The sequence below is a fragment of the Candoia aspera genome, chromosome 10, assembly GCF_035149785.1.
Source record: "Candoia aspera isolate rCanAsp1 chromosome 10, rCanAsp1.hap2, whole genome shotgun sequence".
In the NCBI taxonomy this organism is placed as follows: Eukaryota; Metazoa; Chordata; class Lepidosauria; order Squamata; family Boidae; genus Candoia; species Candoia aspera.
The window spans coordinates 17500839-17561786 of NC_086162.1; the positions used below are offsets into that span (position 1 = coordinate 17500839).

The window sequence follows — 60948 nt, forward strand, 5'->3', positions numbered from 1 at the left end:
ATACACTATCACAATAAGCAGATCGGAAAATGGTTTCGTAAAGGTAAGAGATGATTCAGAATTGATCAGACTGTCATGAAGAATGGATTCCCGATACCATTTAGATGGTCTTACTCCACCCGTTTAAATTTGTAAAATGATGGGAATGGCACTCTGGGGGCAATGCTATATTTATTTATACTGTTCTTGAAAAATCAGAGCATGTGCATTTCATCAGGTAACCGCCCAGAGTCCCTCTTTTGGGGGAGATGGGCGGTAATTAAATTTGAATAATAAACAAACATGGAATCTAGAGATGTCAGGCACAGTCCAAGAATGCCATAGAATCAATCCAGCCAAACTTCCATTCTGTATTTGCTCACACTGTATAGACAACCTTGCCAGACTAAAGCAACTCTACCTAACCTAAGGAGAAATAATGTGGGAAGGCTCTAGGGTGGGGCTACTCTGAACCTCTTAGTCTTCCCACATTCCATTTCTGGACTGTGTTTTCTCTTATCTTGCTCCCCTTCTTGGAATGTGCTCCCTCCTTCCTGAGAACCAGCAGCATTACTGAAATCCACCACAAGAGATGAAGTTAAAGCCAACTGCAGGGTTGAGCGGGCCTTGAGAAAGCACTACCTGATAACATTTCCCAGGCTTGTTTTGGGTTGACAGGAAGCCTGGTGAAGGTGAATTCAAAGACAGTTTTGTCTACTTGTCCTAAGCCCTTGTTAAAGCAATGATAACTGGCCTACTTTTGTAGGTTTAACTTAAAAAGTACAGATGTTAGTTTAACTTTTGGAGTAGTAGTTAAGAAAAGAAGCTAAAGAAGGAAAAGATAGCATCTCTTTTTTTTTAATCCATTCAGTTGTGTCCAATTCTTGGAGACTGCCTGGACTAGTCCCTGCAGTTGTCTTGGCCAGGTTTTTCAGAAGTGATTTGCCATTGCCTCCTTCTTTGGGCTGAGAGTGAGTGACTGGCCCAAGGTCACCCAGCTGTCTTCATGCCTAAGGTGAGACTAGAACTCACGGTCTCCTAGTTTTTAACATAGCAAATAAATATATACATAGAAATAACTTTAAAGGAAAAGCAGAATGAGGAAAGCAAGCAGAACAAGAATCAAAGCTCACATTTATTCATTTAAAATAATGTTAGGCTGACTTTCAAGGCAAAAACTCCCCCGTCTAAAATCAAAAAAGCTTTCCATTGTTGCTGAAATGCTATTTTACATATAATGGGTCATAAAATATCCATTTAAAACCACAACATAGGATCAAATTCATCATAACAAAGCCATTTTAAAGCTGATTTCACATGGCACACTGGTTTAACAAAACACAATGGCTGTATTCACATAAAATACTAATACAGACAAATAAATCACAACATGGCTCAATATAATGTCTGGTTCAAACAATAGTTGGGGACTTACAGTGTGCTAAAATATCAACTACCGAACCATATTTTTGTCTAGCATAGTGTGTTACGCAAACTCAGCCTAGGTCTACTAGGATGAAATCTTCCCATATCCAAGTACCCAGTGTGCTTCAGGCTACCCTGGGAAATACTTTCTTGCTATCTTAAAGGTTAATATTCAATTGAAACCAGAACTTTTCTTACTGGGATTAATGGACAGCCAACTAGAAAAGGAGAGCCAGTATGGTGTAGTGCTTAAGGCACCAAGCTAGAAACTGGGAGACTATGAGTTCTAGTCCCACCTTAGGCATGAAGCCAGCTGGGTGACCTTGGGCCAGTCACTCTCTCTCAGCCCTAGGAAGGAGGCAATGGCAACCACTTCCGAAAAACCTCGCCAAGAAAACTGCAGGGACTTGTCCAGTCTCCAAGAATGGGACATGATTGAATGGATTAAAAAAAATTAGAAAAGAGCCATAGAATATTATTTTTATATATGAATACTGCTGTGAGATTATTATATGCACAAAAATGGAAAGACTCTGAAATACCCACAATGTAGGAATGGTTGGTGAAGATGATAGGATTAGCAGAGATGGCAAAATTGACTTGTCTGATTAGAGAAAGGACATTAACTGCATTTATTAGTGACTGGAAACTCCTTATGGACTTTTTTGCTGAAAAATGAAAAAAAAACTTGTGATTTATGGGTTTGATGATTAGAAAGGGTAGACTATAAAACGAAGGAAATTACGTTGTAACCTTAGAGAGAGAGGGTAAAATATAAATGTATTTGTTACTGCTGTTAAGAAGATTGGAAGCCACTTCTTTGTAACTTTTTTCCTTTTTCTTTCTTTGTCTTTTTTCTCTAATTTCTTTTCTATTTATTTATCACTTTTCTTCTACTTTCCTTTCTTTTTTCTTTAAATTTGTATTGTTTTTACTTTGAAAAAAATTACAAAAATTTTATGTACTGTATATGTATATGTATATGTATATGTATACAGATCTCAGATTCTTAGATCTCCTCTGTATTAGTTTGACAGTCTCTCATTTTTATTTGCCTCCCTGTCCAACCCCCTCACGGGACGCGGTGGCGCTGCGGGTTAAACCGCTGAGCTGCCGATCGGAAGGTCGGTGGTTTGAATCCGCGTGACGGGGTGAGCTCCCGTTGCTAGTCCCAGCTCCTGCTCACCTAGCAGTTCGAAAACATGCAAATGTGAGTAGATCAATTGGTACCGCTTCGGCGGGAAGGTAACGGCGTTCCGAGTCGTCATGCCGGCCACATGACCCGGAAGTGTCTATGACAACGCCGGCTCCAAGGCTTAGAAACGGAGATGAGCACCGCCCCCTAGAGTCGGACTCGACTGGACTTTACGTCAAGGGAAACCTTTACCTTTACCTTTTACCAACCCCCTCAGCCAGGAGTAGGGAAAATATCTTAGCAATCACTTCCTTTCCAGATGAGAATCCTTCTTACAATTACAGTTGCTTCTGTTGGTGGCTGAAGTGCTGTAACTCTTATAACTGTCCTTTCTCACGATGCAGATAAATGGCATTCGGGCACACCTACCCATCTACCTAAATGGGGGGGCTCTACAGATCTTGCAAAGTGGAGCTTCTGCCTTAGTGGTCACCGATGTTCATCTCTGGGTATCTTATGACTGGAATCACCACCTGCGTATCACCATCAGCAGTGCTTATTATGGAGGTCTCTGTGGCCTTTGTGGGAACTATAATAAGGATCCTGGAGATGACTTCCAAACACCCACAGGAACGATGGCACCAGATGCCACTGCCTTTGGCAAGAGTTGGAAGGTGGATGCTGGTGACGGAGACTCATGCTGGGATGATTGCCATGGGCCTTGTGTGCCTTGCCAGGCTGACCTGGCCAAAAAATACCAATCGGAGCAATATTGTGGTCTAATAATCAAGGCTTCAGATGGCCCCTTCACTCCTTGTCATTCTAAAGTGAACCCCAAGTTCTACTTCGATGGTTGTGTTTATGATGTTTGCGCCAATCAAGGACACAAACAATCTCTATGTGATGTTCTGGCATCCTATGCAGATGACTGCCAGAAAGAGGGGGTTCAGATTGGTGAATGGAGAAAATTTGCTGGATGCTGTAAGTATGCAAGGAATTAAATAAGGTGGGAATGCTGTCCCCTACCCCCACCCCATGTAAAATGACTTAGAGCTGGATGCAGAGGGAGCAATTCAAAGACACAATGTAAAATATTACCTCGAGGTTATTTGTAGTGGTCAATCACAGACCGTTGAGGATTCAGGAACTAATTTTGTAAACTCTGGCTGAAAGCTCCTCCATTATCATGAAAAGAACCTCACCCCAAAAGCTATTAGAAAGAGACTAAGAAAATCACCCAAATGTATTGCGGATAAAATGATTATAAATGGGAAATAGTTCAGTTGTCGAAATCCTTGTAACCCCGTCCCTTTCATCTCAATAAATCTTGTTAAAGAAGTCTCCATGACAATCTTGAATAGAAATAATTACTTTCGATTTGAAGCAGCTTCCAAAGACACTCTCTATGTCCTAATTCTCTATTGGATTCCAATCTATTCATAAAAGTCAATCAGCCAGCATTTCATGTTTATAATCATGCTCAGCTCTCATGAGTTGTCTCTTCCTGTTATTTCCTCCTTTAGTTCTTTTCTCTAAAGAATATTTGTACTTTTTCAAATTTGAGGGCATCCTCAAGCTGGGGGACACCTCTTTATACATAAAAACCCATACTTACAGAATTAGATTTCTATTAGTATCAACACGGGAACAAAAAGTTTGTGAAACTGAGAGTCTCAGCTCGTATTGTAAAGTTACCAAGAGATGAGTATGGGTGTGACTAGGAAGAAAATAACCAAAGCACAAAGTCAGTGTGTTCTGAATTAATGTTATTTCTTAAAATCCAGCCATTTTTTAAAATATCAGTTCCTCCATCTATACCTCGCCTACTCTACCCAGTTTTAAGTACACATTTAATTTACTAAAACTTGGTGAACAGCTGAAAACAGGCTTAGGGGCTATATAAAAACCAGTGAGAATTTTATGCAGCTCCCTGGCCACATGGTATATACCGATCATTCGGATCAGGAAAACTCAATGTTTTTCATGCAGGCTGAGGTTCACCTTTAACCTTTGAGTTGGGGTTTATACTCCATGGAAGGCAAATTCTAAACTGGAGTGAATGCAGTTAAATTAGAATGAATTAATGATCACTTCCCCTTCTGTCACATTAAAAACTATGATTTGGCAACGACCTTTGAAAGGAGCCCTGGAAATGGAATTAAGTCTTCAGATGGCCAGATGCCACCCCTGTGGCCTCAGATTGTGCATCCTTTGTAGGGATGATGCTTTGTTTTACATTGTGACCTTCTGATCTCCAGATAAGCTTGTGAAATTCTAGATAAGCTTGGGAAACAAATACACTTGCTTGAAGTGGATTGGCACCTAGTGTGGCAAAAATATAGAACCCCCAAATCAATATAAATGGTTCAGTCAATGATTGATTGATATATTTAGATATATTCACATACGTAAAGTGTGATATATTTTCAAAGAGGTGAAGTCAGAGCTAACATTAAGTGGTTTCCCAAATTCATCAGCCCTTTTGCAGCTGGCCGTTTGGGAGTGCGTTATGTCTGATTATGGGGAATGAGGATTAATTTGATTTTTAAATGGTTTCAACAGGTGAGGATCTTATTACAGTAATGTGCTCTCTTGACAGCAGCCACTTATCAATCTGGGATAAATATAGTCTTGTCACTGTGTATTAGCACATCTTTAAAGAGATGCCATCTAGCAATCCCTATTCTTGCTTCTTCAATTGCACAGGAAGGAAGAAAATATTTGCAACTTTCTTCCTTTTCTTCACACAGTTCTGGAGTGTCCTCCCAACAGCGAGTACAAACTATGTGGAACAGCTTGCCCAGCCACCTGCCTGGATGACCAAACTCAGAAGCAAATCTTCTGCCCAGCTGTGTGTGTAGAAGGCTGTCAGTGTTTGCAAGGCTATGTGCTGAGCCAGGGGAAATGCATTCCCAAGAGCAGTTGTGGATGTCTGCATGAAGGCTACCTCTTTGCCCCCAATGAGGGTTTCTGGGCTGATGATACTTGCACGAAGCGGTGTGTGTGCAATCCAGCCACACACCAGGTTCAGTGCACCCAACAGGCTTGCAAATCTACAGAAAAATGCCAAGTTGCAAAAGGTGTGAGGGATTGCTACCCTATTGACTATGGTGACTGCATTGCACATGGTGATCCCCACTATATTTCCTTTGACAAGTATAAATTTGATTTCCAAGGGCCCTGTGCCTATGTCCTCACTGAAGTGTGCTATAGACCCATAGATCTGAACTGGTTTGGTGTCTATGTCCAGAATGAGTATCGGGGAAACCGTGCTGTGACCTGGACCCGGAGTGTACAAGTCAACGTCTATGGTATTGAGATCATAATCAGTAGGCAATATCCTGGGAAAATCTTGGTAAGTTTGGGTAGTATCTGGTTATTATAATCTTTACCCCTTTCTGATGTTCTTTGCACAAGATGAGTCCTACGAAAGACTGATGATGCATGAAGTTTATACCAGGCCTCTAAAACAGACCCAACTTGCTATTTCTATCTTTCAGTCAAACCAATATGATAACCTCTAGTGGATGCCATACAAGGCTACCCAGCTGTTAGTGAGCTACTGGGTTTCACTGGACACAAATAATCCAGGTCTGCTGGAGGCAAGCAACATTTTGGCCTTGAGGACCATATCAATTGCCACATTGGGTGACCCATAGATAGTGACGTACATTCATATGTACCATTCCAAATGCACACCTCTATAGAAGCATTTCATGCTCGTACATCTACACACCCCATCCTTCTTCCGGGCAGTAACTCATTTCTGATTTCTTGCTGCAATATAGCACTTGTAACACAACTGATTGGGTGATCAGCTTCTGATAGGAATCCAGCTGGTTGCTGTTCTCCTGTTAATAATATTAGGATGTCATCATTATTTTATCTGTAGGCCAGCTGATCATACATATCATTTGAGTATTTAAAAAATGGGGAAGAGTTTCCTGTAGGACCCCAAGATGGACACTTTGCTTCTAAGCTACAGGTTGTCCTCCTGATAATGGGTATCATAAGGCTCTGGCTGCAAGGAGATTCCAGATCCTTTCTTTGAAGGCTCCATCACCAGGCATCAAAGGTAACATATGCACATTAATGCACAGAGATGCACATAAAGAAATTACTAAAAAAATTCCAGTCCCGTGATCTCACCAAGTCTCTGCCCCCAACCATTGTCTCCTTCAGTTACTGTAGAAAAAATGTCAAAAATGGTATGATCTCTGGTCAAAAAATGTTCCCTATTTCTGTTGTTGGTCTTGGTTCAGGTGTGCAGACCTTGAGAAGGACAGTAGAGATGGGAGGTAGCCTTGTGCTTGATTTTTTTATACCATTGCTCCTTTTCATTTGCTTAACATAAGCATCCTATTCCTCCTTCATAGGTTGGGGGGGTGTTGACCTTCCTGCCATATAATTCTGATGGAAGAAGAGTCCAGATATATCGGAAAGGCCCAAGTGCTCTGATTGAAACTGACTTCGGCCTCATGGTTAGCTTTAATTGGGACCACCATGTAAAGATGACTGTACCTGGCACTTATAGAAATACCCTCTGTGGCCTATGTGGGAACTTCAACAATAAACCTGCAGATGATGCTCTTGTGCCTGGGGGTATCCTTGTTCCCAAAATCCCTGTGTTTGGTGCTAAAGGCACAAAGGTGTTTGACCCAAGCTGCAAAGAAGTCCTAGATCCCAAATGCCCAGGGGTTGAAGTCTTAGCAGCACAGCAGGGGGCCTCAGGCTGGGACTGTGGTCTCATTGTAGCCAAGAATGGGCCTTTCAGGGAATGCCATGGCCATGTTGATCAAGAAGCTGCTTTCCAGGATTGCATTTATGACTACTGCTTCCTCAAGGGACGCTATGCCTTCATCTGTGCAGGAATTGCCAGCTATGCATCAGCCTGCCAAGCTGCTGGCATCACAATATATGCCTGGAGATCTTCAACCTTTTGCCGTGAGTGCTCTGTGATCTAAAGTGGGGTTTTGTGTGGGAATTGGGGAAGACAAGTCCATTTCTAGTAGGATTGGGAAAACCGACCACAGAGGATGGAGTCAATGTAGGTAAGAGATCAAATGATCATGCCCTTCACCCATCTGAAGATTGCAGCTGTACTGGAGTAGGACCACAGAGGACAGCTGCTCTTTCTAGATGCAAGGGTGAGGCCATTACTTTCCATGTCACAGCCTCACCGTAGGACGTATGATTTCTATGAAGAATGAACTTCACACCTGGCAGGTTCTTTCCACGCCCCCCACCCCTTGCAGATAGCTTGATCAATATCTCTGTAACCCAGTTAGGCTGGGACAACTCAAGGCACCTGAGTCCTCATTCCTTATGTTTGTTATTGGATTGCCATCAAGCAAGCCTTTGGATTTATGTGCTTATAGTGGTTTGCAGCTGAACAAGTATTACTGGATCAAATCTTACCCTATTCGTGTTGAGGAATTACCTTACTGCCTGTGAAAAGAGTTTCTTTCTCAGGAAGTAAAATCATTTCTGTAAACAATTGCAAGGAGGGAAGGAATGTGGCAGAAAGGGTGGCTCTATCTTTTAGTTCACTTGCTTGCTATGCATGGAGGCTCATCTACATGGTATAGCACTGTCTGGCCAGGTGTTCATTCCACAAGGAAACTGCAACACACAGCAGAGCCCTAAACTATTTGTGAGTGCAGTAGCAAGTTTTTTTTTAAGTTAAAACCCAGAAAGGCGGACCTTTCTGCACTGTCAACCTTTCTGACAGAGAATTTTGAAAGGAATTCTCACTCCCCACAGCCTTTCTGTTCACTCTCCTTTTGACTTGTTTCATTACATTCTTGGAGAGAAAATGAAAGGAGGAAGGACACAACCACAAAATATAAATCAGAAGCCTGCTTGTGCCAAGTAACTACATTAAAAAAAGAGAAGACTTTGACAATTAATTGGTTTGTTTTTATAAAAATGTTAATGTTTAATTAAGAGTAGGGATTAAGATAGTTTAATAAGTAGTTATATCTGTGTTGGAGAAGGTTGGTAGTCACCTTCTTAATTTTCTTGCTATTCTTGCACTTCTTAATGTTTTTCTTCTTTAATTCTGCATTCTAACTTTTCTGTATTTTGTATTTTAACTTTTCTTTGAAACTTTAATAAAGTTCTTAGAAAAAAAAATAGAAGAGAATATCTGTAGCTCAGGGTTGAACTGTGGAGTCCTTGGTGCTCTCTGAGCTTGGTTGTTTGTTTGCAGATGTTTCATTACCCAACTAAGGTAACATCATCAGTGCATTAGTCAAAAAAGTTAAAAAAAAAGTTGCGACTGTATTTTTGCTCCATTTTTTTTATGCTGCAAGGAATGAGTTTTACTCCCAGGCAGGATTACCTCTGAAGCACGTGTAGCTCATCTGTTCTGTTTTCATTTTCAGCTGCACCTTGTCCTGCCAATAGTCACTATGAAGTTTGTGCTAAGGAATGCGACCAGGCGTGTAGCAGCCTTTATGTCCCAGTTCCTTGCCCCGCCAAATGTTCCGAGGACTGTGTCTGTGATGAGGGCTTTGTTCGGAGTGGCGATGTATGTGTACCAATAGCAAAGTGTGGCTGTCTCTATCAGGGACGTTACTATCCAGCCTCAGAAGTTTTCTATCCAACTTGCCAAGAACGTTGCGTCTGCCAGGCTGGTGGGAATGTGGTGTGTGAAGTGCTCCCTTGTGGCCCCAATGAAGAATGCAAGCTATGGGATGGATACCAGAAATGCTACCCAATTGGAAGCGCCACCTGCTCTCTTGTCGGAGATCTCTTGCTTTCTTTTGATGGGCTGCCCGTTGACTTCCAGGGTGCCTGTTCGTATATCCTAACCAAGTTTCACACAAAGAATGTGAATTTGGAACCTTTTACTGTAGTGGTACACAATGAGGCCTGGGGGAATGGAAACATTGCAGTACCCAAGTTGGTCTCAGTGGAGGTCTTTGAGTTTGCGCTTTCTCTGCTACAAAACAAGTGGGGATATGTCCAGGTGAGTTTCTTAATCCTGTTCACTGGATGTGCATGTAGAATAGTGGTGGTGGTGGCTTCCTCTCCCTGCTGGGGAAAATCGATCCCCATGAAGAATAATAAAATATTAGCTGTAATTAATTAAGGAGGTAACTTATGGAGTAAATGTCCAGTGTCCTACTCCGTGTGACTGAAAGGTCTCTAAATGTAGCAGGGCTGATTTCCCACATTTTGATTTAAGCAATACATGATGGTCTCAGCCACTGGCAGCTGTAGTCGAGTACTGCTGATCTTGAAAACTAAGCAGGGTTGGGCTTGGCTAGTACTTGGATGGAGGAACTCCCTGAAAAGTTGATGACTGTTAGCTTAACTGGGAAGTTAATGCTGCCAGGAAAATTGCATGGATGCAATCAGCAGGAGTCTCTGAGTTTGGTTGTTTGCTTGCAGACGTTTGGATTGAGGATAACTTTGTCTTACTAGAAGATGGCCCTGTTCCTGTAACACCCTCTACTGAGTCAGTTATGAGGGTGTTAGTGTGCCATGTGAACCTGAACATGGAATCAGTTAACTGAGTCCACTAACCTCCAGGGGATAAGATTTAGTCCTGAAGAAATCCAGTCATGCATGGGATTAAACCCCCTCCCTCTAGTCAAGCATGTCCTGCGAACGGCTTAATTTAGATCAACTAACTCTTACCTATCCCAAAACTGGAGCAAAATCATCACTAGGCCTTCCATTTCTAGGCCTGTTTCCATTTTCACATCCCCTGGGTCAAGGGAAATGAAAAAAAATAGGCAACTGTATCACAGTTGACTTTTCTTAATTCGTTTCACTCCATCTTGGGGGACGGAATTAAAGAGGAGTGTCTGAGAAGATTAAAAATAGTTGTTGCAACAGAAACATAGCCATTGACAGGCAAACAGTAGAAAAAGATGGCTAATCAAGAGTGCTTTCAGACATGGGCTTTGTTGTACAACCAGTCAATTGCACAGGGATCCCTGATGAGGATATTTTCCACTAATAATTCCCCTCTTATTTCCCTGCCACGTTTGTTTTTTCTTACTGGGGAACTAAAAAAATAAACTGAAAAAGCAGAATAGCTACACTATATTTTGATTGGCAGCATTAGGACCTATCTACCTGGAAACACCAGGAGATAAAAAGGTGGGGTAGGGGTGGGAAAATGCCCCCCTTCCTGAAGACCCCAGTGATGATCGTTAGTATTTCATGGCTGGATCTCAGAGGTGGATACCCAGTTGGGGTGAGACGTTCACTAACTGAAAAGAGTAAGGAAGTGACATCAGAGATATGAAGGAACTGTTTCCTAGGCAAAAGGGGCTGAAACATTTTTTAAGTCCAAAGCAATGAAATAACATTTGGAAGCAGATCATGTAGATGCCTCCCTAATTCACTGAACTATAAGGAGGAGGAGGAGGAATAGAACAATCGGACTTGCAAGATTCTGTTATGGTAGCCAATCTCAATAAAAGTAGTTTTAGCCTCCCAGTGGAGTTGATTTCCTGGTCTGGTCTACCAGACACTAATTACTGAGAGAGGTTAGTTTCATAGCAAAGTCCTAGATCCCCAGTGTGTTCAACTACAAATTAGTCACCCTATTCAACTGAACACTTGTCAAAAATGTTGATAGTTCTCCAAACTGAGATCAAACCATTTTTAAAAAATAAATGAGAGTTCTTTGTTTGTTATCCAGGGTGTACATTATTTAGAAGTGAAATCTGCCTCTTTTTAAAAACATCTTCTGGAGTTTTGAAGGTACTTGGGAGACTTTCAGTGATGTACCAATCTCATCCTTCTTCACTTGTCTGACACAACTTTTCACCAAGATATATTCTTTTTTCTGACAGATAAATGAAGTACTCCATCGTCTCCCTGTGAATCTTTTGGATGGGCATCTCCAAATCTATCAACATGGCATTTACCAGAGGATCGAGACTTCCTTTGGTTTTATGCTGACCTATGATCTCTCTTACCATGTGAGAGTCACTGTTCCCAGCACCTACCAGGGTCAGCTGGGTGGCCTATGTGGAAACTACAACAGGCAGCAAAAAGATGATCTTCAGCTGCCAGATGGCAAAGTGGTCTCAGATGTGGCTGTGTTTGCTGCTGCCTGGAAAATCCTGACCCCTGGCGTCCCCTGTACTGATGGGTGCTCTGGAATCAGCTGCCCAATTTGCAAGGAGGAGAAGAAAGAGGCTTTTAAACAGCGCACCTTCTGTGGGATCCTCACAGCCTCAGATGGGCCTTTCAGTTCATGCCATGCTGTTGTGGACCCCACTGCCTATCTAAACAACTGCATCCTTGATTTGTGCATTGGTGGTGGGGACAAACAAATCTTGTGTCATAGTATCCAGAGCTATGTGGCAGCCTGCCAAGAAGCCAAGGTCAACATCCAGCCTTGGAGGAGCCCAGACTTCTGCCGTGAGTAGCAATTGAGAAACATTACTAATTGGGACACTCAGATTGAAAAAGGTGTATGTCCCTGATACAAAGAATAGGGGTGTGTGAATGAGCTAGCGTCCTGTGATTCACTTCCGAAAGTTGATGCAAAATCAGAGTCAGTGCCATGGGAAGAGTTGATCTGATCAAAGTACATGCCTACATGGATAAAAGTCCACCAAATCTTCAAAGGTACCTAATTTTGTTTGACACATCGAATTGGTCAGAAGATGCAATGTGAAGATTCTGTTCAAATGATGATTTGGCCACATGGCCTATAAATAGAATCTCTGATGCTTCACGCAGCCTTAATTAAGAACCCTGAAGAGAGATAGAGAGAATGAAGCAGATAATTGGAAGGCAGTCAGCACTTACCACTCCTTTCCCTTCACTTGGTTATGGCCCAAGCAGGTTCCCTGCTCTGGTCACTATCACACGTTGCTCTCCCAAATACAGAAGATTACAATCTACTACCTCTACAATAACTATTGGTAAATGTAGTGAAGGCAGAGGAGGAAACCACCTTAGGGCCTACAGGCATGGGACCCTCCCACCAGGAACCTCCTTCTGCCCACTCCTTGCCCCATGCCATATAGTGGTCATCTTTTTTTCAAGACATGGTAGCCTAAGTGTGTGGTCAAGTAGGAGTTGTTATGGAACAATGGCAAGGAAGAAGAGAATGAAAGAAGGGCCACTGCCATTGCTATCACCTCCTCTTCCACTGCTATTCCCAGGTCACAGAACACAGAAGCAGGAGGCACTGGAAATGGAGCCCTAGGAAGCCCTTTGGCCCCAGAAATCCAAGCTGGTTGCTCTTTTCCTCATTTAGTTCTCATTCTCCTTCCTGCTTGAAAAGGAACAAGGGGAGAAATAATAGGCATACAATATTTCAGCTGCAAAATACTGGGTGACCACTAGATGTTTGCAAGAAAATACAGGCAATGCTAACTGTTGCTACCTAATGGTTGTTGCAGCCCAGATATGGCATGTCCCTTCCCTCACCTGTTTTCAATTGCAGCTGTGGGGCAGCTTGATACCTGGGATTTCTCATCTTTGGGGAAAATATGTGAGAGTTTCCTCGGGGCCCAGAGAGCTCTACTTACACCACTGGCTATAATATCTCCCTAGCTGATTAGTTCTCCCTGTCTTTTCTCCTGTAGCTCTGACCTGTCCAGCCAACAGCCACTACACCATTTGTTCTAATATCTGTGAAGTCACCTGTGCTGGGCTTACAGATCACCTTGAGTGCCCAGAGACCTGTGTTGAAGGTTGTCAATGTGATGATGGCTTCTTCTCAGATGGCATCAAATGCATCTCCTTGGATGAGTGCGGTTGCTTTGAACACAACACATACTTCCCGGTATGTTGAAAAAGAAGGCAGTACTGGAGCTGAGTTTGCTTCTCTAGTTGGCCTGCTAATCTAAAATCACATCCTTATTAGCCATTTAATCTGGCATTATCACTTCTTTAACTCACTTTTCAAGGGGAATCAAGACCACATCATTACTAACTTGATATAGGGTCTTTTTTTGAGTCAGATTTTTGGAGGTCCCCCCACTCTTAAAAAAAAATGATGGAATGGTAGCCTATCTTTAGTAGATTGTTTTTGTTCTTGTAATGAGAAACTAATTTCATTTGGTAACTACTTATAATAGCTTCTTGTCTGTTATGTGCAGCTCAATCTTATTGGAGAGTTACTGTACTCCTTAATTAGTCAGTTCCTGTTGCCTGTAGAGTGTTTTATTAATCTCCTGATATTATCACTCCCCGTGTGATGGTCATACAGATAAATTAAGCCAAGAGTTGGCAAGTTGCACCATATTACAAGATGGTACACAAGAACCTCACAGCAAAAGCAAACCGTTCAAGGTGTCTTCAGGGGATTATGGTCATTTTATGAATGGCTTCATTGTGAATTAATGCAATGGAAGGAAAAACTCAGTATGATAACATTTCACAAAAGCACTGGAAGGCCAAGGGACAAGTGGATTCTGACTGCTCAGATCCAATCCCTCTATGAATTCTTAATAGATATCTCAGCTAACCTGGGATTCCATTCTTCTCCCTCAACTCAGTAAGGAATAATAGCTTCAAGGCAAACAGCGTTTCCAGGAACCAGTGAGGATCTTCTCTTCCAGGAAACTTCCACATATTTGTGAGCCAGCTTCTAAATACGCCTTGTTTCTTCCACAAAGCTGGTGGAAGAATTGCCAGAAGTACATGAACATGGCTCCTGAATTAGATTTGCCTTGCTGTAGATAACTTTCTCCCTATGTGATTGTTAAAAAATATGGTTTTGGATCCTTTTCTCTTACCTGTGGTGGTTTTCCTGACACCCAGCCTAATGTGCCGATCTTGCAAAACAATTGCAATGAAAAATGTATCTGCAGTCCAGCCGGAGGATTCTTCTGTGAAGATCATGCTTGCTTGGCCAGTGAAGCCTGTGTGGTGAAAGATGGGATTATGCAGTGCCAGAACAAAGGTAATGGGTGGTATCACCTTTCTGTGAGCATTTGATGGATGGAGGAAGCAACAGGATGGGCTTGAGAGTAACCAATAGTTCAGCCATGCTAGAGAATGATCCTGTGTGTATAGGCTATAGCTGAATGCAATGTTGTGTGAAATGCATGTATTTTAATTTAAGTAGCTGTTATGGGAGGGACTTTAATTCTTTATATTTTTGCATCAATAAAAACGAATGCCTTTCTGAGCATTTATATACCTGGGATGATTTTATATGTAAGTCTAATACAGTGTTTCTCAACCTTGGCAACTCTAAGATGTGTGGACTTCCAACTCCCAGAATTCCCCAGCCAACATGCTGGCTGGATAATTCTGGGAGTTGGAAGTCCACGTATCTTAGAGTTGCCAAGGTTGAGAAACACTGGTCTAACACAACATCCACTTAGTCTGTATTTGTCCAACATGTTTAACAAGTCACTAACAAACGTAATGGCTATATTTGCTCAACATACTAAACTTGGTTAGTTTTAATCTTGGGTAGATTTTTTCTGGCTTAACATGGGGTGTAAACTCTGGCTACTTGAACTCAGGGTAGTTTATGGTTCAATGTATTGTGCAACCCAGAAAATGGGTTACCTATGCAACCAGATTAAGTACGTGTGTGAGTCCAACCATACTGTGATCCCAGCTGCAGAAATATAAATTTCAAGTCCTACTGATCCTCTTCTAGACTTAGTTTCTACTTTCTGCAGCCTCCTATCTTTCTCTTTCAGATCCCTGCAAAGTTAAGACTTGCCGTCCCAAGGAGACATGCCAGATCAAGGATGGACAAGCTGTTTGTGTCCCAGATTACGTGGGAAACTGTTGGTGCTGGGGGGACCCACACTGTCATACCTTTGATGGCTACAGCTACGACTTCCAAGGCACTTGTTCCTATGTGCTCTCTGAGTCAACAGGCAGCAATAAAAGCCTTGTACCCTTTTCAGTGGTGACAAAGAATGAAAACCGAGGGGGTAACACAGCTGTCTCCTACGTGCGAGATGTGCACATCCATGTGTACGAGCTGGAGATAACCATCCGAACAGGTGAAAATGGCAGAATCCGGGTAAGGGCAATTTTATCTATTGCTACGTTGAAAATCCATTTTGCATTTCCACCCCCCACCCCCACAAGCTTTCTTAGTCAGTTGATGGGAGGAAAAAGCTTCCAACTTATTAACTGTCATTCTTAAGTAATACTCTTCACTTAATAACAGAATAGCTGAGGGCTGTATCTGAGTGTGGTATCTTTCCTGCAGTCTGTCTTTCCTTACTGTGCTGATGGGAAATCCATAGGTGATAGCTGTATATATCACTCGGATTGATCTCTCTCTCTCTCTCTCTCTCTCTCTCTCTCTGCTGCCTAGAAGCACACTTATTTGTGGATTTCTTTTCCAACCCCTCTGATACAGGTTAATGGCGTGATCTTCAACCTGCCAGTATCTCTTCTGGGAGGCCAGATCCACATCTTCTCAAGTGGCAACTTAGCCAATGTGCAGACCAACTTTGGCCTATGGGTGACCTTTGACTGGCTCTGGCGTGTAGAAGTCCACCTGCCTAGTAGCTATTATGGAAACACCGGCGGACTCTGTGGTAACTTCAATCAGCTGCCAGAGGATGACCGGAGTGGTCCAGATGGCTTTTTGCTGCCCAATGTGATCAGCTGGGCTACTGCCTGGGCAGTGAAGGATGGGGATCCACTTTGTTTCCATGAGTGCAGTGGGACATGTCCAATATGTGATCAGCAAAAGCTGGCGAAATACAAAACAGATGGACAGTGTGGGATAGTCTCTATCTCAACTGGACCCTTCCAGGGTTGCCATGCTGTTTTGGATCCTAACATTTTCCTCGAAAACTGTGCTTTGGATGTTTGTATGAACGGAGGAGACCATGATACCCTGTGCCAAGCTGTGAACGCTTACGCTCAAGCCTGCCACCAGCAAGGACGCCAAGCTGGTGACTGGAGAACTCCCATCAGTTGCCGTAAGTGCTGAACACTTGGTCTTCCCTACAGTGTTCTAGCCTGACTTCTAATATCTGTACTAATGATAACTAAAGCCAGTACAAAACTAACGTGATAGAAGAGAGGAACAAAAACAGAAGAAGAAAAAATAAAAATCTAATTAAATTAAATGGAGATGATGAATAACATATTTAAGCAAAATTTACACTACCTGTGGAAGGAACACCTTCTTAAAGAGGAGGTCTTGGCCTCCTTGCTTCCTGAAGCAGGACGTTCTAGAATTTAGGTACACAGACGGGTATATATCAATGTAGGAGAGCACAGAGAAATATAAGGATAACTGCCCCAAGTATGGAAGATGTACAGAAAAGATTAGTGGTTGCATGGAGTTTGGAGAATGGGAAAATCGTAGTTACTTAATAGGTTCCTCTTTCTTTCACAGCTCTCCCTTGCCCTGAAAATAGCCACTATGTGACCTGTGGAAGTCGGTGTCCAGTGACTTGTTCCTCCCGCAATGCACCCTTGTTTTGCTCAAAGAAATGTGTGGAAACCTGCCAGTGTAACGATGGCTACATCCTTAGCGCTGACAAATGTGTGCCCATAGAAAGCTGTGGTTGCTCTCATAATGGCTTCTATTACAAACCAGGAGAAGAATTCTGGGATGAGGACTGTGTTTTGCACTGCAGGTGTGATGCCCACCTTGGTGTTGTGGTGTGCACCCCAGCTGCCTGCCCAATGGGGGAACAATGCAGGATGGTCAGTGGAGTCCGAGGATGCTATCCTAGCTTCTCTACCTGCACCTCTGCTGGAGACTATCACTACACCACCTTTGATGGGCAAAAATATAAGTTTGAGGGCAGCTGCATCTACCAGTTGGCTAAGGTCTGCCTTCCCAACCCTGCTCTCACACCATTCGACATCTCAGCTCAGAACAGCCCAGCCCCTGAAGGACGTGCTATTACATTAAAAGTGTATGGAATAAGCATTACTCTCCATGCTAATCAGGGTGACCAGGCGCAGGTAAGATCCTTTTACTCAACATGTTTAATGAGGTCAGTTTAAGATCTAACTGTTGCATTTGCATGGCATGCTAATCTAGGTTTGTTTTAACCTTGGATAGTGTTTTCTTTTTTTTTCCTGGTTTATATAGTGGTGTATGAAACCATACCATTTGGTTAATTTCCAGGTCGATATATTGTGCAGATCTAGAAAAATTGGTTAATTCAGTAACCAGATTGACTGTTGTGGAGCACAGCTGTGAATACTGTATATGTCTCTCATGGCTTTGAAAGAGAAGTCAAAGAAGTGAGTTCATGAGTTGCATCGTATTAGCACTGTAACCAGCCAAGGTGTATTCCATAAAGAGATAAACTGGAGAGTCAGTTTGGTGTTGTGGCTAAGATGTTGGGCTAGAAACCAGGCAACCATGAGTTCTAGTCCCACCTTAGGCATGAAAGCCGGCTGGGTGACCTTGGGCCAGTCCTTGTCTCTCAGCCCAAGAGCCAATCAGGCATAGTAGAAGAGTTCTAGTCCTGCCTTAGGCATGAGAGCCGGCTGGGTGACCTTGGGCCAGTCCCTCTCTCTCAGCCCAACCCACCTCACTGGGATGTTGTTGAGGGAAAAACAGAAGGTGGGAGCATTAGGTATGTAAGCCACCTTGAGTTGACAAAAAATAATGGCAGGATAAAAATACAATAAATATTTATTAAACAGAAAATTTACTGCCCTTGTAGGGTTTACAAATTTTGCAGTAGGGACTTAATTAGTATTCTAATTTTTTGGCTTTCGACAGCATGGTTATGATTGTTGGAATTATCAGGGATCAACTCAGCCTTGTCTCATAAGTATAAGGGGGTCACTCTAGCAAATTGCATCTCTGTTGTGCTTGTGGGATGTCATGTGGGTCACCTGATTTTCACACTTCCTCCTTCTTCTTGGGCTTGGGGATTAACAAGCTCTATTACCTCGTGGGCACACATGCAAGCAGGAGGTGCTGCAGGAATGCAGCCTTCCCCCAACCATCCTCTGCTACCAAAGAACCAGTGATGATTAAATGCTTTCTACTATGAATCTACTTGTATCCATATCTACTGAACAAAAGTAAGCTATCTCTATTTTTCTTCATCTAACTACAGGGTGAAGACTGAATTTATTTTTGAATGTAATTAAGCTTAATGTGGAAGTTCCTTTTTTTGGTTCACGCTTCTACTCTGCAAGATTGCTGTTAGCTGCTTAGAGTTCTTTTATTAACACTCCATCAATGATATGGTTATATCACCAAGTAGGCACACCTGATGTTTTTACTTTGGTTTGAGGGTGTTTTTTTTAAAATAACAGAACATTAACGTGCTTATATGGGGTCTTCATTCATTAAAAATGGGCCACATATGATGTTGCTGAAAATTACTATTTTATAGAATTGAATTTCAGTAGTATGATCCTAATGGGCCAACTGGGGATTACAACACTTAATCTGAGGCACATGTGATTTCAGGCAATTAGATATCTACCCTTGCTTAGTGGCAGAGTGTGTTTAAGGATTGTTTAGAAACACCGCATGCACAGTCAATGCTCAAAGTGTTCTGGCTCTGTAGCAAGAAATGCTGGATTTTTCAACCTGTGTAATTTACTCTGTGTATCTTAGACAGCACTGCATCGATTATTCTAATTATGCTCATTATGGGGAAAGCAGAAGATCCTAAAGATCAAAATTCAAACATCTGTTTCTCCTGCTTTCCAATATATTGGCCTTTGTTTGGCTTGTGTTTCCGAGCATTTCTTTTTTCTCAGCACCAAAAGAGCTGGGGATTTGGGGTTTTGTTTAGTTTCATGTGAAGAGGATCAAAATTAAATTCTTTGTTTTATTCAGGTGAATGGCAGCCTAGTAAAACTTCCTTTCAGCTATGCGGAGACAATTCATGTTACTTCTGATGAGAAACATTTTGCCATTGTGACGGATTTTGGCCTGTTGATCAAACTATTCAAGAGCACTCTTGACATTGAAACAATTGTGGCATGGAACTTCACAGGACATTTGTGTGGGCTGTGTGGAAATGCCAATGGAGACCCCAGTGATGATAAGATAGAAGAATACGGGAAAAACTGGTGGGTGGGCTGTTCTCCAGGCTGTTCCCCAGATTGTCCTCCCTGCACATCAGCTGAGCTAGAAAGCTATCAACAAGATGGGTACTGTGGATTGTTGCGTCGGTTGGATGGGCCCTTCTTCTCCTGCTACAGTGCCATCCCTGTTGCATCCTTCTTTGATGAGTGCGTCAAAAAGACCTGTGAAGCTCGGGGACAGAGGGCTGTTTGGTGTGAAGTTATTGCCACTTATGTGGCAGCCTGTCAGGCCAAGAGTTTCCCTTTACAGAATTGGAGGACCGATACCTTCTGCCGTGAGTTTGAACTGCTGGAGGGGGCAAGTTAAGAGCAGCAATTAGGCTAGAGTGCCTTGAGGAACTTCAATAGTTAGTGTAGCTGGTGTGCTTCAGCTGTATTGGATTGTAGTTGCTGTAAATCCCTATCATGTGGCCTAGCATTTGTGATGACTGTAGTCATGCCAAAGATTATTTTTGTGATATTTCTGCTCATCAGTGAATCACAAACTGAGTAGCTAAAGCTGCAGGTGATCTTCCTGTCCCTTAAACATATTTATGGCACGTATAATGCAAAACAATCTCACAGCAGCAATGAATATGATGATTAAATAATATTCTGCCAACATTAATCCCTCCCATAGTGCTCAATAGAAGAGTGTTCCCTATTTCTAATCGAACCACCTCATCTATGGTAGATGAAATGTTGATCCAGGAGCTGCATGTGGCTGTAGCTTCCAATTTCACATTTAATTCCTGGTCACAAAATGAATATTTCATTCACCCCAATGTCTTTCTATCTGTTGAGCACAATCCATTTATAATTTTGCTGGTGACATCAGTTGGAAGAACTTTGGTTCACCTAATAGGTTTCTCTTCTGCTGTGGACAGCATTGTAGCTCAACCTTTCTGTGACTCTCCTTAATCACTTCCTTATTTTTCCCTAACTAGCTCAGCCTTGCCCAGCTAACTCTCATTATGAACTTTGTGGAACCCGTTGTGCTGCTACCTGTGAAAACCCCCAGCTTCCACTTACGTGCAAGGCGCCTTGTGGTGAAGGTTGTATCTGTGATCCTGGATTCATCCTGAGTGGGAACCACTGTGTACCTCTCAGGGAGTGTGTCTGTGACTTCAAGGGCATATACTATAAGAAGGGAGAGGAGTTTTTCTCCAACACTTTCTGCCAGAAACGTTGCCGATGTATGGAAGATGGAACGATTCAGTGTCATGACTTCTGCAGCAGTGAAGATTCCTGCAAAGTGGTGAATGATGTCCCAGTTTGTTTCCCCAGAGAATCAGGCACCTGCTATGCACTGGATGGTTGGAATTACGTCACCTTTGATGATGTGCATTACTCACTGTCAGCTTTTTGCTCATATATACTTGCTCAAAGTGACGAGCGACACAAGTTCTCCGTGGTCATCTTGGCTGGAAGCAGTGGCACTGAGAAAGTAGAGGTTCAGGCTTCTGGATACCATGTAGTTCTTCAGAGAGACAAGATCTGGGAAATTTTGGTGAGTCTCTTTCATGCCAAATATGCAGGCAAGGGTCCCCATCAACCTTGCTTGAAAAGTTGGGTTTTTGACTATGATCCGTTGGAGGAATTGCACATGTTTTTCTGATAGGATTGGTATCTTATTAATTTGCAGATATTAAAACAATGTCAGAAATTGCATCGCAATGTAATAAAACGAAAGCAAAAAAAATACAAAGTAGGCATTTGGGGCATTGAAAGTTCTGTATTTTGGGGGGTTCATTATTAGTAGACATATGGGAAGCCTCTGTGAATTACGGATTTTCTTCACCGGGGAGTCCTGAGAAACAGAACATTTCCTTAAGAGTATGCCATTCACAGTGTGCTATAAGGGGATCAATATTTAAATGGTATTAATTACATAAATAAGAGCCACTTTGGTGCAGTGGTGAAGGCACCCGGCTAGAAACTGGGAGACTGTGAGTTCTAGTCCTGCCTTAGGCGTGAAGCCAGCTGGGTGACCTTGGGCCAGTCACCCTCTCTCAGGAAGAAATCAAGGGCAAACTACTCCTGAAACTGTTGCCAAGAAAAGTGCATGGACTTGTTCAGGCAGTTGCCAGGAGTCAAGGCTAACTCAAAGGCGTGTGTGCACACACACTCAAAGAAAATTACATGATCATGCTTAAAATTGGAGGGTTTGATGAAGGTATCCTTAATGTACTAGAGAAGTTAACCTATAGGGAGCCAAGAACCTGTCCTTTTCTTGTCAGCTGTAACTCTGTGAAGAGCAGAAATCAGCAATTTATGGTGGCAGATGTTGAGAGCTAGATGTTGTAGGAATTCTCTTTTGCTTACAAGTAACATATTCCCTTTGGACCCTATTTACACATTGGCTTCATGAAGGGATAGTGCCTAACTAAGGGGTATATGAAATTAAGTGGTTGAGCTTGCCCGCAAGACCATCATGTCCTTGGCTTTCCAAAAATATAGACTTATTACTAGGCAGTGTGGTGGCAGCCTCTGATGAGCTCTTTCAGGAAGCAGATGCAGAGGGAATGGATAAGGAGTGCTGATGAGATGTGGAAACAAATTTCTGTATGATTCAAATTGTGATGAGGAGTTGCTGATGGAAAGTTCTGTCCCATGACTGGACTGAATCCTTCAATGTACTCAGAAAAGTTAGAAGAATCTGTGCATGTTTAGCCCACAGAAAAGACAATTCTGGGGAGATAGAATAGCAGTCTTCAAATACTCCACAGAACAAAGAGTGGACTTACTCTCTTTTGCTTCAGAGGGCAGGGTGAGAATCAGTGGGTTAAAACTTCAAGGAGGTAGGTTCAGGCTAGATAATCAAGATGAACTTCCTGACTGAATGAGTTATCAACCACATCAAGTGCTGAGTTTTCCTTCACTAGAGTCCTTCCAGGAAAGGTTGGACGGTCATATGTCATAGATGTGCTACTGGATTCTGCACTGAGGAGGGGATTGATCTAGATGACCTCTAAGGTAACTTTCAACACTATATTTCTAGGAATGAGGAAGGGGTGATCCATCTTCATCTCCAGCAACAGAATGATCTAGTCCAGACCTTCTCCATGGGATCACAACCATTTGCACCATTGGGGTTCCTCCTCCTGTTCCAGGAGGAGGAACAAGCCAAACTAACAGCTTCTTTCTCCCAGCAGGCTTTTACTGAATGGAGAATGGCACCTTCCTATTCTTGCATTAGACCTTCATGCAGCTAATTTGTGAACCAAACTTCTATATATCTTTCTAACTGGGTGCATCACATACTGTAGATTAACCGTATTGTCCTTTGCCTCAATGAGGTACTTCTCATGGAGTCATTGAGTTGCATATTGTGGAGGAATGGAAGTTGTTGCATTTGCTTCAACAAGCTGCTTCTGGGAGTTCTTCTGGCTCCTGACGTGCTGGATGAGTCCTTGAAGCAATCTGGAGTGAAGCACCTCCCATTTTAGAAGTGTGTGTGTGTGTGTGTGTGTGTGTGTGTGGGAGGCAGGGGAGATTGCACATTGTATCACAGAGCATCTTTAAATGGGTGCTTCTTGCAAACCTTCTTTCAAAGCACTCCACACTCCATTCAGAACTTAGCACATCCATCTTGTAAACACAGATTTGATTTACCCATGCTGGCTTCCCCCTACAGAAGCAAAGGATAGCTTGCACGTATAAGTCATGTATCACAGCCTAACCCCATCAAGCTTTGCCTTTCCTTGATATTAGCTCTGGGACGTTGACATTAGTTTTAACGGAGCTAGTTCATCCATTCATTTGATATTCATTAAGAAGCAAAAATGCAAATAGCTACATTGGATTCAATTTTGTCTCTTCACCTCGTTGCACAGGTCAATGGAGAGCGTCTTCTCTTGCCAGCTAACTTTGGGGATGTCTCAGTGAGACAAGAGGGCAAAGCTGTGCTGCTTCGTACCGGTTTTGGCCTGCGTGTCTATTATGACCTGAATGATTGGGTGGCAGTATCTTTACCTGGTACCTACCAGGGCCTCTTGAAGGGGCTCTGTGGCAACTTCAACAAGGACAAGAACGATGAATTCTTCCTGCCCGGTGGAAAGCCGGCCCAAGATTTGACTGAATTTGGAACCTTTTGGAAAGCTGAAGGTGGCAGTTGCTTGGAAGGCTGCAGGGATAAATGCCATGTTTGTGACAAACTTCTGCAAGAAACGTTCCAAGCCAAGAACTACTGTGGGTTGATCCAAGCTGTTCCAGGTCCATTCAGTGGATGTCACGCGACTGTTAACCCAAATCACTTCTTCAATTACTGCGTGGCCAGGCTATGTACTACTAATGGGGCGTTAGAATCTCTCTGCCAAAGTCTTCAGGACTATGCAACAGCTTGTCAAATGGCTGGTGCCACCATTGGGGAATGGAGAACCTACACCTCTTGCCGTAAGTCAAAACAAAGGCTTTTCACACTGGGCTTACCCCTAATGTTTTACCAGATCTGCTAAAGACCCAGAGGCTTCATTTGCCCAGCATGATAAGCTTGTTACTTTCCAACTTCGTAAGATTTTTTTAAGGCTTAGCATGTTGTACGAACCCTGCACATGGATCAATGTAGGATTTTATGTTGCATAAGCCCAGAAAAGGGGTTAATGCAGTAACCAGCTGAATATAGCCTTTGGCAGCTATGGATGGAGATGGAGAGGTGGTTCCACCTTTTAAAACGTGGCGATGTCATTGAATGGTTTCCAGGGATTTTTGGGATTAAAGAAGCTTTGTAAACCTTGCTAAAGTTGTTTTCTGCTGTAAAGAGCCAGGACTTTGGGCAGTTTGTCTCTGAAATTAAGCAATGTGCTTTGAAAGGGTGGGGGTGGCAGGGGTAGTACAAAGGGGATTTGAGGGCAATCTGTGGATCATGGGACCGAGAAATGGTCATCTTGTCAGGGAATAGAACATGGAGAAGAAGCAAACCAGTATGCATGGTGTAACTTTCTTTTTTCTTTTTGGTGCCTTCAGGTCAGTGCTGACTCCTGGGGACTGCCTGGACTAGGCCCGGCAGCTTTCTTGACAAGGTTTTTCAGAAGTAGTTTGCCATTGCCTGCTTCCTAGGGCTGAGAGAGAGAGGCTGGCCCAAGGTCACCCAGCTGGCTTTGTGCCAAAGGCGGGACTAGAACTCACAGCCTCCCAGTTTCTAGCTCGGTGCCTTAACCACTGCACCAAACTGGCTCTCTAAAACTAGCTCTGAGATTATGGGAAAAGCAGAGCTTGCAATGTTGGGAGCGGTTCTCCAGAAGCTTTTTGCTAATAGCTTCCAAAGGGCAGCTTCCTTTGATACCAGAGGGAGCCTTCCTCTCAGGCTAATTTCCTTGTGGGAGAGAATGACCATAGTCATCCAAGCATAGAGAGATAACTTTGCATGCCACAGCCCTAAACTTGGACACATAGGTACATACATACCTGCTCTTTAAAGTTCTTAAAGTATGCATAGCAATCCAAATTGCTGTTTTAGGATTGCATTTCCAAAACAAAGGATGCTGTCTTCCCTAGACCACTGTGCTAGGTTCACACTTTTTACTGAGTAATAATACAGTTTTGGTTTTACATGCCATGTGAACCCTTCTCCTATGGCTGGAAAATTCAGCCACTGTGGCTTGTAAGTTATGGTTTATGGATGATTGTATGGCTTATTCAACAAACTAAAGTTAGCTACAGTATTGAACTCTGCCTTCATACAGACTACTTAGTTGAATGATAGGAGAATGAGGCACAGACTGGGGACTACAGGGAAATGATCGGACAGCTAGTTCTGTATGAATGGTGTCAACATTTAGGGTGAGCAGACATTTATTATGGAGCTGTCCAAAATGCACATGCTGATATCTCCTAACTGGGATTCCTGAGGAAAATAAGGAATGAGAAGCCTATTCAGTTGGATGATGATGATGATGATGATGATGATGATGATGATGATGATGATGATGATGATGATAGGCAAAAGCAAATGAGAAGCTAGCCAGAGAAACTCACTCCTCCTCATTTTTGGTTTCTGATCTGATCCATGTGCTCTCCATAGAAAAAGAGCTTAGGCTCTCCAACCTCTTCTAAGTAGCTTGCTCATATGATTGAACTCTGCTCCACAGCTGCTCTGAGCTGCCTGCCTGGCACCCATTATGAGCCTTGTGCTCGGAGCTGCAAGGGCACGTGTGCAGGAAATCTTTTGTGTGTGGATCCATGCATCGAGGGCTGTGTCTGCAATGTGGGAACATGGGCGAACGGAGCAGCCTGTGTGAATACAGAACAGTGTGGATGCTGGCATGATGGGAGACTCATCCAGGTGAGAAGGTTTTTAAAATTTGGACTGCCTTCTTCCCCAGAAATCAACTGCTGTTCTTAAATGGAGAGCTCCAGGGATGTGGTGGAAAATGTTAAGATGGCAGCCACGATGGGGCAATTGAAGCTTTGCCTGTTTTTTATGTGCAAAGCACGTGCAGTGCACATTTTTAAAAAGGATGGAACTTTGATCACACCATTGTGGCCTCAACTAGACATTTTTGGTCATATCCTGTGGCCAACTCTGGCCAGGGATGTCTGGAGAGTGTAGTGAAAAAAGCCAAGATATAGGTAGTCCTCGACTTATGACCATTCATTTACCAACCGTTCAAAGTTATGACGGTGCTGAAAAAAGTGATTTATGACCGTTGCAGTGTTCCCGGGGTCATGTGATCATGATCCAGGTGCTTGGCAACCGGCTCACACTTATGACAGTTCCAGCATCTTGCAGTCATGTGATCACCATTTGCAACCTTCCCAGTCAGCTTCTGACAAGCAAAGTCAATGGGGAAGCTGGCAGGAGGTCTCAAGTTGTAGTCATGTGATGTCTCACTTAATGACCACAGCAAAAAAATGTCATAAAATTGAGTGATCATGTGATGCCTCACTTACCAACCACACTGCTTAATGACAAATTTCCCGGTACCTATTGTGGTTGTAAGTTGAGGAGTACCTGTAGCACGGTGTGATCAAAGGTCCTGTTTTTTATGTGTGACCCATCTTGACTTTTTTACCATTACCCACAGGCCCCCTTAGTGGATTCCTTGCCCTTTGTTAATGCAGTTAAAATACAGAGCAATTTAAATATTTCCATGCCTGTGTTAAGAAAGGAAACTGTGTTTAATGAGTCCTCTGTCCATCATGGCCTACTGACTGATTGGCAACCAACCTTCTCTTGCTATCAAGCATGCTTGAGCTAATTCAGATGTATTTATTTATTATTTTGATGGGGGGTGGGCGGTGAGGGCAAGGGGTTTTATTCCACTATAAGCTTTTTCAACTCTGGATTCCTCCAAGCATGTAACAACCACTGTAGCTTCATTTTGGCTTGATTCCTGTCGTAACTCACCACCTGAATTTGCTATTTTAGGAAATGATACCACACTCTGCTGCTTATATTGCCCTTGGAGCAGTTTCATAGCAGAGCAATAAAAGAACTGAGTCACAAACTACTCCTATGAATGATGGTGGTGATCATGCTGTACAACAGCCAAAGTATATGGACTCCATAAATGGAATTCAGCCTCTTGTTCTGATTTCTAGGGTTGTCTTTCAGTCCTAAGCACATTTGTAGCCCTCGTGCACAGAAAGAAAGCTACAGATGTGTGAATGGATGTGTACATGCATGCACGCACACACACACACACACATACATTTTGCTTAAAATATAATGGAAAATTCTGTTCCCTTGATAGGAATTTCAGCCGAAAACACTGGTGCTTTGCAGCCATCTGCATATACAACAACAACGATGGTTTTTCTGCGTTCGCCCTCATATCTTTTCTGTTTTCAGTCTCTTTCTAAATTGGCTGAAGCCATAATTTTGAGTAATGCACAAAATAATAACACTTCCCCCCGACTGCCTCTAACTTACTCTCTCTTTTATTAAATTACACATTGCAGATGGTGTTTGATGTTTGCAATTGTTTTCCTGTTAATGTCAGCCATGTGATTTGGTGACTTCCGAAACATATTGAACTTCACCCCTCTATTTATCGTTGTTCATAGTCTTATTCCTGTTTTGTGATGTTCTTTTCTGAGATGTAGAAAGCAAAACCTAAAAAAAGCCAATCCTTATTTAAATAATTAAAAAAGATCATAAAACAGAACAACACAACCCATTTGATAGCCATCTGCATGCATTCCCTTAGTTGGAGAATCTGAGACTCCAATTTCTAAGTATGGGATACTGTTTTCATGAGTTGTCTTCTTCTCTTTCCCCAGCAAGGAGAGAGCCATCTCTCTCCAGACTGCAGGATGCGCTGCACATGCACAGGCTCTGGCCAGCTGAGCTGTCTTCCCTACAGCTGTGGAACTGGCGAAGCCTGTGGACTGAGAAATGGGCTGCGCGGCTGCTTTCCCACCGAGGGCCGCTGCATCATGATACCAGGAGACAATTTCTCTTCCTTTGATGGCCTTTCTGGAGATATATCTGCTCCTGGAGCCTACCAGTTGGCGTCCCTTTGTGACATCCAATCTGACGATTGGTTCCGCCTGATAATTAGCATTACCTCGTGTCTGCCTGTCCAAACGACCACTGTCATCTTGCACTTCTTCTTCAAAAATTTATTTATTACTGTGAATGACCAGAAAGAGGTTTGGGTAAGTGGAAACCAAACCAAGGCCAGAGGCTCTCTTAATTACCCATTAACAGCACTTTTTTCTTTCAGCCCTTCTTGTGAACTCCTTAACACTAGTTGTGTGTAATCTAAGACATCGTCATGGGTCTTTGTTTACCTGGAAACACAGCTGAGTTGTTCTCTGCTGTGCAACTCAGACCCACATTGCATTGTGTGGAAGGGGGAAGACATGGTTAGCTAACACAGAAAGCATGGCAGCCTTGGGGTTGGGTAACATGAGCCCTGACATTTGCCCATGGTCCTCAGAAAATAAAATGGTAGGAATGCCTTCTTCTCCCTTTTCCCTAGAAAGAATGTAATGGAGGGAGTATCCTGGGTGACTAGACAATGGTTGGTGGAAAAAACTCGCCCTCTGGTCTCCTGATAGCTTGTGCCTGGTTTTGCCTACCATCATAGCAGCCATTTGTAGCTAGGCAAGCCCTTCCTCATAGCAGCCATTTTGTGAGAATGGTGCAGCATAAACTGAAAATCCCAAATGTGCCCACTTAATTTCCAAAGACTGGAAGCTCAGATCCAAGGCGCTTCACAATTGGGTTCAGAGTTACCTGTGGTTTTTCACTGTTTCCTCTACTGATTCCACTGGGTTGGATCTGGGTTTGAGAGGATCCTTAGCACATACTGCAGCTGAGAGAGAATTATGGCAGTTATGATCCAAAACCATCTGCATGGGACCAGGTGGATCCTGATCTGCAGATTAAATCTCATCAAGCTTGCATCAAGTTTTCTTTCTTAACTCAAGCATTTGGAGCAGAATGTTGCACGACTCGACATTTTCTCTTCATCTCCATCTAACTTTGCTGGTCTCTGTTCCTGTGTCCCAGGTGAATGGACTGCGTGTTGGAATTCCACTCCAAATCACCAACTCAGTGAAGTTTGACCTGACTGGTGATGTGATTGTCCTGCAGACACCTCAGGTTCAAATAACATTTGGCCCAAATAGAAGAGTAGCTGTGTCTGTCACCCCAGCTTTGGCAGGGAAGTTGTGTGGTGCTTGCGGAAACTTCAACTACACACTGGTGGACGACTTGAAGGGGCCAGGTGGAGTGGATGTCAGCACCGTTCTGGAGCTCTTCTTGTCTTGGACGGCCAGAGATTTTGCTCCACTGGTAAATGAGTTTTTGATTACTCTTCCCTGTGGATTCTTCCAGCCCTGTCTCCCGGGCTAGTCTGCTAATACTAAGGCTTTACCCAAATTAAATCCGCGAGCTAAGCCATCAACTTTCTAAGAGACCCATTGCCTTGAAACCACTCAAGGTGAGCAGGTTGGGGTGGGAGAAGAACATCCAGTGACATTTCAGTGGCTTCTTATGACCTTGAAATGGAGTGGAGGAGTTTTCTGAGGTCCTTTTCTATTTAACATCTTTATGCCCTTGTGGCTCTTAGCTATTGCCTCCGATGGCTTCTCCAGCCCATCTCCAAAATGCTCTGGGAAATGAAGCTTTGATATAGCATCATTACCTAGTGGTATTTGGAAGAAGGGAATGAGGGGCCATTAATGTTTTAGAGACAGAGCTTAAAGCTTCGGCTGCCCTCTGTGCAGGATAAGGGAGACACCTGCGTTTGGGAGCCATTTGTCACTCAGCAGAATGTTCCCCTCTGAAATAGATACGTTTTATTCTGTTGTAAATCATGAAACTGTAAATGGACCACAGTGGGGGTTGGAAATACTGGAGTCTGGCCTCCTGGACAAATTTAACAGAGATCAGATTTATATATGTTCCCTTGCAGTGAAAAAGCTCTGGTTGGTACCTTAAGCTTTCCCAGCTGCTCCATCTGTTTTAGTGGCAGCATTGGGGTTCCTGAGGGTTCCCCGTCTGTTGACATGAATGAGAATATTTGCATGAATAAAGCTCTGGGTGGCATATGTGGGACTCTGCAGGGGGGAAGATCCTTCCAGAAGGCAGGTGTCACAGCAGAAAAAAGCATGCCTTCTGGTCCCCATGAGATGGCACTGGGTCAGGGAAGGGACTTGAAGCAGGCCCACCCTATTGGGGTGTGTGAGGTGCGTACATATCAGTAGGGATATCTGCAAATAATCTGGTCTTGTGCAATGTATGCCTTTATAGGTGGTAAACAGACCTTGAATTGCACCTGGAAGCCTACAGGAAGCCACTGTAGCTTGCAAACTAGTGGTGTTACATGGGCATACCTAGGTGTGCCCTTTACTACCTAATTGATCTTTTGGATCAATTGTAGCTTCTGGGTGGTTTTCAAGAGCAGCCCCATGTAGAATGTGTTGCAGTAGTCCAGCTGGGAAGAGACTGGAGCATACATGACAGTGAGCCGGGCCTTCTGATCCAGGGCAAGGCACCTCCAGCTCAAGACAAAGTTGTGCAAAGGCCCTCCTAGCTACAGCTTCACCTGCTCTTCAAATATGTGTATCTCAGGGTTGAAATGTTGGGTTCTTGGGGTTTGTTGAGCTTGGTTTTCTTCTTGTAGACATGACATCACCAAACTAGGTATCATCATCAGTGCTTTGGCACAAAGTAGTGAGGGTTGCTAACTTACGTGTGGCGGCTCATCCTATCAGTCTTGACCATATTTTTTGTGGTTTGTGTTCCTGTTTCTGGTTGACCTACTTGGCTCAGTATCTTCCCTTATCGCACACCTAGCAATCAACACATAGGTAAGGGATAACCCACATAATATATAGGAACAACTGAAGATGAAACAGTGTAGCTAACCAAGCCAGGTGTGCCAGCCAGAAAGAACACCATGATCCCCACAGTGACGTCTCTTTGGGGAATTGGTACCCCGAGTTCTCTTATGCTGAGCAGTGTTGATCTCTTAAAAACTCCTATTTGCTCTTGGGTTCATTGGTGGATACCATTTCTCATACATCCTTCCTTTCTCTTATACTCTGTCTCTCTCTTATTTCTTAGTGTGCATTAGGATAAGATTGAACAGGGTGATCTGATGCTGCCAATCTGATGGTGGATTGAAATCAAGAAGAAAGTCTTTGGCAAGCCTCACCATCAAAGGAAAGTGATGTGGGAAACAGACCTTTTCAGAGCTCTGAGTTTCCATAGGCATTGCTCAAATGAAGTTAAGCGATGTGGAATTTAAGTTCAAAGTCTGTAGAAGTAGATTCTCTTAATTAAAAATGGATTCATTCTGTTTAAAAATCACGTTTCTGTATTGGCAGTAGAAATGGAACTATGTAAAACTCAGGGAACCTGTGAAGACCCAGAATACCCTTTGCCATAATAATTTAGTTCAGGGTGATCCCGTGGAAGGGAGCAGGAGGAGGACAACAAGCCACAGACTTGTGTTTTGAGAAGAAGTACGAAAAAGGCTCATGGGATCATCATAATAAAAGGAATGCAGATTAGGAAGGACGGCAAAACTAGGGTGCCATTCTCAAGGTTAAGTCTGGCTAACTACTTCATTGCCCATATAGAGTTGAGGGCTTTTCCTGTTTATGTACTTAATTATGCATGACTGCCAATACACCTTTTCTATCTCCTATAAAATCCTTTGATTTACTCTCCTTCTCACCGTATCTCAGTCAGTTTGGCTGCCAGCCCAGTGACCGCTGTCATAAGGCATTTTAATAAAGAACCTTTGCTTCAGATCTCCATTGTTTGGCTTGCTATTTTTTTCCCCATGGCAGCTAGATCTTGGTTTCACTTTCTTCTCTCACTTCTAACACGAGGCTTTGATTTTGATGAGAGATTGTAGTTTATTAAAATGGGTTACTGGGTTCTCTGAATGAGACAGGCAATGGATGTGAGGTTTGGATGAGAGAACATGCTCATGGAATCCTTCTGATTTAACTTTGGGACCGACTTGATGAAGCGGCTACAGCTTTTAGCAGAGTTGTATGTGGATTTGTGTGTGTGTGTGTACAGGCACATGGTTGCCTCCGTGTGTATAAGAAAAACGTTTTAATACCCAAACTGAAGACATCCCAACCAATTAAATTCTAGATCCTCCACCCCCACAAATTCTCACTATTCTACACAACCTTCCATTTTTCCTTCCATTCTTCCTTCTCAGAATGGCTTATATATATAACTGTACAAATACAGTCCAAGTGTTTCTGCTAAAGCTGCAACAGGTTAGATGTAAACAGCATAGAAAACGGCAAAATCTTTATCAAAAGCTTTAATCGATTCTTCTAACAGATTCAACAGTGTTCGTTTAACATGATTCAAAATATTCATCCTCCCTCACCAAAAAAAGAAAAAAAAATTATATATCTAGAACCTTATGTTGCAGGGAACAGCTACTAGTCATATTTAGGACTACCACATCTAGACTGCAAGTACCTGAATAACCACTAGGTGGCAGCAAACAGGTAGAAAACTTTGTTGGCCCCTTGTGGTCAACTGAATTTTTGCAGCTCAAATATGGTAACCATATCAGTTCAGACGACCTTGCATTCCAAATTTGTGTTTGGTAGGTAAACTAATGTAAAACATCAGATGTAGATTTTTGAAAAGCAGAGCCTAGCTAGAATCCAAGTTATGTACAATCCTCAACGGCTGTGGCCTCAGCATTTGTGAATCAATGGCTAGATTCACACATCAGTGTAAGCTGTAATGTTTCTTGTTTGATGTAGGCTTGTCTTAGTGTTTGAAACAAACCAGGGCTTATGATCAGTGATCCCAGTCAGTAAGTGTGTTTATATGATATGTGAATCCAGTTGGTGGGAGGTAGCTGTTGTCAATGGAGCAAAAGACACTGTGTTGTGCTTGCAAGACCAGCTGCTCACTTGTTGTCTGGGACTCACTCTAACAGAAAATATCCTGCTTGTAGAAACAGGTGAATCTACCAAATTGGCTGCATTTCCCAGCATTCAATATACATTAAAAAAAATGAAAATTCACACACAATTTGCATACATTTGGGGATCCATTTCTCATCCATTTCCCTTAATGCAATGCATTTGTGGATTCTTTTCTCCAAATACACATGCTTCTGTGGATTTTTAACCTACACAATGTTACCATTTTAGTTGTAAACTCTACTGTCCAATGCTGTAAAATGCAGATTTCCAGAGGTGCTAATTGAGTGAGTTCATCTGAGAATAGGATCCAAAGAATTTCTCCTCCGTCCATCCATGAGACAGTCCAGACTGCATTCCTGTGAATGTTGGTGTTATGAAAACTGACCTTGAATCAAGGTTCTGTATAGGAGTGGATTTTAAAATAAGCTTTAAAAAAGAGGAAGTAAAAAAGTATTTGGTGTTTTGAATCTCAACCAACAGCATGGCAACCCAATAAATGCATGTTTAGCACTTCCAAACAGGATATGGAGCTTGAAAAGCCTTTAACATTAAGAGGGCTAAGTGGATCAGTGTATTTCCTTAAGCATGAAAGGTCCTGATTATGGTGCACTGAGATGTTTGTACCATTAGATGCTGATGGGAACAGGATCAGTTTATAATTTTCCATGCTATTGTCTAGATATGGGGTAAAATAGAGAGTGAAACCAGGTAAATGTTAGGGGAAAAAAGAAATAAGTTTCTATCCTTACATACCATGCTGTACTCCTGTTCTGACTCTCCAATGGTTGAGGACCTCAGTAATGGTGGGGGCCATCCTACCATGTGGAAGCCTCAGGTCATCTGCACCATTGCCATTGAAGTTCCCACAGGATCCGAACACTTTGTTGGCCAGTGTTGCACTGATTGCCACTGTTACGTCACCACCAGTACTATAGAGAACCCGTACACCTGATTCATGTGTCACTACCACCACGTCTTGGACCAAGGTTACTGACACTTCCTTGGAAGGTTGAGCTGGGAGATGCACAGGATGCCCATTCACCTAGAAAATGCAAACCCACAAGTCACACAGAGACATTGTGTACTGATTTTTGGAAGGTAAGTGAGAAAAGCAGAGGTGAACAATACTAGAAAGTGGGCAACTTTCTTCTAGAAGATGCGTAATCACCAGAGCCAGAGAATGGAATCTTGGCTGAATTTACAGCTCCATTGCCACGAACACATGGTAGTTCCCAGTCTCTTCTTTGGCTCACATTTCACATTTCTCTTTTAAAACTCAATCCCTCACTGCCAAGAATTGTATTTCTACTTTCCATTTCCTGCCACTCTGCATTATGCAATGTTATCAAAAGGTGTTATCAAAACCTTTTCATCTCTCCTCCAGTTTTGTTCTCATACAGAAAAATCTGGTTACTGAATTAATCCATTTTCTCAGTTTGCCTATATATGAAATTGTAAATTAACCAAATGATTTGGTTTCACTCAAAAGACTAGGCCATAACACACTACAGTTTAACCTAACCAAGCTTAGTACTGTATCTGTGGCTGTACTGTCACCTGTTGATGGATCCCCCTCATGTACAACTCATGCTACAGAGCCTTCAGGGGAAGGGGATTAGTAAGGACCTTGCATGAGATCCCATAGGTCAAATGGATCCATTTGGTGGTAGAGTACAGTTGTGCCCCCAACTGGAATGTCTAGAGTCAGTTATAGTCTATGCCCCTTTGGCTTTTTTTCTGAAGTTTGTGTCTCTGTCCTTGGATTTTTATACCTGTCTATCTACTTCTCTCTCTTCCTGATTCTGCTTCACATTTGTCCAGATTGTTCCTAAATCTCACCAGCTTCCTCCCCCTGGTTTCTCAATTAGCACCTAATTCTTCCATCCTAAATTGCAACGCTAACTCACAGACATTTGGCCTCTGGTTTCCGGCCTAATCTTGGAAGAGTCACATAGACTACAACTTCATTGGAGCTGGATCTCAGCTGCTATTGGTGCCTTTCATTACCACAATTTACACCCCACTGAAATATTCATTAGTTGTGGCAGTCTAGGTCAGACAGAGACAACTAGGTGAAAAGGAAAGGGAGAAGGGAAGGCAATTAGCTGATTAGAAATCATGTGCATTTTGTATGTAGAAGGAAAAGAAGGAAGAAAGAGATAAAGCACTCCAAGTAGAGGAAGTGAATAAAACATGAGACCTATCATCTGCCAGTAGTTGCTTCTTACCAAGACTGAAGTATCCTTATTCACCAGCACAATCAGCTTGTGGAAATAGACAGTGACAGAGACCACACTAGGTGTAGCGCACTGGGGACATTTCTTCACCTGCACCACCACCCGGAACCAAGATTCTGACTTAGCATTGACAAGTGCTGTGATTTCAAAGGCCCCATCATTTGGAAGCTTTCCAGATACTCCATCGAAAGAGGTGAAGATGTGTTCATGGGCAATGGTGCAGTGGCCCTCCTTCCGGACACAGTCCCATTTGCTATTTTTCAGTACACATGTTTCTCCAGCTGCACATGGGAATGGAGTGCATGTCAGTTGACCTTGACGTTGACAAATGCATTTCTCCATGCAATTGGCTGTGATCACTGGAGTTCCACCCTGCAATAAAAATGCAGCAAGTTTAGGGGTAACAGCAGGGCTAAAAAGTGGTCAGCATCCATGGTAGGATGAATTTATACCTTAAATTCATCATATGGTAATCACAATTATTCTGGCATATTTGTGAAACCTTCCTGTCAGATATATAATCATCAATCTTCCACTTCTGCTGCAATTGAATAGATGGATCCCATAATTTCTATTAATCTGGATCATCCCTCTTTTTCCACTGTCTCTCTGGGATCATCACTATTCCCATTTTTATGTTCACCTCCATTCTTCTTGCTGTTCCTCCTCCTCCTCCTTTACTATTTTACTCTTTTGGGATGCAGCAGTGAGGATGCCAACATGCTTATGTTTGATGGCAACACCAGTTCTTCCATAAGATCCTTTTCATACAGCTATAGTTCTTATACTTTGGAGAATCAACAGTTTGCTATTATGCAGATGCTATCCTGCTTCCTAAACCATCAAATACTGCAGAAGCATTCAACATGCATCGTTGAAATGGAAAAGGCAGAAGGCCAAAATCCAGAAGTGACTACTAGATGTCTTCTGCTCTGTTCTTTTATTGAGTCCATCAGTCATTTCCTTTTAGCTCAGCCTACTCCATGGGTGGTTGTGAGAAAAAACTGGAGGAAGAGGCAGTGCTATGTATACTATCTTTGCTCTCTGAAGAAAAGCTAGATCCCAAAACTTCATAAATAAATAAAACAAAACTTTTTGCATAAAGAATTTCAGTGTGCTACTATCACTTGCCTTAAACCACATGCCTTTGTGGAAGCAGCGACATTGACTGATGGGGACACAGTGGTACGCAGCCATAAAATAGCCCTTTCTGCACCGGCAGCCTTCAGTACAGTAGTTGGGGCACTTAGTAATGCTCTTTGCCTCTTTGCAACTACTGGGACAAGCCCGGGTGCAGAGTTCATAGTGGCTGTTGGCCGGGCATTTCATAGCTGCAAGAAACAAAGAAGATTAGATCGCTAGAAAAGAGTACCTAGGCCAGTGTTTCTCAACCTCAGGAACTTTAAGATGTGTGGACTTCAACTCCCAGAATTCTCCCAGCCAGACTCTGGGCGGTTTACAGTAATCAATTAAAACAACCATTTCCTACAGTTGCTGCTGTAAAGGACACATCTCAACTCCACATCAGTATAAAACAAGAAATGAGGGGGGCCGTCTCAGAAACAACCCCGGAGTTCAAGACTTATGTAAAACCGAGCAAGTTCATCTTCCCATCAAACACGGTTTAAGATTTGGTTATCTTATTGCTTATTTCCAGTGGAGAAGTTTTATTTTCTAAAATTGCCAGGTTCTGTCATTGTAAATGAGAGATCAACATTTAATTATTAAAGGTAAGTGCATATTTCTTGCTCAGCCTTAACCCTAATGAAATCATCAGTTTTAGTTCATTCATGTGGATAGTCATACCATCTTGACTTTTTTGACCACTGCAGACACCCCTGGATGATACCATCAGGCAAATACTACAACTTACACACTTGTGTCAGCTATCAGGATGCTAGTACATCCTGGGCATATCACCATGCATGTCTCATTTTGGCATTACCAGTTGGCTGCTGATACCACTGGATGCCACTGGTAGCTCCGTGACCACATATTGCCCACAAGTCCCTTTTCTGTAGCCTCCTTTCATTGCGGGATTGCCCCAAATGGATGAAATAGTTTCCTGCTGTGTTTGCTTGCTTAGTTCCAAGTGAACCCTAAAGGAAACAACAACTGCTTTTATGATTCCCATTTTGAGATAGGACTTTTTTTTTTCAAATGTGTTAAAATATTCTTAAATAAGAATATTTAAGAATAAAATATTCTTAAAACTTTTCAAAAAAAACCCCAAGGGATCTTCTTCCAACCCAGAAACAATCAATCAAACAATCCATGTACCTAGTGTGGCTCTGCCCACTTTACACACTGCACCGCCCATTCTGTCTACTCTGCCTTAGGAGATGTTCCCACTCTTCCTGGAAAGTCTTCATAGGAGCACTTACGACAGAAGTTTGCTGTCCTCCAGGGTTTGATCTGAACACCAGCTGCTTGACAAGCGGCAACATAGCCATGGAGAGCTCGGCAGAGAATCACTGGGTTCCCTCTTGCCTTGCAGAGGTCATGCACACAATTGTTGTAGAAGTCCGTAGGGTTGATGGTAGAATAGCAAGCACTGAAAGGTCCATAGGGAGACTGCAAAATGCCACACTGGGTGCTGTGCATGTAGCTGGCCTTCCGGCTCTCTTGACACGCACCACACACTACTGCAGCACAATCTTCTGCGCAGGCAGCAGGGGGAACATCTACTTTCCAAGCAGCTGCAAAGGTTTGCACACTCATGGCTGGCCGGCCAGTGGGCAGAGAGATGTCATCAAGGGCATCCCCATTGTAATTACCACATAAACCACACATCTGGCCCTGATAAGCCTCAGGCACCTGGACGATCAGGTGGTAAAGTTGATCAAAAGAGACAAACAAGCCAAAGTCTGTCTGAAGCACGATGTTGTCTCCATGATAGTAGACCCACATACCATCGCTTTCAAGGCGGAAAGGTAAGTAGGTCATTGCACTATTCACCTGTGGTGGTGGAAAAGGAAGGAGAGTGAAGCAAGAGGACAGTTTAAAAAGAAAGTTACCTCTGATTTGTTTAAAAAAAATCACATAATGACATTTTTGTCTAGGCTTTTGCTGTCTCATATATCCAGCATCATTCACCGCCCGCATTGTACTATGTTCATTTGACCACCTCAACGTGTACACCTTCAGTATTTTTATTGCCATGTGGCTGATACAACCATTTGCTTCTTTAACTTATCTGCCACTGAAGCTCCTAACAAAAAGCAACATTTCCACCCCACCCCACTCATAATTTTTCAATTTAGACCTTCTTACCAGGATAATGCCTCTCTTTTCCCGCAAGATGGAAATGGTGTTTTGGTAGGCTGTGATAGATACAACTTTTGTTACAGAGATTTTACCCCTGGACCGCCTTTCATTTTGTACGTTGACTGAGAAGGATGGAACGGAATCGTGATGTGTACAGCTTCTTGCCAGTGTATAAGTGCAGTTGCTCTGAAGGTCAAACGTGGAGCCATCAAAGGTGATATAATGTGGGTCTCCAGCTACATGACAAGTCCCACTCTTCTTGGGAGCAAGTGAGTGGCACTTCTGGATGCCATCCACCACGCGGCACGCCTCATGGTGTCCGCAGGAGGAATGGTGACAGTCCATGATACCACCAACATGGCAAATGCATTGCTCCTTGCAGAATCCATTGACATAGAAAGACTCACCCGTCTTGTAGTAGAGACCTTGGTGGACACAGCCACATTGCGAGATGGGAACACACTGGTCACCACTCAAAACAAAACCTTGGTTGCATTCACATCCCTCATGACAGTTAACAGTGCAGAGAACTGGGTTAAAGAGGCTGTGACATGTCACAGGGCAGTTGCTGGCACAGACTTTATAATGACTATTTGTGGGGCAGTCAGGTTCTGGGGAACATAAGAAGACATTGCTATTTTGGCAGAAGGCAGTAATATCACATTTTGTTAAATCTTCCTCTGAATCATGATTGGAAACTATTGCCCTCCAAAGATTTGGCTCCACTGCTGAAATAAGTTGCAAATGACATGGCCAATGATGGAGGATTAGGGATTTGCAGCTGAGATCATTGAAAGAGTCCCAGATTGTTTACTGATGCTTTATGCTCAGTTTTCTTAATCTCTACACCATAAATATTTACTCATTCTATCATCAAAGAAAGAAGATATATTAGTTTCTGGCTTCTTAGACATTGTTTCAATGCACTTGTCATGCGCTGCCTACTTCTGAATAACATTCAGACGCTGGTTTGCAAAGCAGGTTCTGGTTTATTTCAGGTTAGGTACAACGTTGGTAGAAAAAAGCTGAGAGTGACAGGAGCGCGCCGGTGCGGGGTTTAAATACCCCGCGCCGGTCAGCGCCCCCTCGCTCTCAGTCACGTCACCCCCCTTTGTCCCATGTGTTGCCCTGCCATTGGTTGAGGGTTTCCAAGATCGCCCATCCTCAGGTTTTTCAATCTTCTGCTGATTGCTTTCAGCTGGGCGATCCCCGTTGCATTGCCGCTGATGGCTTGGGTGGCTCCGTGATCCGTTTATCTATTGTCTGTTAGCCGTTAGTCGTTGTGGGTTGATGGCTACTTAACTTGTCCCCCTTCACCTATTTCCTTGTCATTGTCATGAGTGCCATTGCGCTAATGACTTTAGCTCAACGGCACTCATGACATACTGCCCCCTTTCCGAATAGTGTTCTCCCCCGGGTTTCTGGGTTTTCCCCATGGAGCTGTCAAAACGCCACATTTTTTTTTTTTTTTTTTTTTTTTTTTTTTTTTCAAAGTTCCCGCCGGAGTAGTTGTCGCCCCTCCCTTTGCTCCTCCCTCTACCACGTGCCTTCCCAGGGTGTGTCCATGGTGCGCATGCTCGGGTTCTGACCTGGCGTGCGCATGCTCCAACCACACCCTGTTTGTTTGGCTCAGTTCGGCGAGGCGAGAGGCGTGGCTGGTCGGGTGCTGCTCAGCTCCAGGTAGGGCCCTTCTTTTCTTATTTAGAGTGCGTCGCTTTTGTTGTGTCTCCTGGGCGTTGCCCCCAGGTTGCCCTGTTGACTTGCTTGCCACTCCCCCGCGGCCGGGGGGCGGGGGGAGGGTGCTGGCGATCGTTTGTCACCACCCCGTGGGCCCGGGGCGGGGGGAGTGAGTCCCGGGGGGGGAAGGTCCACCCAAGTCGCGGGCTTGGGGGGGGCCCTTTCCCTTGGGGCACGGGAGGCGGGGGGAGGCCTGCGGGGGGGGGGTTGGTTTTGCTGACCTTGATTGCGGTTTGTCGGGGTATGCCCGGTGAAATGCTCTGGTCAGGTCAGGCGCGTTAACGTTGTGCGCCGCCACCCATTCCGGGTGGGGGAAGTGTTTCCACCTGACCAGATAGTGTAGAGTTCCTCGTTGCTTACGGGAGTCGAGGATGTCCCTGATCTCGAAGTGGTGTTGCCCGTCGATCATTAGCGGTGCGGGCTGTGGCGTGCTTGGGTGCCATCGGGAGGTGGTCGCCGGTTTTAGGAGGCTGGTATGGAACACCGGGTGGAGTCTCCGGAGGTTGTGTGGCAGGTCCAGGCGTATTGCTACCGGGTTCACTATTTGCGTGACTCGGAACGGCCCGATGTACTTAGGCCCCAGTTTTTTCGAGGGTTGGGTTGACTTTAGGAACTTGGTGGAGAGATAGGCCATATCCCCCGCCTGGAACGTCGGTTGTTGGCGCCGGTGCTTGTCGGCCTGCTCTTTGTAAGCAGCCTGTGCCTCCTTCAGCGCCGCCGTGATTACTGGCCATGCTTCCGCGATCTTCCGTCCCCAGTCGCTGGCGTCCACCTGGGGTTCCGGGGGTTGAGGTAGCTCCGGTATGGGGACGAAGTCGCGCCCCGAGACTACTTCGAACGGGGTTTTTCCCGTGCTCGTGTGGACGGCGTTGTTGTATGCGACTTCGGCGAACGGGAGCAGTTCAGCCCAGTCGTCCTGGTGGTAGTTCGTATAGGATCGTATAAATTGCTCTAAGGTGGCATTAAGAACCTCAGTGGCTCCGTCCGTCTGCGGATGCCAAGCCGTAGACAGGGCCTGTTGGGTCCCCGTCAGCTTCAAGAAGGCCCGCCAGAATTTGGAGGTGAACTGTGTGCCCCTGTCGGTCACCACACGTGCGGGACATCCGTGTAGCCTGTACACGTGGATGAGGAAGAGTTTGGCTAGTTGTTGTGAGGATGGGACTGACGTGCAGGGGATGAAGTGGGCCTGCTTTGAGAAGTAGTCCTTCACCACCCAAATGGCCGTTTTCTTCTGGCTGGGTGGGAGGTCCACTATAAAATCCATAGAGATTTCCTCCCATGGGCGGGAGGGTTCTGCCACCCGTTGCAGTAGCCCCGCGGGTTTGCCTGGTGCCCGTTTGGCCCTAGCGCACGTTGGGCAGGACGCCACGTAGGTTTTTACGTCTCGCCTGAGCGCGGGCCACCAGAATTGCCGCCGTGTTAGGTGTAGGGTCTTGAGGAACCCAAAGTGTCCCGCTTGCTTGGCGTCGTGTGACCTATGCAAGATCGCCTGGCGTTGCGAGTCCGGGACGTAGATTCTGCCTTCCCCCCATGCTAGGTCTTGCGCCATTGTTACCTTGCCGGGGTTTGCCAGGAACCAGGGGTCGGTTTTGAGGGCGGCGGCGAGGTCCGTGCGCATTCCCCCTGGTAGTTGCGGTTGCCTTCGTTCCGTCGCCGGTTGTCCCGCCGTCGGCTGCGCCGTAGCGTCGAGCTGCCTCCGTGCGCCGCTTCGGGTGGTCACGGCCATCCCCAGTTGCGAGGCGGATAGGACCGTCCCAATGGTGTCTGGGGCGGGCTCTTCGTCTTGGGGCAGCCGGGAGAGGGCGTCGGCCAGGAAGTTCTTCTTGCCCGGCATGAACTTCAGCTGGAAATCAAAGCGGCTGAAGAATTGTGCCCATCGGACCTGTTTTGGACTAAGGCGTCTAGGCGTTCGTAGGGCCTCGAGGTTCCGGTGGTCCGTCCAGACCTCGAATGGTTGGGTGGCTCCCTCGAGTAGGTGACGCCATGTTTCTAGTGCCGATTTCACCGCGAAGGCTTCTTTCTCCCAGACGTGCCATCGCCTCTCTGTCTCGGAGAACTTCCTTGACAGGTAGGCGCATGGCTTCAGGAGCCCCGTGGAGTCTTTTTGTAGCAGGATGGCTCCCAGGGAGAAGTCTGAGGCGTCGGCTTGGACCACGAACGGCCGTTCTGGGTCCGGGTGCGCGAGGATTGGCTCCGTCGTGAACAGCGCTTTCAGCTTGTCGAATGCGGTCTGGCACGCGGGAGTCCAATTCAGCACTGTGCCTGGGTTCTTGGCGCGTCTGGTGTCCCCCACCCCTTTGGTTTTGAGGAGGTCCGTTAAGGGGAGGGCTATCTCAGCGAACCCCCGGGCGAAGGACCTGTAGAAATTCGCGAATCCCAGGAAGCTCTGTAGTTGCCGTCTGTTGCGGGGCCGCTCCCAGTTTAGTACCGCTTCGACTTTTGCGGGGTCCATTTCGATGCCGTCCCCGGAGATTCGATACCCCAAATAGTCTAGGCGCTCTTTGTGAAACTCGCACTTTGTGGGCTTTGCATAGAGCTGCGCCCTTCTGAGCTTGTCGAGGACTTGCCTGACTAAGGTTACGTGTTCCTCGTATGTTTTTGTGTAAATGAGGACGTCGTCGATGTAGACCAGGACCCCTTTAAACAGATGTTCATGCAGTACCTCATTGATGAGCTGCATGAACACCCCAGGGGCCCCCGCAAGTCCGAAGGGCAGTACCTTGTACTGGAAAGCGCCTAGGGGGCAGTTGAACGCCGTCTTCCATTCGTCCCCCTCCCTGATTCGGATGCGATAGTACGCCTCGCGCAGGTCCAATTTGGAAAAGACTTTGCCCGTGGACAGGTGGGCGAGCATGTCCTTCACCAGGGGTAAGGGGTATTTGTTGGACAGGGAAGCCGCGTTTAGGCCCCGGTAGTCGGTACAGAGCCGTAGGGTCCCGTCTTTCTTCTCGCGGAATAAGACGGGGGCTCCGACCGGTGAGCATGCTGGCTCTATAAATCCCCTGTCTAGGTTTTTATCGATGAACTCCCGGAGGGTTGCCATCTCCTTCGGGGTCATCGAATAGATCTTTGGTCTAGGTAGGGGGACGTCGGGCAGTAGGTCGATTCGGCAATCCGTCTTGCGGTGGGGGGGTAGTTGGTCTGCCTCTGCTTCTCCGAAGACCTCGGAGAAGTCGGCGTATTGCTCCGGTAGGTCTGCAGTGGTAGCGGCGGTGTCTTGTGTGGTCGCCTCCGCTCGTCCTACCGTGGGGTTGCTTTTGCCAGCTGGTACTGGTGCTCGATACTCGCCGTCGCCGAATGTGAAGGTGCGGGTCGCCCAGTTGATCCGCGGGTTGTTTTTCGCGAGCCATGGCATCCCTAGGACTGCAATGGGCCGTCCGATGGGCGTGACTACGAACGATGTGCGCTCGGTGTGAGTGCCCATTTGCAGGGTGACCGGCTCGGTTTGTAGCGTGGCTGGTTTCCCCCCCGCTGTGGAGCCGTCCAGCTGGTGGAATGCCAGCGGCGTGGGGAGGGGGAAGCAGCGGAGTTCGAGTTTGGCGACTAGGTCGGGGTGGATAAGGTTTTTTGAGCACCCCGAGTCCACTAGTGCCGCGGCCGTGGTGGCTCCGTTGCCGGCAGAGAGTTGAATTGCTGCCAATATTACGGAGCTTTTGTCGTTTCTTTGAGGTGGTTCGCGTTGCTGTCCCGCCGCCTGCCTCGCCACGCGTCTCAGGGCAGGCGGGGAGCATTTCCCGCCGGCTGGTCGGGGTCGGTATTGTCCTCTTCCCCCCAGTACGCGTCCCAGCCCTCTTCCGGTGTCGCTGTGGCCACGGTCATTCGGCGGTGAGGGGGCGGCCCCGGGTTGGGTGGTTTGGGGCTAATTTTCGGGGCGGGCTTGGGCGCGCTGGTCGGCGGTCGGTTGGCGAAGCAATCCGCCGTCTTGTGCCCTAATTTGCCACACCTCCCGCAGGGCTCCCGGTTGAACCTCTTTTTTGGGTATATGGGGCCGGCCATCCCCCCGTGTGGTGCGGGTACCTTTTCCCCGACATAGTTTGTGTCTTCCGTGGTTGTCATAAGGAAGGTGCGGTGCGCGTGTTCGGCTCTCCCCGCGAGGTGGATCCACCCGTGTAACGTTTCTGGGTCGTCGCGGTAGAGGGCCCATTGGAGAACGTCGCGGTTGAGCCCCCTTTTGAAGATTTCCAGCAGGGTGGTCTCAGACCAGTCGCAGACCTTTCCCGCGAGGGCTTTGAACTCCAGGGCGTAGTCAGGGACCGTGCGTGTGCCCTGTTTAAGTCTCTGGAGTGCGCTTTTCGCCCGTACTTTAGCTAGGGGGTCTTCAAAGTAGTTTTTCATCTCGTTGATGAAAGCAGGGAAGGTGGCGAGGGCGGGGGAGCTGGACTCGTACAGTTGGACGTACCAGTCCGCCGCCCTGTCTTGGAGTTTGATCGCCACGGCGGCGATCTTGTCGGCCTCGGAGTCATAGGAGTGTCCGTGCCTCCCCATGAACTCCCTAGCGTTGGTGACGAAAAACGAGAGTTTTGAGGGGGTCCCATCGAAGAAGATGGGGAAGTCCTTTGGGGCCCGGGCGTTTTGTGCGGCCCCGCCTCTCGCTTCCTGGGGTGTGGTGTCGGCCGCCTGTGCCGTCTGCTGGCTCTCCGCTGGCCCGTGTGGGTTCGGTGCTTCGCTCGGGGTGTGGGCTTGTGCGGGGACGTCGTTGGGTGGCGTGGGGGGCATAAGCGCCTGGAGCATGGTCCGGAGTTCCGTCAGCTGAGCCCGCATGGCCGCGAGTTCAGCTCGTGCCTCCTCGTCCACAGCCCGCGCCGCCGCTGGGGCCGGTTCCGTTGGCGCGTCCTCGGGGGTGGGTTGCCGGTGGGGTTCCTCGTCCCTCCGCCGCGGGTCCGCTTCCTCCTCCGTCTGATGGGTGTCTCCGTCGTCCTCCTCCGTGTTGAGCACCGTGGGGCTGTCGCTCCACGCCCGTTGCTGGGGTGCGATGTGGGGCGCGGGGTCCTCCGCTGGTTTCGGAAGTCGTGCTGCTCCCTCCCGCGGTCGGGTTGCCTCCGTCGCCATCTCCCCTTGGGGTTGGAGCTGAGGCTCGGGTCGGGTGGGGTGGGCGTCCATGGCTCCGGGAGTCCGCGGTGCCTCTGGCCTCGGTCGGTCCTCCTCTGTCTCTTGCCGCGCGGCTCGCCCTCCTTGCCCGCGCCGTTCCGGCCTCGTCTTGCTGGTCTTCTCGCCGTCTACTCCTCCCTCGGCTCGTTGTCGTCCGGTGGGGCTCGGCGAGGCTGAGTTTATGACTCTCAGCTTTATGTCATGCGCTGCCTACTTCTGAATAACATTCAGACGCTGGTTTGCAAAGCAGGTTCTGGTTTATTTCAGGTTAGGTACAACGTTGGTAGAAAAAAGCTGAGAGTGACAGGAGCGCGCCGGTGCGGGGTTTAAATACCCCGCGCCGGTCAGCGCCCCCTCGCTCTCAGTCACGTCACCCCCCTTTGTCCCATGTGTTGCCCTGCCATTGGTTGAGGGTTTCCAAGATCGCCCATCCTCAGGTTTTTCAATCTTCTGCTGATTGCTTTCAGCTGGGCGATCCCCGTTGCATTGCCGCTGATGGCTTGGGTGGCTCCGTGATCCGTTTATCTATTGTCTGTTAGCCGTTAGTCGTTGTGGGTTGATGGCTACTTAACTTGTCCCCCTTCACCTATTTCCTTGTCATTGTCATGAGTGCCATTGCGCTAATGACTTTAGCTCAACGGCACTCATGACAGCACTGCTTTCCAGGTACCCTCCAGATGTATTGAAGCCCTTTAAATATGTGAATTATGCAAGTTAAAATCAAGCACGCCTGATGGTACCATGTTAAGCCAGACTGTTTTAGCTGGGTAATCAGGAAGGCCATCTAGATAATACTGAGTCTGAAGCTAGGAACAAAGATGTAAAGAGAGCCCTGCTTATTAGAACAAAAGTCAGTCCAGGGATGGAATCTTTGCCCATCCAGATATTACTGAATTACTACTCCCCAAATCCTTTGTCATTAGGCATGAAAGCTACAGTTGTTGGGAACTTTAGTTAGGAACATCTGATTGGCTATATGTTCCCCACCCCAATCTGGTTTAACATTCTTTATTTATTAAATTTTGCCACCGCCCATCTCCCCCCAGAGTCATTTCTTAATGATTAAGCACAGCCTTTTTCAGCTGACCCAGCTTCTAGCCTGGATGAGCAAGAAATGTACCTTCCTGGCCACTTTCTCATTAAAATGAATAATCCATATCTTTTTCAGTCAGGAAAAAAATGGCTTGCTTGTTGCTTTGCTCATCATTCTGGGTAGGAAATTTCTACAAGCGTCTCATCCATAAATATTCTGCTATGGCTTTGAATCTAATTTGTTTGCCACAAATTTCAGTAGGAACTGACCTAATTATCATATTTCTGATCTGTTTTCATAAGACTGAAGCATATATCCTTTCCTTGCCTCATGTGATGCAGTTCTCCAGTACATAAAATTGTGGACGTTCAGGAAAAGTATTAAAAAAAATGCCAATCTTTGCATATAGAGGAGAGTACTTTTGTCCAAAAGGTATACATTTGCCAAATCTGTATAAAGATATGTTTTGTTTGCATAAAACATTCCTTGTCAGAGTTATGGAAATGGGTGGATATAAATTTGCACACACAGACACAAACCTGTGAACATTATAGAAAGCAATATATGATTGCCCATCCTTACTTACTGCAAAAGTTGATGGACCTCCACCCTGAAATCTTGATCCCTAATGCTTGGCAAGCTGCAGCATAGGAGGAAATAACGTGACAGATGACATTCTTGTCACCCTTATTCGAACAATAGTCAAAGACACAGTCATTAAAGTACGGCTGAGGTGGCACCTTGCTGTGGCACATCTTGAAAGGGCCATTTGCAACTAGGAGGAGGCCACACTCCCTACTCATTCTCTGTGTGTGCTCCAAATGCACCATGTCCACACAGGATTCTCTCTCTTTCTCGAGGCATCCTGGGATATCCCGGATCTTCCAGCTTCTGCCAAGCTCCCCTGGATTAGTTGTCAGTACTCCAGTTTGTTGTAGCATGTCATCGTCTACTCTCCCATTGAAATTGCCACATAGGCCACATGTTCTTTCCCTGTAGCTTCCTGGCACTGTGATACGAATATTATTCTTCATGTCAAAGGTGACCATTAAACCAAAATCTGTCATGATAACGATATCCCATCCCAGGCGGTAGAGGGAAATTTTGTTATAGTCCATGCTGTAGGGCAAGTTGGTCAGTAAGCCATTCACCTGAAAAGCAGGGGAAGAGAGGGAGAAGAACATTTCACAATGAACACTGAACAAGTCTTTCAGGGTGGATCCAGGTGGAAGGAGCATCCAGATTTTGAACTTGGAAGAGCATCAAGATACCCACCTTGAAACTGCATTGGGCCTTTCAGAAATGTCTTTCAACATACACCTGAAAGGGCTGGTTCCTCTTTTACCTGCTACCTCATTTTTTCTGGTATTCCCATAGCCCTTTCCAACCATGGTTGCGGGAAATTGGTGGCATGGTTTTCTGCCATTTTGAGACAAGAAACTAACCCTCCCCACAGTCCTCACTTTACAACCACAATTGAGACTGGAATTTTGGTCGCTAAGCAATGTAGTCATTAGGTGAATCTGACCCAATATTACAACCATTTTTGTGGCAGCCATTAAGTGAATCATGTGGTTTCCCATTGATTTTGCCTGCTGGAAGCCGGCTGGGAAGGTTGAAAATGGCAATCATGTGACCGTGGGATGCTGCAAAGGTCATAAATGCGAACTCGTTGCCGAGCACCTGACTCATGATCATGTGACTGTGGGGACATTGCAATGGTTGTAAGTGCAAGGACTGGTCACAAATCAGGTTTTAGCACCATTGTAAGTCCAAACTGTCACTAAATGAATGGATGTTAAGTAAGAACTATAATGTATACTCTAAAATAGTCTGAACAAAGTTTTTTAAAAATAAAATAGTCCCTGTTATCTGAAAAAATGTGGGGAAAAGTGGTCACTGCATCCCTCCTATATTTTCATCATCACTCCACTATTAGGCCCTCTGTCCCCTTAAAAATGTTAAATGTGGCTTTCAACCATCAAAAAGCTGTCTATCCCTGTATAACTACATTGACATATCCAAGAAATTGGGGGCACCCACCTTGTTTGAAGACCAAAAAGAGAGTTTATCAACACTGGGAGCCATTTTAAAGATAATGTTCATTTCTTTGTCCTATGACTTATTATAAAATAGAAGTGACATTAGCAACACAACAGTTCTAGCAACCCAATTTCCCACCTGGAAATACAGAGATTATCAGGGCTCAGCCACACATGTTATCTTCCTTAGAAGAAGACCAAGCTGACAGACCTGGCTTTGCAGATGCACCAGAACCAGGCCCCAGTACTTGCTCTTATTCCTGAATACTCTGATCAGGAGGCAAGACCACCCAGCACTGAAAATGCAGGTGGAAAGGGCTGGAGAAGATGAAAGAATAACCATGGGCAAGGGAAACCTGAAGCTCTGCGTAATCAAATTCAAAGCTTCTTAGCGTCATCTGTAGCTGGGTGGGACTGCAGAAGGCTTGAGTATTAACAAATCAGAAAGCAGGTTTCTGGCTGGAATAACTTTGGGGTCAGTTTTACTTTGAAGCTGTGTATCTTGTATCTGCCAGGGTGAATTCCTTGATCCATTAACCAGCACTCAGGCAAACACCAGATAAACAGGATCAAGGAAGAAGAAGAAAACATTCAAACAACAATGAAGGAAGAAAGGCCAGGAGGACAAGTTACCATATACAAACAGCCAGCAGACATCACCCCCACCCCCCATGCACCAATGATGTTACCTAGCCTGGCAATGAAACGTCTGCAGGAAGAGAAGCAAGCTCAGAAAACTTTAAAACTGCAACAGTTCAGCCTTGAGCTATGTCTATTCTCCACTTATTGTAATTAATCTCTGGGCAACTGCAATGGTCTCATCTCTTGCACCTTGATTCTAAATGTGGATTGCTAAAATTTCATCTAGACCCTTGCAGTTCTGATAAAAAGCTTATTTATGGCTCTATGAACAAATATGATAGCAAGTGGACTCAGTTATTACTGTACTACCTTTTTTAAGTCACTGCTGATTGTGTACTGCAGGGTTGTTACTGTTGTTCCTGGAATAGAGGTGGGAAAAGCAGGGCCTCAAGGGTCCTGCTGATTATTCTGAAGGAGCCACATGGGGAAAGAAAGACCACAGTTAAAAAACAACAACCCCTACAGTTAATAAAATAAATACAACAAATATTACTTTTAAAAAGGAAAGAGTCTTGGAGTAAAAATTATTCTATAGGGCCATGCAGATCTTCAAAAGGAGGTTCTGTTTTGATGGTTGGTGCAAAAGGAACCCTTGAAGCCATAAGACAACGTGGTTCTGCTATTTCTAAGAGCTGCCTGCCTTTTTACCTTCCCTGCCCCACCAGCAGCAACACAGTTGCATAGTAAAAGGTTTCTGGGCACGCAGAGAACCTTTATAAACATCTCTGCTGGTTTTTGTGAGTGCTAGGGAAGGCTAAGAGGAGGGTGCAAGGTGAAGAGAAGCACCTCGTTGAGTTAAATCATGTTGCCTCTTCACCCTGATAAGGCCACTCAACTCTCAAGTTGCTTTTACAGCATAGAGTGCCTCATTGAAACAAATCACAACCTTCCTGCAGGAGCCAATTATCTTAAATATGCCTGAGTGAACAAGCATGTCTTCAATTATTGTTTAAAACAAGATTGCATGAGGGCCAGCTGTTCGTTCCTTGGGAAAGAGTTCCCTAATTGGAGGCAGGGGCTCACTCAATTTCCTTTTTAATTTGAGCAGTGGTGCAGACATTTGTTATCTACACTGCTGCAAATGTGCACCACAGAATTTCCTTAGAACAGGAAACCTATGGCACTCCAGCTGTTGATAAGCTATAACTCACAACATCCCTGGGAAATACAGCCCAAAATGAGGAATGTTGGAAATGGTAGTTAAGTAACATCTGGAGAACAACAGGTTATCTGCCTTTGCCTGAAAAAGTATTATGCAAATGGAGGAGGTTTATAACTTCTGATCAATAATTAACAATTTCCCAGTCATCCTATTCTCTTCTGGTGGGATAATAAACCCTTCAGAAATAAAGGGTGATGGAACAACTCAAAGAATCACACAAGTAGAAATATATGGCTGCCTGGAGTCACTGTGTGTGAGTTGGGTAGCCATATAAATTTGTCAAATAATAGATGAATGAATGAATGAATGATGTTATGCTGTACTCACCAAGACTTTGCTATGGCTGACAAGCACTGCCATCCCATAAACATGGACCTCAAGAACTTTGGTGGCAGCTGGGTTCTTGAATCCCTGTCTTTGGTGCTGAACCAGGACTTGGAACTGAGTGAGGTTTCCTAACTTGTAGCAGAGTTCAGCCAAACGATAAACACAAGTTCCATAGAAGTCATAGTGCAATCCATCAAAGGTGATATAATGCAATTGGCCCAGGGCAGTGCAGGTCCCATAGAAAATTGGGTAACATTTTCTTATGCCATCAACCACATAGCACCCCTCTCCTTCCCTGCAAGTGGAACTGTGACAGACCACCTTCCTGTCTTGTGGAATGCATACACACTGCTGATGACACTGGTGATCACCCCAGAACTGCTCATTGGGAGCATAGATCTGACCGTGATAGATACAGCCACATTGGTCTTTGGGAATGCATTTACCACCATCAAGCACATAGCCAGGCTTGCACTGACAGGTCTCCATGCAGGGCAGATGGCATTTCTTTGGAGCATCAGGGTTGCTGCAAGTGGCAGGACATGCTGTGCCACAGGCCATGTGCTGGCTGTGATCAGGACAAATCAAGGCTGTAGAAGGAAGAACAAACTTGGTTAGCTATTGCTGTTCTTGTAGAAGATCTCATATTTGCTGTATAATAAAAGGTCAGGAAACACAGAGAAGTATTATATTGGTGTATTTTAAAATAAGTATTTAAATAGACATTTATACATTGCCTTAAGCATAGCAAGAACAAAAAGGAAAAGGAAAATGCTCCTAAGATGGTTGCGGCAGAATACAGAAACTACTGCTCCAAAAGATTGAACTGCTAATCCATGTCTAAGATCACTTTTGTGCCCAGTTTAAGGCACAAACCTAAGACTGTTAATCAAACCACCTGTTAATTAGATCCATGTTCCTCCTGGTTGGTTAAGGCCTCCTGGGAAGTGATGTGCAGTTGGGTCCGTGTGGTGATGGAATCATCCTTGAGAAAGGAGGTTGTGATATACCCCTTCTCAAGAAGCCATTGCTGGACCCAATGCTTCTGGACAATTTTTCTCCAATCTCCAGCCTTCCCTTTTTGAGTAAGGTTGTTGAGTAAGTGGTCAGACTGCAGCTTCAGGGGCCCTGGAAGAAGCAGATTACCTGGATCCATTTCAATTTGGTTTCAGGCTGGGGCACAGTACAGAGACAGCATTGATCACACTTGTTGGTCACCTTTGGCTGAGCTGGGATGGAGATGGTGTGATCCTTGATCTCTCAGTGGCTTTTCGTACTATCAGTCATGATATCTTTCTGGGCTGGCTATGGAGTCTGGGAGTGGGAGGCAAGTTGTTGCAGTGATTCTAGTCCTTTGTGTATGGCTGGTTCTAATCTGTCTTACTTTACAGTTAGTGTTGATAGGTGGGGAGAGATCCATCCTGAAGCTCCTGGTTTGTGGAGTGCTTCAGGAACCGATGCTCACCCCTTCTGTTTTAGATCTAAGTTAAGGTCATCCATCAACCTGGGATCAGGTATTATTGGTATGCTGATGATACTCAGCTATATATTTAGGCCCCTGGTTGACAAAGATGCTGCTGAGGTCTTGTACCAGTGTCTGGAGGCTGTTAGGTTCTGGATGGGGAAGAAAAGGCTTTAAACTCAAGCCTGACCACACTGAGTAAGTGCATGGTTCCTCCACTGCTGGAGATTCTCTATATTTGGTTTTGAATGGTGTGGAGCTTCCTCAAACAGACCTGGTGTGCAATTTGGGGTCCTCCTGAACTCATAGCTCCTGTTCTAAGAGCAAGTGGCAGCTATCACCAGGAAAGCCTTCACATAGATTTATCTGATACCCCAAATGCATCCTTTCTAAAACCATAAGTTCCATGTCTCAGTCACTCACCTTGTGTGAGTGCTCTACTCTACATGGGCTATTCTTGTCCATTCAGAAATTACAGCTGTGCAGAATACAGTGGTTATTACCCAGTATTAGGTAATTTTGGGGTACCATGCCCCTACCTGTTTAATGAACGTCTACTAAACAACCAAAGAAATGGTGTCTTGCTGACATTCCAAGTCTAGATCCCAAGTCATCCATTCCAACTTGTATAGATTGGCTGGTTCTCTGGCTATATTTTCATTGCCATTCTTCTCCATCCATCTTAACATAATCAGTGTTCTTATTTTCTGATTATTTTTCAGCAGCCCATCAACTCATCTCTTCAGAGAATGGATTTTTTAAAAAATGTAATGTTGTAGTCAATCTCTATTCCATTTACCTGCAACATCTGTCTGGCTATACATATATGCAACACTGATTTATGACACACATTCCTTTCTGGAATGACAGTACCCTCCTACAAATGCCTGTCACTATAAAACTAGTTGGAGCCCTATCTCCATAAATTCCCTGCTCTACTCACGGCAGCCAGCACGTTTCCTCCAGGCAGATATTGCCATCCCTTCTCTTTGACAAGCATCGGCGTAAGTCTTCAGGGCTCGACACAAGATCTGCTTGTAACCCTCAAAGGAACATAAATCAATTACACAGTCATCCAAATATGGGTTGGGATCAATCAAGGAATGGCAGCGATGGAAAGGACCACCTCTGTGTTTAGTGATCATGCCACATAAAGTTTCTGCATTGTATCTGGCTGCTAACTCTGCAGAACACTGCAGGCATGTGTCATGGCAGCCATGTCTGCAAGCAATATCTCCATCTTCCACTTTCCAGCTTTTGCCCAATTCCACAGCACTGATGGCCAAGCCTCCCGAAGGTGTAGCAAAGTCATCATTGGGATCTCCGTTGTAGTTGCCACAAAGGCCACAGATTTGACTCCGAAAAGCAGGAGTGACCTTCACCACTAGATAATAGTTCCAGTCATAGTAAACCTTCAGACCAAACTGTGTTTCAATAACCAGTTGGTTCCCCCGATGGTATAAGGAGACCATCCCATCATGTAAACGTATAGGCAGACGAGAACGTACCTGGTTGATCTAGAAGAGACAGAAGCCAGTGATCATTGTTTGTTGTTAAGATTACATATTTTACAGATGAATTGGATTTCAGTAAAACACCAGAGTATCTAGTGAATTGCAATTTCACTTTCAGAAGCATTAAAAAAAAAAAGCTAATGCAGCCTTAATAGGAATTCTAGAATGTAAGAGCAGATGGACATTTGGGGGGTTAAACCATAGGTCCTTCCAGTCCAACTTTCTGCTCCCACAGAGAGCAACTACATGCCTACAGGTATCCCAGGAGAACATCTTCAATAATATGCTCACTCAATTTTTTATCAGTAGGGTAGACTTATTTGTGATCATACACCTTCCAATGTATGAAAACAGCTAATTTGACTTCAGTAGTAAAAAGTCTGTTGTGCTATGGATGCAGAACATTTTCCCAATCCCAATATCTAATATCTCCAGGATAAAAAGGAGCTCAAGTTACTAATCTATAGATGAGATCCTAGAGGGCCACAACTAGTCAGAGCCTACCCTACTGAGCCAGCATGTGACCACATTTGTTTTAGCTATAATTTAAGACCATAAGAGGAGCCAAAGAGCCATAGAATTCAGCATTCGTTCTGTGTCACACGGTGGCCAAATAAATACATCAAGGAAGCTTACACATAGGACAGGAAGGCAATGTAAGAAGCCCTAGTTGCCTAGACACAAAAACAGAAAGCCATAAATCATGGTTTCCAGTCCATAATGGCTTGGTTCTAAGCTATACCCTTTATAATGGCTTAGTGTGATGTATAAACTCTGCTATAGTCTGTTCTGGTATAAGACAGATTCGTAAGCTTCTATAACTATTAGACCAGTGTTTCTCAACCTTGGCAACTTGAAGATGTGTGGACTTCAACTCCCAGAATTCTTCAAGCTGCCAAGGTTGAGAAACTCTGTATTAGACTATCAGCTTTCAACACTGGCTCACCAAAAGAAATGTGTTTTACCTGCTTTCTTCTGCCTCTCATAAAGCAGAATTTTTATTTGGGACACCGAAGTGCACGTTGGGGGCAACGATTCAGAGATTAGGAAAAGCCAACTTGGAAATTAATGGCATTTTTGACAAACAGTGGCCAACTGTTTCTGATTTCCCAATTTAATAAATGGAAAGAGACTAGGAACACACCACCATGGAACTTTGGGCAAAAGAATTAAAGGAGGACAATGAGTAAAGGAGAACTATAAGTAGAACAAGGAGAAGGAGAATCAGTTTGTTGCTATATCAAAAAGGGATTAGAAATGAGGAGCTTATATTATAGTCTTACTGCCATGACAATCCAAAAACAGCATGGTCCATGACAAGAATGACATGTTTTACTATGAAATGGGTGTGGTTTGTGAAGGAGTAAAACAAATACAGTACCTGGACCAAGATTTTTAAACTGCCAAGGGCCTTGAACTCAATAAGCATCCCTAATAGCTTGGTTAGGCATTTGCAGATGCTGGCTCACAAGTTATCTTAATCAGCACTTGTATTTTTAAATTGGAACCAGGAAGTAACTAACCACAAAAGCTGATCTGTGCTTTATTAACTGTGCATTCTCACTATAAGCAGAAAATCTAACCCATGTTATCAAAAAAGATGATTGGCATTTGACATCGTTACTGGTCAGCACATATTATACGACTATATAAAGGTTGTTGGTACCCTCCTTAATTAACTGTTTCAGTATTTTTTGTGCCAATATCAAGGTGGGCACAACCTTGTGGTCTGTCCCCTGTGCAGTTCATTAAACTTGGCTCAAGCAGATCATGGGGTCTCCATTCATCAATGGGGTAGCAGGGAATTTTCCCCTGCATTTGCGTCTAAACAGTAATGCTGCCTAGTTCCAGTGCTCAAGTTTGTTTCTTGAGCTAAAACAGCACTGTCTATGCACAAGAAAGAGAAATCAGCAGGTTTAGAGATGACACCTTGATATTGGCACAAAAAATACTGAAACAGTTAATTACCCTGGGGTGTCAGTTCCCATGGAATGGTGGCGAACTGTTAGAAGGGAGAAATAGACAGCCTGGCTAAAAAGACTGGGAAAAAGCTTTCTACACTGCAACATTTTGGATCCAAGTATTATTATATGTAGTAAAAATTTTCCTAAACTGGCACTTTCCAAATATGTTGGGACTGCCAACCTTTTGGCCATGTTGACTGAGTTGTGGCCTCATCTCATCTCATCTCATCTGCAAAGGGCCAGGTTAGATACAGTTGACATAAGCCATCAGCATGTTCTCAATGTTAATGAAACTGTACAAAGATGGTTCTTACTCTGACAAGGCCATATTCATGCTTGATCATGGTGATGCTGGAGTTGTAGATGGTGAGGGTGACGTGACTGATGAAAGAGAATGGTGAACTCTTCTGACTCTTGGTGAAGATGTGAAAGAATGGCAGCTTGGAGCTGGTGCTGCAGATCTTAACCACCGTATAAGCACAAGTACCTTGGAAATCAAAGCTGCGTCCATCAAAAGTGTGATAGTGGGGCTGACCAGAGGCCCAACACATCGCTTGGGGAGATACAGCAGGGACACATGTAGGTAAACCATTCACAATGCTACAAACAGTTCCCTCCCAGCATTGAATTGTCTGGCATGAATGGGTAGGGAGCACGCATTTGGGCCAATCATTTATAATTTGACAAATAGTCCCATTTTGACAATGGGTATTTTCACAGGACGTTGGCATGGGAGTGCATTGGGGCCATCCACTTGCCATGTCACAGATAGTCCTAGCAGGACAGTGAAACTGGCCACAGGAAGGTGTGATGGGCACGCACTGTGGCCAACCATTATTTATTTGACACACTGTTCCACTCTTACAATGGAATTTGTCACAAGAGGGGGATCTAAGAAGGCATTTTGGCTGCCCTTCATAAATCTCACACACAGTTCCTTCACCGCACCTGACATTTTCACAAGAAAGAGAGATAGGAACACATCTGGGCCAACCATGGCTGATTTCACAAACTGCTCCATGGTTGCATTGAAAATTGTTACAAGAAGGTGAGATGGGGAGACATTTTGGTCGCCCTTCATATATCTCACACACAGTCCCTTCACTGCATTTGAAGTTCTCACAAGGGAGTGACATGGGAACACATCTGGGCCAACCGTGACTGGCTTCACAAACAGTTCCTTCCTTGCAGATGACATTAGCACAGGAAGTTGTGATGGGGACACATTTGGGCTGCCCATGAAATGTCTCACATATTGTTCCAGCACTGCAGTTGAGTTTTTGACAAGCAGAGAGACCAGGAACACACTTTGGCCATCCATTATTGATCTGACAGATAAACCCTTCTTGACAACGGAAATTGTCACAGGAAGGGGACGTGGGAATACATTTTGGAAGCCCATCATATATTTCACATGTGGTCCCTGCATGGCAGTGGACTTTTTCACAGGAGTTCAAGATTTGACTACATTTGGGCCAGTCATCAACCATTTCACAGATCGTTCCCTCTTTGCACTGGATTTTATCACAGGAAGGTGGAACAGGCACACACATGGGCCAGTCATCAATAATTTCACAAACAGTGCTATCTCCACAGTGTAGTTTGTCACAGGTTGGTGGGAGGGGGACACACTGAGGCCAGTGATTAATTATTTTACAGGTGGTCTCCTGTCTGCAGTGGATTTTGTCACAGGATGGGGGAATCGGTACACATTTTGCCCATTCTCCCACAATTTCACAAACTGTCCCTTGTTTGCAATAGATGTGCTCACAAGAGCGAGGGAGTGGAACACACACAGGCTGGCCATTTACTTTTTCACAGATGGTTCCCACTTTACACTGAAGCCTGTCACAAGTGGGTGGGGTTGGAACACATTTAGGCCAGCCATCAGTTATCTTACAAACAGTGTCTGGAGCGCACTCTATTTTCTGACACAAAGATGGCAAAGGTATGCACATGGGCCACCCATGGACAGCTTCACAAATAGTTCCCTCTCTGCACTTATATCTGTCACAAGACAGCAGGGTGGGTATACAGGTTGGTATGCCATGTACCATTTCACACACAGCTTCCTCTTTGCAAACAATGGATGCACAAGTTGTTGGTGCACCTGGAATGCATGTTGGCCAGCCATTGACGATGTCACAGACTGTTCCTTTGTTGCACTCAATACTCCCACAGGTGTGTGGGAGAGGCTTGCACGTGGGCCACTTGTTGATCATTTCACAGATGGATCCCACTGGGCACTGTACATTGTTACAGGAGATGATGGCAGGCACACATTTTGGTACACCATCAAGGATCTCGCAGATTGTTCCTTCTTCACAGTGGATCTTGTTGCAAGAGGGTGGGATAGGCACACATAAGGGCTTACCATCTGCTAGTTCACATACAGACCCAGGCTTGCAGTGAATTTGGTCACAGGACAGTGAGACAGGAAAGCATCTGGGCAGGTGATTCACAGTTTTGCATTCAGTACCAGCTTCACAATTTAAATCTTTGCAAGCTGGCCTTGGAATGCATTCTGGCCAACCATCAACCATATCACACATAGTTCCTTGCTTGCATTCAATATGGAGGCAGGATGGTGGCAATGGGACACACTTTGCTCGGCCATTGACCATCTCACACATGGCTCCTTTTTCACATAGGATGTCACTGCATGATGCAGATGCTGGGATGCACTGAGCCTGGCCATGAACAATCTGACATTCAGTTCCAGCTTTGCAATGGATGTTGTGGCAGGAAGGTTCGTTGGGCACACACTGGGGCCAGCCATTCATGAGTGCACACACCATTCCTGGGTTGCATCGAATGTTTTGGCAGGATACAGGCACTGGAACACATTGAGGCCAACTGTTAACAACTGCACAGATGGTACCTTCTTTGCACTGAATGGAGGCACATGATTGTGGCACTGGAACACATTTAGGGAAGCCATCTGCCAGATTACAAATTGTCCCTTCTTTGCATTGGACATGATGACAAGATGATGGGTAAGGAACACATCTGGGCAAGCCATCAGCTATTGCACAGAGCATCCCTTCTTGGCATTGGAAAGTATTGCAGGACTGAGGTTCTGGAAAACACTGTGCCTGATTGTGAGTAACTTTGCAAACATATCCTTTCCCACAGTTTACTTCGCTGCATGGATCAGGACGAGAGCTCATCAGAGGCATCATGGCTAGAAAACAGAAACAAATTACAGATGATATATGAAAACACTGCCAGGATAGAAATACTTGGGAAGTTTCGGAGAGTAAAGAGATGCTGATGGGCTATTACATAGAACTGCAATGTTCTTCAACATTCACCGTTTATGCTCATGGAGGATGTGGATTTTTTTTTTAAACCAATACACCTTGAATTTTAGTTTCACTGCCAGATATGTCATTGCTGATGAAAATGCTAATGCCCTGAGCAGAAATCAGTACAGATGTAATTTGTGTAATGTGAAAGGGGGGGGGGCAATGAACCCCATTCATATCTAATTCAGACTGAAAAACAAATTAAAATGATTCTGAATTAAATAAGTCTGAATTAACATTTTATTTCAGTCCCCTTACATGGCCTCCATTATATAGAGCTGTAGAGAAAAGAATCTGCTCCACCAGGTGGTGGAGCAGGCAACGTTGTAAGAAAAAGCCACATTGATCATTGGGACAAAGTTTATTTGCATACTGGATAAAGCTGCAATTTTTGATTTATTGAATTGCTAGAATATGTTAAGGAACAAGTATTTTGTGCTTTCACGCTATTCATATTGACTTGGTAAAATAGAACTCTGGGTGCCGGGTGCCTTAAGTGGATAAGGATACGTACCTTCACATGATGCGCAGCATCCCTCATCGTGGGCTATACCAGCCCAAGATGCTAGTAAGGCTAGTACTCTAGCAACATGTGAGCCCCATGTGGAAGGCCACAATTTACCACATGTTGAATGTCTGAAAAAGCATTGCTAAGGTTTGCTGGCACGATCTAATGTTGTAATTTTTGCTTGCTGACCTCATATATGAGGTCTGGTTACCCTTGGATGATTTCTCTATAAGGATGGGAAGGTCTGCACTATCTTAGTAGCTTGGATTTGATTTAGAAATTTCCGTTGGTTGGTCGGCGGCTGCAGAGAACAAAAGAAGCTATAAGGTTCTTCCTGCAGCTTCCTAGTTCAAGTTATAAAATACTATGTGTGGAAACTCTTCAGACTCTGTGGATCACAGAAAGCACCCCTCCTCAGTGACTATTTTTTAATTTATATTTCAAATTTCCATCACCGCCCATCTCCCCCGAAAAGGGGACTCTGGGCCGTTAAGGACTATGTCCTTAAACTAAGTACAGCCAAAGTGTATTGACTTTTTTGGCATACCAAGGCCTTGGGAAAAGGTACAACTTAGGTTTATTATAGGTTTTGCCCCCTATTACTATATTGTTATATTAATCTAAGTGCACAGTATGCCCTTGTCTTGTTTGTGCAAGAAGACTACTAAGCAAATCTTCAGATTGGAGTCCCACATTTCCCTGGATGAGATTTCAAGCAAGAATTTATTTATTTATTTATTTCCAGTATATAAAGTATGTATACTTTGTGCTTCATGTAACTCAAGGACACAAACACACACACACACACACACAAACCCCCACCAAGTAGCTAAAATAAAGTGAAAGTAAAATACAGAAACATCCAATTACACAATGTTAAATAACGTAGGCTAGTCACTATTAGCATCTGACTGCCCTGTGAAATAAATAGGTCTTAAGGGCTTTCTTGGATACCAAAAGGTTAAGGGTATCTCCTAATTTAGGAAGCAAAATATTCAGAATGTGGGAGCAGACACAAAAAATAAATGTCGTTGAACATGTGTCCCCTTTATTTCATGTAGATCCGGGGACCTTATCCCCTCCCTAAATGAACACATAGGGTAGATTGGAAATCCTGGGAACTAAGCTGTGTAGGGCTTTAACAATAATAATTATCACTTTCAGTGGGATGCAGAAGTTGATTAGTAACCAGTGCAGTAACTATAGCATTGGTGACACACAACTAAATCTGCTTCCACCAGCCAGCGAATGGGCCATCACATTTTGGCCCAGTGTAGTTTTTGAAGCATCTTCAAAGGCAGGTCCATGTGTCACAGTAGTCCAACTGTAATGTTATGAATCATTATGGTCAGGACATCCAGGACCAAAAAGGTCCATTATTGGCATACCAGTCAAAGCTGGGCAAAAGTCCTCTTGGCCTTAGCCTCCATCTGCTGTTCTAGGAGGAGTCATGAATCCAAAAAGTCCTCCAAATTGCAGTTCTGCTCTTACAGAGGGAGTGAGACCCCCATCCAGAGTCAAAGTTAGAACCAGAATCAGGATCATCAAGAAGCAACAACTCTGTCTTGCAGGGAATTAATTTAAGCTTGCCGTGACCCATCTAGAGCCTCACAGTCTCCAGGCACTGGCTCAGTAATTCAGCAACACCCCTGATCCAGCCTGGGCTGACAGTATACAGCTGAATATTATTGGTGTACATCATCCTAAACTGATGTGATATCCTGCAGTGGATCATCCATGGATATGTACAATCCCTATACACACCAGTAGGAACTG

At 44.6% G+C, this 60948-nt stretch overlaps 2 protein-coding genes across 2 annotated transcripts; one reads left to right on the forward strand and one right to left on the reverse strand.

Annotated features, from left to right (window-relative positions):
• The first annotated feature begins 2937 nt into the window (after positions 1–2937).
• Positions 2938–31723, forward strand: LOC134503496 (IgGFc-binding protein-like). Its single transcript, XM_063312297.1, has 17 exons — positions 2938–3520; positions 5290–5894; positions 6916–7483; positions 8926–9512; positions 11356–11929; positions 13108–13307; positions 14288–14429; positions 15184–15515; positions 15861–16431; positions 16854–17431; positions 19281–19806; positions 20458–21020; positions 23347–23905; positions 25600–25793; positions 27734–28111; positions 28971–29255; positions 31032–31723. Exons 1-17 carry the CDS (start codon positions 2938–2940, stop codon positions 31044–31046), a joined length of 7260 nt encoding a protein of 2419 aa, XP_063168367.1. The 3' UTR covers positions 31047–31723.
• A 1903-nt stretch (positions 31724–33626) lies between these two features.
• LOC134503497 (IgGFc-binding protein-like) lies at positions 33627–58535 on the reverse strand. The gene is made up of 9 exons (XM_063312298.1): positions 55671–58535; positions 52822–53395; positions 50417–51006; positions 46830–47394; positions 38392–38996; positions 37503–38076; positions 36250–36449; positions 35110–35490; positions 33627–33923 (listed from the first exon to the last, which is right to left on the reverse strand). The coding sequence occupies exons 1-9, from the start codon at positions 58533–58535 to the stop codon at positions 33627–33629; spliced, it is 6651 nt and encodes a 2216-aa protein (XP_063168368.1).
• Between the last annotated feature and the right edge of the window lie 2413 nt (positions 58536–60948).

Bases quoted from the DNA above. Each gene is read 5' to 3' on its own strand.
- LOC134503497 (XM_063312298.1), bottom strand. From the start codon at position 58,535: ATGCCTCTGATGAGCTCTCGTCCTGATCCATGCAGCGAAGTAAACTGT. The intron at 51,007-52,821 runs GTGAGTAGAGCA...TTCCTTCTACAG, and splicing joins GAGGAAACGTGCTGGCTGCC to CCTTGATTTGTCCTGATCAC. The intron at 33,924-35,109 runs GTAAGAAGCAAC...TGCATTTTCTAG, and splicing joins ATAAGGATACTTCAGTCTTG to GTGAATGGGCATCCTGTGCA.
- LOC134503496 (XM_063312297.1), top strand. From the start codon at position 2,938: ATGCAGATAAATGGCATTCGGGCACACCTACCCATCTACCTAAATGGG. The intron at 3,521-5,289 runs GTAAGTATGCAA...TTCTTCACACAG, and splicing joins GAGAAAATTTGCTGGATGCT to TTCTGGAGTGTCCTCCCAAC. The intron at 14,430-15,183 runs GTAATGGGTGGT...TTTCTCTTTCAG, and splicing joins TATGCAGTGCCAGAACAAAG to ATCCCTGCAAAGTTAAGACT.